This window comes from Nothobranchius furzeri, chromosome 5, assembly GCF_043380555.1.
Source record: "Nothobranchius furzeri strain GRZ-AD chromosome 5, NfurGRZ-RIMD1, whole genome shotgun sequence".
NCBI classification, from domain to species: domain Eukaryota; kingdom Metazoa; phylum Chordata; class Actinopteri; order Cyprinodontiformes; family Nothobranchiidae; genus Nothobranchius; species Nothobranchius furzeri.
In genome coordinates this window covers 58,354,403-58,426,491 of record NC_091745.1, presented here as the reverse complement: position 1 = coordinate 58,426,491, position 72,089 = coordinate 58,354,403, and the positions used below count along the sequence as shown (strand labels likewise).

Sequence of the window (72,089 nt, the reverse complement as noted above, 5' to 3'; positions counted from 1 at the left end):
CTCACCTTCGCCATTCCTCACGCGGTCCCGCCCCAAAAACACCTTTTCCCGCCGGCGCCTCAACAGCTCAGTTGAACCGGCACAATGAAAGTAACACTCAGGATACGTCATTAAACCTCTTGCACAGCCTATACACATATCTTTCATAGGCATGGCTCACCAGGGCAGCTGTGGCTACAGTGAAGGTCATGCCAACCATTGTGTGACTGTGTGTGTGAATGGTGACAGACTGATTGTGTTGTAAAGTGCCTTGGAGGATTGTAGAACCCTACAAAAACACTATAGAAATACAGGTTATTTACCGTTAAACATTTCGATATTATTGACAATGTTTATTAAATTCATTAAAAATTTTTTTTTAAATAAATAAATTTCCAAAATATTCTTGGATCATCATGGGGTCTTGAGAAATCAGGTTTTGTCATTTTATTGTTTCTTAATTAAATGCTTTTTCAAAAAAAAAATATATTGAGATGTACAATTAAACTGATCAAAACAGAAACTTCATTATAAAATCCATATTTGATCTAAAGATTATCAAACAATAATCTATACATCAACAGAATATTACAAATAACATAAATACTTGATAATGTCCCTAGATTTAATAGATTTTCAACAAAAACTATGAGTTTCATTTTGTGACTTACTGATCAAATGTTTTTAAAAAATCCTGAAAAATACATAAATCATCATAAAATTACCAAAAATATTCTCACATGGCAATGTTAACATGCGGAATAATATGATGTTGTTTTTAAATCAGTAGACTCGAAGCTTTTTTGAAGAAAAATTGGTAAATACAACTATATGGGTCACAGCCAAAATTAAAATATTCATAAAAAAATAGTGCTACTTTCTAAAATTAGTAGAAAAATCTCAGATCACCATAGGTACATGTGGAATGTTATAAATGGTTTATATTTGCTGTATACCTTAAAAACATTCTAACAAAAATTATTTACTTTTCTGTCCAACTATACAGAAAAACTGCCAAAAAGTAAAAAATTCATAAAAACAATTATGCTTTTGTACAAAAATCTCAAAATATTCCCAGGTTACCTTTGTGATGTGAGACTTCCGCTTATAGTTTTATAAGGATCATAAATGTTAAACTTTTCTTAAAATAAAATAATATTTGCATTAGTCGTTGTCGGTAAAAATAAGTCCTAATAATAAACACAAGGGGGTGTTCAAATCAAGACGACATTTTATGTGTTTCATAAATCACCAAAGAGTGAACTTTGTGCCAAATTTCAGTAAGATTGTCATAACAGAATTTGCGCTACAACTGCTAGCCTAAATGTATTTTTGTAAATATAAAGTGCAAACCGCTTCATGGAGCTGCGATTTTCGTGACATAAACTCAAGGCTACCCAGTTAACACATCCTAAAAAATTTTGCCTCTTACATGCAAATTATGATTTTTAGGAAATTTTTCAAATTTGAAATTTGAAATTATTATAAACCACGCCCACTTTGATCGATCATTACGACAACCGCTAAGTTTCGCACAGACCCATTTAGCCGGTTCAACAGTATAATTTCTTCCTATTTATAGCGCCCCTATTGTTGAATCAAGCTGAAAATCAAGATATGCACTTGAATTGACCTTAGGTATGATGGTTATGAACAGCTTTGAAAAATGTCAAAATCTTTTAAAGTTATGTTAAAAAAACTTTTTCATTAAAAAAAAATTTTTTTTTAAAGTCATATTTCAAAAAGTAAGCGAATTATCCAAAATCCGTTCACATCATTTGGTCATCCGCTCCTCTCTTGTCAGGCAAAGTGTTGATTTGATTGTGTTTGACAGCTGGGAGGATTTAACGAAAGTACGTTTTACTAACTATGCAAATTTCTGCTAATTTGCATAAGTTTAAAATATTTTTTAAAATACTCATCTAAATTTGACTGACTGTATGAACATACTAGATGAGATCTTTTTTTTTTTTTTTTTTTACTAAAGAAATGGGGAGAAACATGCCAAAAAACATTTTTTGGGTACAACAGCGCCACCTATTGGAAAAAAATTCTATGTTTTCTGTGATTGTAGATGTCACTGTGACTGATATGAATTGTAACTTTCTGTGTAGAATATTCATTTTTCATGAGTTAAAGGGCAAAAATGTTTAAAGCCTATAAGCCACACCCACTTTTTAATCATTTTCGAAATATGTGGAAATCCATCAAGCCGTTTCGCTGAAACAAACTGTTTGACTCTTTAGCGCCCCCTATTGGTGAATCCAAATAAAATTTGATAGATGGGGCTTACCTCTCATACTTTGTAAGGGTCTAGAGTCTCATCATTTTATCTTGAAAAGTGGTGGAGATATCATCAATTAGGACATGTGCTAGCTAGCTTGCTGAATTTGACATGGTGTCATTAGCGCAGTTTTCAATAATTCTGCATTTTTCTTCATCACAACGACTTAGCTTAGTCTATAGATCTTATGTACAAAGTTTGAAGTTGATTTGACGAAAAATGATGAATAGGTGATTAAAACTAAGTTATGCGTTTTTTGCGAGCTAGCAAAAAATCTAGTTGGGGGAAATGGGCGTGGCCAATACAAAAGACATGCAGAATCATCCAAGGATCATGTTCATATAAAGTTTTTGACTGTAGGGCCTACGGTTTGGGAGCTAGTAGCTGAAACGCATTTACCTCCGCAATAGCGCCACCTAGGTGACTCCAGGTCCAAAATTTCGAATCTGAGTAGCAGTCAGGATTTTCTATCACACTGCCATGTCAGATTTTTACTGGCATTTACAGGCTCCTCTGCCCATATAGTAGGGTTCCACCTGCTAAACAAACCCTAAATAAGCTCCTCCTCTATCCGCTCCACGCTCACAGCTGCTGGTGAGCTTTCAACTAAAGTAGGTGCTGCTTGATGACATCATCAACATGCTTAATTGCAGTAGAATGATGTAGTCAAAATCTTTAACGCTGGCTAAATTTCTGTCATTTCCACCAAATACCATCACATCATCGGCCATTTCTGAAGTGTGTGTGTGTGTGTGTGTGTGTGTGTGTGTGTGTGTGTGTGTGTGTGTGTGTGTGTGTGTGTGTGTGTGTGTGTGTGTGTGTGTGTGTGTGTGTGTGTGTGTGTGTGTGTGTGTGTGTGTGTGTGTGTTCAGGTCGATCAGGAGCAGTTCAACAAAATTCTGGGCTACATCAGCGTTGGTAAGAGAGAAGGTGCCAAGCTGATGTGTGGAGGAGGAGTAGCAGCAGACAGAGGATACTTCATCCAGCCCACGGTGTTTGGAGATGTCCAAGACAACATGACCATTGCCAGGGAAGAGGTAAGGACAGGTACACGTGTAAATGAATCAATAAATCAGTTAATCCAATCACTAATTACAATTTGCTCCATGAATGTTTGTTACTGACATTAGCTACATTTAAGTATTTTTCTGTTTTCCTTTTGACTGAATCGTTGCTGTAGCATGTTGGCGTAGATTCTCAGTCATGATCGATGTGAGAGTTAATCAGTTGTCGTTATCTCCTGTTTATGGCACAAAACACACACAAAACTTGGCCTGACCTCAAAGATTGTCGCAGGAGGGGTGAAAATCTGCTCAAAATGGGCCAAGAATTGCACCGTGTATGCCGAGCTTTAGCGCTGCTAGCTGGATGCTTTAAAATGTCTTCTTCTCCAACTCTGCAGAACTCTTCCTTCTTCATAGAATTTCAGGTCTTTCTAGGTGGATCTTAGTCCTGCTTAGCTCCAACCGTTGTTAACGAGCATAAAGTTGTGTTCTGTTTTAATTGTACTTTTGAATTACCTTCCAAAATTTGCATACTTTACCTGTAACACTCTTCATGTAAGGCTGATTTCTACTTCTCCGTCAGCTCAAGTATAGTGGGCGCATACGCACTCACAGAGACATTTTCCCTTTGGACTTCTCTGTGAGCTGGGGAGTGTTGCAAAGCAATCCCATGCCTGGACAGCAGAGGGCGTAGCGTTATTTTTGGGGTATCCTGCCACCATTATTCACATATTCTGTCCATTATAGTGTATTTGCTATTGTGTTTATGTAGTGCTTGTCTTTCAGAGAGGTTTTAACATGGACAAAATTGACCCTCATTGTCCTTCACCTCTTCATGCAGCTGACACCTCTAAACCAACATTTCCATCCACAAATAAACACTTACTGCGTTACGTGTGAATAAATGTTTACATTTTCTGACTTTTTGCACGAGGCATTCTTTAATCTGTTCTGTCTACCGCTAAATACATATTTTTTTTGTTGAGAGGCAACGGTAGTGCTGCTGACGAATTAAAAGGTATTGGCGTCCTGACCAATCACAAGCTTTCGGTGTCTGTCACTTTCGACTGATCGTTAAAAATTTGGGTAAGTCTCCGAGTTTGATGCGCTCTGAAAGTGTGCCACATCAAAAGTGGAATCCTGTGTTTAGCGGCTCTGTGACGCACCTTTAAATGTTCCGCGGCAGGTCCTGGTGGGAATCGAACCCTAGAGTATAACCCCAATTCCATTTTTGGTTCTTTTTCAAACCTTTGTTTTTAAAAGAACCAAAAATGGAATTAGAAACTAAACACAGTAAGAACACACCAAAGACGTCTAGAGTATAACCACTTCTATCTGCTGTAACGAGCCAGAAACACACCTGGTGTAAATTTGGGGTTAGCTGTGATGTTTTGTTTTTCAGATCTTTGGTCCAGTGATGCAGATCCTGAAGTTTAAAACACTGGAGGAAGTAATAACAAGAGCTAATGACACAAAATACGGTTTGGCAGCGGCTGTTTTTACCAAGGACATCGACAAAGCCAACTATTTGTCCAATGGGCTCCGTGCAGGAACAGTCTGGTGAGTCTTTTCTGTGCACATCTCCATTTTCTCCAGATCTTTAGTGGTGTATGATTGAGAAAAGCCCTCCATAGGCTGGTCCAGTCTACTGATGTGTGGTGTTGTCTTTGTGTGATGAATTAAAGTAGGAAACGTGATCAGAGACTGGTCCCAGTCTCCAACCAATCAAATGGTGAATCCCTACATATTATACATTTATGACGGCGGTGCTGTCCATTTTCTGAGCAGTATTTTAACCTGGTAACAGATGTGGCCACTGTTCCAGTGTGTGATTGGCCTGACTATAACAGCAGCTCCATTTACTTTTACTGGCAATACATTTTATATTTTTGTCAAACTGTAAAAAAAACTAGAGATCTTAAAAGTGTGCATCTGTTCTCCATCCGTCTCTCTGTCTGCAGGATAAACTGCTATGATGTGTTTGGGGCTCAGGCTCCTTTTGGGGGCTACAAGGCTTCAGGTAACGGCAGAGAACTGGGAGAGTACGGCCTGGAAAGCTACACTGAAGTTAAAACGGTAACTACGCCACATGGACCATCTGAGTGTGAAATCTGAACTAAGTTGATGAGGTGGTGTTGAAAGTAGATCTGGAGTATTTAGAACAGGTTTTATTTTAGTTTTGTAAAAACTCAGATTGGTGGATGACACATTGTGATATGGACATTTGTCCTGGAGGCTCAGAGAGAACAGGGTTACTAGGACTTGAAATGCCCTCAGCCACCTCAGATTCATGGAGGCATTTCAATATTTGAAAAACTGTCAGACTCACTTGTTTGGTTTTCAGGTGACCATCAAGGTGCCACAGAAGAACTCGTAGACGTGATCGGAGCTGTGATCAACTCTGAATCATCATGCTGCTTCCTGATGAGTGAAAATCCGCCCACATACTTAAGCATTAGAGTCCTTGACGACTACAGGATGTGGGAATTGCCTTTATTATCAAAAACATGCCAGACAAATACTGCAGCTTAAACCTAAAATGTGTATCTGCAGCCTGTGGGCTTTTTCTGTTCTGAAATGTTTTATAATAAATGCATTGAGGCTCTGTTCTGATCTTTGACTTCACCTCAGTCTGGCTTTGAAAACCCAGTTCCTCCATGAACATGGACGGTCAGAGACAAGTGCTCTGTTACAAGAAGCAGCAGCTTGAGCTTGATTCATGTTGTGCACGTGTCAGACACAAGATCTGGCCTGCGGAGCATTTTTATGTGGCCCGCGAGATAAATATCAAATATATAAAACTGACCCGCTGGCAGGTTTTTCTGCAAAGACTACAATTCCCATGATGCTTTGCGGCGTTAGCCGATGTGCCCCCTCCTTTGTGTTTTTTTTCCAGGGTCTGCTGCCGGTGTCTGCAGCTCCGCGTCTCCTGAGAAAAGATTTAACCTACAGTAAGGGGAACTGGAAAGGCTGCAGATGGATGAACAGAATAGAAAATCCCTTTATTGTTCCTAAGTGGGGAAAGCTAGATGTCACAGCAGCGATGACACTTATTAAAGGGGAAAAAAAGGAGAATAAAAAATAAGAAAAATGAATAAACAAGAAAACACAAATCCTGAATACATTTTAAAACTGCTGAATGTACCACAAGTAATGAATACCACTGATGTGTTTTATTTAAAATTGACTTGCTCGTGTGTAATTTGGTTATTCCACATTGTGCTAATGCAAAAATAAGTTTGTTTCCTAATTAAAAGGTTAAAAATTGCATATATGTTGATAAAGAAAATGTGCAAATTTGCCATCACTTTTTCAAAAAATATTAAGTGTGGCCCACGACTTCGTCCCAGATTTTCATTTCGGCCCAGTGTGAATTAGTTTGACACCCCTGATGTAGTGTCACGCTGTATAGCGTAACGACTGCTAATTAATTATGACCAATAAGATGTGATGATTCCATTTAAATATGAAATATCAATCTGATTGATCTTTGAATGTTTAATCAGAAGAGTTTAGGATTCTTTGCTTGTTCAGGGACCATAAACACACTTCGTTTTAATTCAGGCGGTCAAGTATATAGTTTGTTAGATATTTTAACCAAAAGGAACCACACCAGAGAAGATTGGTAAATTTGATACGCTGCAGCCGAAAATAAGAGTCTGATCGGAACCTCGCCTCCCTTACTGACTTTCTTCCCCCACTGCAGCAGTTTTATTTAGAGAGAGGAAAAAATGAACAAAGAGCTATTCATCATAGCCTACGCTAGCCAATAACAGCGTTGCTTCTAGGCTAAGGGGGGACATTCCAAAAACAACGTCTCCTTTTATGGAGTTGGCTGCTAGCAGCCAAAAACTGCTAAATCACTCAGCCTGCTAGCAGCCAAGAACTGCTGAGTCATAGCCTAGTGAACTAGACCAGATTCTTGCTTTGCAAAGTTTGGTCTAGGCACGCTCCATTGGAACCTCCGCAGCTCCTACCAGGACTCTGGCTAGCCAATCACAACCCTCTAGAGGGGTTTCAAACACATAAAGAGCTGTGATTGGTCCATAATGGTGGGCCAATCATAGTGCTCTATCTGCTTAGTGAACAAATCACAGAGCTTTATCCGCTTTGTGGGCCAATCAGGGCACTCTATATGCCTGGTGGGTGGGATGATGCAACAGAGTGAAACAAGAGTATGTCACATTCATTGTCCAGTAGTATGCAGAGATCATTTGAAAGACAACGGTAGAACCCGCCCCACAACCGAGAGCCGTCAATGGAGCGTTGCCAGACTAAATAATACATTTATTTAGTCTGGCTTGCCAGGCTAGCTGAGTCACTCAGGAACTAGGTCTGTTCCTGTTGCTGGGCAGATCAACATCCCCACAGAGACGCAGCATATCACAGCGGAACAGAACACTTAGACTTACATTTAGGGCATAAACACTTAGAACATTTAAGAAAAGTGAAATATAAAAACCCAACATAGTTTAAAAACAAAATTATTTATAATACATGACAAGCTATGAATATCGATATGTGATGATGTATATGCAGTGATGTAATGTGAGTTGTAGGTGGTGTGGTGTGAAGTAGATGTGTATCAGAACCTTTGTATCTGAAAGAAATTGTGAATTCTGGGTGTAAAAGAATTTTGTTGTCTGCTATACACTAGAGAGTCGATTATTAATAAAACATCAGACGCAATCTGTTGTGTCTACAAATCCTGGCGGAGACCTCCGTCAGATCCGGAATGTCAGGAAGTTGGGAGACCTCAAGGCACCGAAGTTTGTAGAATAACCGCAGCGCAACCAGTTCCAGTCTTGGGTTGTCTCCTTGGTCACAACAGGCATGAAGGTTTGTTGCGTCTAAGACGGGTGTCTGAGCATTGCAGTAGCTCTGAAAAGAGCTGTTGTGGCTGTAATCACTTGCAGCGTGGTGGCAAGGTTTTGACTTAAGGTCAAAGGAGGTTGTTTCAAAAAAGCCTCTTTCCCAATTTGGCCGAATCGGGGTGTCAGCTGGAAATTGAATTAATCGGAAAGTAAATCCTGTTTTATTAATCCCCATGTTATGATTTCTGGTGAATCCGAATTTGATATGTTTGTAGCTTTACCAAACATTCCTCAGAAAACCACACCATACAGATACAAGATGTTCTAATTCTGTGGATAAAGAATCTTTAACTTTATGTGAGATGACCTTAATTTGCATCTAATGAACATTGTGTATGAGTGTAGATAATGATTAACTTGTTAAATCAAACATTACTGATCAAAAGATGTAAATGGATCATTGTCAGAACAATATTCATTTCAACTTCATTGATTTAGGCACAGATTATTCAAACATTTCATTTAACATCTAGTTCATTCAACCATATGATTATTTAAACATATGAGCTGTAAATGTTCACTTTTTATTCAGAGGGAGGAGTCCTGCAGTTGCGATAAGAGGAAAGGCTCAAAGACCTTGGGAGAGAGAATGTTTGTTGACTATCTTGTTATCTTGTCTAAAAAGCAATGCAGAATCTTCTGGGCTTTAGAAGATGGAATAGAAAATCCACCTAGATAGTAGACTTGTTCTTGTAGATGATGTAGGTCAATATAGGTGAAAATTGACCCTTTATGGACGTTACATTCATACGAAATGTACTGCTAAATAAACCACAATCAACAAGTAATTTCACGAGCCACGTTTCATAAGACAGTTTTCACATGGCCCACCTCCCGGGACGCCTTTCTGTCATTTTTCTCTGCACCCAGAGCCTTTCAGCTTCGATATCAGTTTCTGGACTGGACCATCGTGGGAGGAGAAGAAGTTCTACGCAGCGATCCGAGAGGCCAGCTTAGGGACGGTGGAGCAGGTTCAACTCTGACACGTTCTCACATCCTGACCTGAGCCAGACCAGTTACTGTTACAGACTCACCTACCACTCACACACACACACACACTGTCACACACACAAGCTCTGACGTTCCACAAACACCTGGAGCTTCTATACCATCAGGTAGCACGTTGCAGAACGTCCTCGTCCTCGGAATGTTTGTGGCTGAAACGAATCATGATCAGAATGAAACTAATCAAATATTTGATTATCAAATATCAAGTAGTTGAAATTATCTGTGAAACATCAATAATCCTGTATGTGTCTGAGTTTAATCTTATAAACTTATTAACAATTAATCTTTTGTTAATAGACCATAACATAAAAGTCACACTCAGTAGTTTAAAAACATACTGACACAGGTGAGTATTTTATAATAAACACCTGTTTTAAAGCTGACGGTCCTGGTATTAAAGAGCTGTTTAGCAGCAGAGCTGCATTACTGCCATCTTCTGGAGTTTTGACCGCATCCAGTCCAATAACTTTAAAAATAACCTCTGAAATTCAGAAATAAAACTCTAAACAAAATGCACAAAAATAAGCATTAACAAATAGAAATACTTTTGTATACATGTTTCTGTCTAAATTTATTTTTAATTGATTTATTTGTAATCAGCATTTGATTGAAGGGATTTATACGTAATTTTTCAGATCAACTGGGTAGAAACCATATGTCGATGGTCAGGGGGGTTGCCAGAGATTTTGGGCCCCATGAAAAAATATCAAGTTGGGCCCCCTGGGGGCTTGTCCATAGCTGGAGTTGGGGTTCCACCCTCCCAGATTCGAAGGGAGAAAAATATATAATATATATACTTTATATTAGTGTTTCAGTTTAGCTTAATTATGTAGGTCTACATGCATTCTTACTTATTTACATATCATTTTCACCAACTGTCTCTCATTAAACAGTGATTTTCATCAACAGAATTAGCAATATCACTGCTGGAAAAAGAAGGAAATGCACATGCTGAAAGGTGTTAATCTCCTTTTCCTTATTACTCCCTTAAAATGTGTTTATTTATTCTAAAATTTTATTTGATTATAAAATTCAAATTTGGATATCTTATTAAATTTCCATGTTGTGTCAAAGCTTTACATAACTACATTTTCAGCTGTTTTTCCTCTTGAAATCAAGTATTTCTGTATGACTGACAAAAATTAAGGATTCACTGCTCATAAGGGGACTTCTTTATTAAGTCTCCATGGCTTCATCATAGACACAAAATGAATAAGCACACAGTTCAAACCGGAGTCAGTTAGGGTTACATCAAACTTTAAAGTTGGACAACTTTGCATGAATACGTATATAAGTCTCTAGAAACCCAGTTTTCTCAACAACAAAAAAACAGCTAAAAATATATTCAGCCTTGATTGTACACAGTGTAGCGAACCCAGCCAGACAATGGTGAAGCGTACTGATGCTTCTCAAGGTAATTTTATTCATTTTCAGCTGGCATCCTTATTTTGAACATAAATCCACCTTTTCTTTCTTGAAACACCGTAAGAGCTCAATAAAACAGATAAATGAAATTATAATGAGCTCTTACAAAGATGATCATTGATGCCATATAACCATTCACAATATTATTGAATCTACATTAATAGTAGGTTGAGTGAGATCACAAATGTGCACAAACATGGTAAAAGCTAAAACCAATATTAAAACTAAGTCCAAGCATGTGAACCACACAAAGGCTAATATTAGCATGGGTGTTCACCTGGCTCTATGGTTGAGATGGCTGTTACCATTGTTCTGCATTTAACCACTTTAAACACAACAACATACATAGAAAATCACATCAATCCACATAAAACACATGCATCAAACAATACCTTGTTCCCAATTCCAGCTAGGCGCTTAATTGTCAAAAGGAAGGGTATGTGGGGACCCCTTTGGAGGGTCACGAGCCCTAGATTGGGAACCACTGATCTAGATAACGGAAAATATTTTCTGTGAAAACTTTTATACCAACTGCATAACTACTAAAACTCAATCATTTAAAAAGTCTTGGAGAAAGTTTTTCTCCACTGCTTTTGTAGTCCTAATAAGAATTAATGAATCGCTCTTAGTCTGGCCCCTGACCCAGAGCCCCGTTGCCATGGCAGAACCTAACAGGGATAAACAGTCCCAGGCAACATACCTTCTGGGGTCATCAGGGCACGCAAACCCCTACACCGCGATAAGGTGGCGATTAATAGTAGAGGATAATTTTTTTTTTGTTTTTGTTTATGTTTTAGTTTTTTTGTTTACTTTATTACTAACCCAACCAACCCCAACCCTGTCATGGCCTAACCCAGTTTTAGAACGCTAAAACTAAACGCTAAACACTAAAACTAAACGCTAACAATAAACAATAACAATAAACGCTAAACACTAAAACTAAACGCTAACAATAAACACTAACACTAAATGCTAAACACTAAAACTAAACGCTAACAATAAACACTAACACTAAATGCTAAACACTATCAAATCAATCAATCAATCAATCAATCAAAGCTTTATTTATAAAGCGCCTTCCGCAACCCTGTCAGGAAGCCCAAAGCGCTGAACATGGTACAGTTGTAAGTAATTATACTGAATAAATCAACAATAAAAGAAATTCAAATTACAAAATACAAATTACAAAATACAAAATGGAAATAACAAAATAGATGAAACATTCCGGTAAAATACAAATGTGTGAAACACAATTGGATTGAGTGGATGGATTGAGTGTACCAATGAAAACTGTGGAATGGATTCAAAATAATAGAGGGCCATAATCAAACATGTTCTGGAAACGCCAAGTGGACGAGGTGTGTTTTTAGGTGATTCTTAAAGACTGGCAGAGAAGGGGACAGCCTGACTGAGGGTGGCAACTGGTTCCAGAGTAACGGTGCTAGGACTGAGAAAGCCCGGTCCCCACGGGTACGACACCTAGACCGAGGGACAGCGAGCAGGCCTTGGTCAGAGGAGCGCAGAGCGCGTGATGGGGAATGTCTGTTCAGGAGTGTGGCCAGATAGGGGGGAGCACCACCCTGGAAGAAATGATAAACAAAGACGAGTATTTTGAATTGTGAGCGATAGGAAATCGGAAGCCAGTGCAGGGAGGCCAGAACTGGACTGATGTGGTCCCGTTTCCTGGTCCCAGTCAGGAACCTGGCAGCGCTGTTCTGCACAACCTGTAGGCGACGCAGTGTTGACTGACACAACCCTGCATAGAGAGAGTTGCAGTAGTCAAGCCGAGAAATTACAAAGGCACTAAAACTAAATGCTAACAATAAACACTAACACTAAATGCTAAACACTAAAACTAAACGCTAACAATAAACACTAACACTAAACGCTAAACACTAAAACTAAATGCTAACAATAAACACTAACACTAAACGCTAAACACTAAAACTAAACGCTAACAATAAACACTAACACTAAATGCTAAACACTAAAACTAAACGCTAACAATAAACACTAACACTAAACGCTAAACACTGAAACTAAACGCTAACAATAAACAATAACACTAAACGCTAAACACTAAAACTAAACGCTAACAATAAACACTAACACTAAATGCTAAACACTAAAACTAAACGCTAACAATAAACACTAACACTAAATGCTAAACACTAAAACTAAATGCTAACAATAAACACTAACACTAAACGCTAAACACTAAAACTAAACGCTAACAATAAACACTAACACTAAACGCTAAAACGTTGAATGCTAAGTTTGAAGTTTCCTCCTGAGAATCTTCCTCTGTATCCACAGTAGTGTAACTAATTTTGCATTCTTCAATTTTGATCTGAGTATAATGGACGCTTTTTGCCTTTTTTAATGAAAAAGAATGAAGGAATGTGCAATGGAACACCACAGGTTGAACTCTACTAGAGCTAACACATGGACTAATCTGGTGTGCAAATCCCAAATTTTTTTCTAGGCCTATCCAGCCACTCCTATTATATTCACAGTGATCGATTAACTTAATCAGGCTCTTCTGGTCAGCTTGGAGCTCCCTGAGATGTTTTCATATAGTAGCTTCTCTGGTAGCTGCTCCCGTGTTGTCTTTGTGGATACATCTGAGAGCCACGACTTCATCTGCCCCCTGTTTTAAACCCTTGACCACTTGTCTAAATAAACTTATCTAAGAAAATATTGACTAAAATAAACTCTTGGATCTCCAGGGATTGTCTGATCTTTGTATAATTCAAATGACATTTCATCTAGGCTGTCTCTTCATCTGGCTTCCAGTTCTGAATCGTACTGCTTAAAGTTTGATAAATCAGCTTTCTGAAACTCATCAACATCCAATTCTGACGTCTTCACTGGCTCATCAGTGAGTCAGACAGACCATAGTCAGATGGATTGAAATCAAAGAGATCTGATTTTCTGTCAGCAGTCTGTCTTACATTGAAATCAGGTGATATGCTCAGTTCTTCCTTATCCATTATATAAACTTTCATTTTTTCATAGGACGTTATCACATATGAGTTATTGCTGGTAGGAGGAAGGTGGCTCATTGTTATAAATCTGTGATTTAGAGCTTCTTCTGGAGTGATCCGCTCTGAGGGGTTCACTGTAAACATCTTTTTCAGGAGGTCTATGAATGACTGCAGATCTTCTAACTCAAAGGGGTCTTGTATTTCTGGATGAATCGTTAAAAAGTCATCGATAGAGTCTAACGCAATATCACGGTAGTCGCTATCGATTATTATCGTCTCCGTATACTCCTGTGGTGTTTTAAACCTCCAAGTTTGGTTTGACTGGTCAAAAATGAAAAAGCGGTTCACTTTCGTTCCCTTGCCAAGTAAATCCTGGTCAGGCAGACCGTGGAGCTTAAAGATCTGCCTCATATTGTTAAACTCACAAATAGGATTGTAAATATAATCTCCAAGAAAGATGAAGGCCAGTGTACAGGCAACAGCCCACATGTCAACGGCTTCAGTCAGAGGGAGACCTAAGTTCACCTCTGGTGCTCTGAAACCACACACCTGTATGACGTCATCGTTCCGTAGATCGTGTGTTTCCATAGCAAGCCCAAAATCTATCAGCTTGACTCTGAAAGGCTGCGACTGATGATTAACCAGCATAATATTGTCCGGTTTTATATCTGTGTGAGTCACTCCAGCATTCTTCAGTGCGTTCAGAGCCACCAGCAGGTCGTGGGCGACCACCCGAACTTCACTGACATCTAGTGGTTTATCATGTCTCATTTCCAATAAGTCAAATAAGTCCATGTCCAGCATCTCAAACACAAAACAGAAGCTGTCATTATATTCAAAGTGATCGATTAACTTAATCAGGTTCTTCTGGTCAGCTTGGAGCTCCCTGAGATGTTTCAATATAGTGGCTTCTCCGGTAGCTGATTCACTGTCATCTTTGTGGATAAATTTGAGAGCCACGACTTCATCTGTCCCCTGTTTTAAACCCTTGACCACTTGTCCAAAAGCACCACGACCCAGAAATTTTTGAACAATATAAACTCCTGATTCCCCAGTGATTGTTTGATCTTTGTATAATTCAAACGATGTTTCATCTAGTCTGTCTCTTCTGCTGCCTTCCAGTTCTGAATCGTGCAGCTTCATATCTGATAAATTAGCTTCCTGAATCTTAAGGAGTTGAAAATCTGATGTGTTCGCTGGCTCATTACATTGTTCATCTGTATCTAAGTCAGACAGACAGGAGTCAAACAGATCAGAGTCAGAATCTTCTAATTCAGAGAGATCTGAGTCCGACAGATCAGAATCTGATAAATCAAAGTCAGACAGACAGGAGTCAAACAGATCAGAGTCAGAAACTTCTAATTCAGAGAGATCTGAGTCCGACAGATCAGAATCTGATAAATCAAAGTCAGACAGACAGGAGTCAAACAGATCAGAGTCAGAATCTTCTAATTCAGAGCGATCTGAGTCCGACCGATCAGAATCAGATGGATTGAAATCAAAGAGATCTGATTTTCTGTCAGCAGTCTGTCTTACATTGAAATCAGGGGATATGCTCGGTTCTTCTTTCTCCATTCGATACACTTTCATTTTTTCATATGCCGATATCACATATGAGTTATTGCTGGTAGGAGGAAGGTGGCTCATTGTTATAAATCTGTGATTTAGAGCTTCTTCTGGAGTGATCCGCTCTGAGGGGTTCACTGTAAACATCTTTTTCAGGAGGTCTATGAATGACTGCAGATCTTCTAACTCAAAGGGGTCTTGTATTTCTGGATGAATCGTTAAAAAGTCATCGATAGAGTCTAACGCAATATCACGGTAGTCGCTATCGATTATTATCGTCTCCGTATACTCCTGTGGTGTTTTAAACCTCCAAGTTTGGTTTGACTGGTCAAAAATGAAAAAGCGGTTCACTTTCGTTCCCTTGCCAAGTAAATCCTGGTCAGGCAGACCGTGGAGCTTAAAGATCTGCCTCATATTGTTAAACTCACAAATAGGATTGTAAATATAATCTCCAAGAAAGATGAAGGCCAGTGTACAGGCAACAGCCCACATGTCAACGGCTTCAGTCAGAGGGAGACCTAAGTTCACCTCTGGTGCTCTGAAACCACACACCTGTATGACATCATCGTTCCGTAGATCGTGTGTTTCCATAGCAAGCCCAAAATCTATCAGCTTGACTCTGAAAGGCTGCGACTGATGATTAACCAGCATAATATTGTCCGGTTTTATATCTGCGTGAGTCACTCCAGCATTCTTCAGTGCGTTCAGAGCCACCAGCAGGTCGTGGGCGACCACCCGAACTTCACTGACATCTAGTGGTTTATCATGTCTCATTTCCAATAAGTCATATAAGTCCATGTCCAGCATCTCAAACACTAAACAGAAGCTGTCATTATATTTAAAGTGATCGATTAACTTAATCAGGTTCTTCTGGTCAGCTTGGAGCTCCCTGAGATGTTTCAATATAGTGGCTTCTCCGGTAGCTGATTCACTGTCGTCTTTGTGGATAAATTTGAGAGCCACGACTTCATCTGTCCCCTGTTTTAAACCCTTGACCACTTGTCCAAAAGCACCACGACCCAGAAATTTTTGAACAATATAAACTCCTGATTCCCCAGTGATTGTTTGATCTTTGTATAATTCAAACGATGTTTCATCTAGTCTGTCTCTTCTGCTGCCGTCCAGTTCTGAATCGTGCAGCTTCATATCTGATAAATTAGCTTCCTGAATCTTAAGGAGTTGAAAATCTGATGTGTTCGCTGGCTCATTACATTGTTCATCTGTATCTAAGTCAGAAAGATCAGAATCTGATAAATCAAAGTCAGACAGACCAGAGTCAAACAGATCAGAGTCAGGATCTTCTAATTCAGAGAGATCTGAGTCCGACAGATCATAATCAGATGGATTGAAATCAAAGAGATCTGATTTTCTTTCAGCAGTCTGTCTTACATTGAAATCAGGGGATATGCTCGGTTCTTCTTTCTCCATTATATAAACTTTCATTTTTTCATATGCCGATATCACATATGAGTTATTGCTGGTAGGAGGAAGGTGGCTCATTGTTATAAATCTGTGATTTAGAGCTTCTTCTGGAGTGATCCGCTCTGAGGGGTTCACTGTAAACATCTTTTTCAGGAGGTCTATGAATGACTGCAGATCTTCTAACTCAAAGGGGTCTTGTATTTCTGGATGAATCGTTAAAAAGTCATCCATAGAGTCTAACGCAATATCACGGTAGTCGCTATCGATCATTATCTTCTCCGTATACTCCTGTGGTGTTTTAAACCTCCAAGTTTGGTTTGACTGGTCAAAAATGAAAAAGCGGTTCACTTTCGTTCCCTTGCCAAGTAAATCCTGGTCAGGCAGACCGTGGAGCTTAAAGATCTGCCTCATATTGTTAAACTCACAAATAGGATTGTAAATATAATCTCCAAGAAAGATGAAGGCCAGTGTACAGGCAACAGCCCACATGTCAACGGCTTCAGTCAGAGGGAGACCTAAGTTCACCTCTGGTGCTCTGAAACCACACACCTGTATGACGTCATCGTTCCGTAGATCGTGTGTTTCCATAGCAAGCCCAAAATCTATCAGCTTGACTCTGAAAGGCTGCGACTGATGATTAACCAGCATAATATTGTCCGGTTTTATATCTGCGTGAGTCACTCCAGCATTCTTCAGTGCGTTCAGAGCCACAAGAAGGTCACGGGCAACCACCCGAACTTCACTGACATCTAGTGGTTTATCATGTCTCATTTCCAATAAGTCAAATAAGTCCTTGTCTAGCATCTCAAACACTAAACAGAAGCAATCATTGTGAACAAAGTGATCGATGAACTTAATCAGATTATTCTGGTGGGCCTGGAGTTCTCTGAGATGTGCCAATATAATGACTTCTTTGAAAGCTAAGTCACTGTGATCCATGGTGATAAACTTCAAAGCCACTGCTTCATCTGTTCCCTGTTTTAAACCCTTGTAAACCTCACCAAAAGCACCGTTTCCCAGAAATTTCTGACGAATATAAACTCCAGATTGCCCGGTAAGGATCTCGTTGTTGTAAAAGATAAGAGCCATTTTAGCTTCTGAATCCTGCAGCTTAAAGACTGGTGACTGATAACTGAATCTTATCAAGTTCAAAATATGGATTGTCTCTTAAAACTGATTTGATTTCATCTTTTGACTGTGATATGCTACTCACAAAGTTCCTGTCAGTAAAAGAATGAGTCCTTCTAAATACTATCAGAAGGGAAGTTTAAGCAACGCAACCGCTCTGGACCTGTGATCTGTTCACACTGATATTTGGAGGAATCTGATCTAACCTTTATAGTCGCATAGTAGTGACGTCATCAAAGCACGCCGTGGTCACGTGACGTCATCAAAGCACCCAGTGGTCACGTGATTTACGTTGCCCTTAGTTGCTAACGCTAATGCTAACAGCTCAGCGCTGCTAGTCAACATGAGCGGTTCTGGCCAGACTCGACGCTAAAACGACCCTTTTCACATTTCTACAGATATTTTTGACCAATAATGTATGCTTATTATTACACAAATTATGTATTTTATCAAAGCATTTATTTTCTTGGAGCGCCACAAACATTTATCAGCTTTATATTTTTAAAAGGTGTATTGCAAACAAAACGTAGAAAACACGTGGGTTACAGATCGTATTTAGCTAAAACAGGTATAACTATAAAAATAAGTGTTTATAGAATACACCTATCAATGAAAGAATGTGGTTTATAATTTGAGAGCTTCTGTTCTCTGCATGCTAGCATAGATGCTCTTTTTGTCTTAATATAAACTTTAATGTCAGTAGTTCCTTCAGATCTACCAAGCAGGCGAGATAACTGTTTCCAGGATTTAATCTTCAGTCTGTCTGTTCTCTCTGCCTGCTGTCAGATGGAACATGAGATGATCTAAACTCATTTAAAACACGTTTTTAATGGCTTGGGGGAAAACATGTGGTTGTAAATGCATCTATAACCCTGCTGATTGTGCTTCCAGCCTAACAACTAGTGTAAAATAGTAACTAATTTATTAAAATGTTAATTTAAATGAAGCTATTTGTGGTTAAAACCTTATTAGAAAACAACATGTGAGTAAAAAAAACATTTTTTTAATTTAATTCTTTATTAAAAGCCAGAGATCATAATAACAGAAAAATGTGTGATAAGTTCAACCTGCACTAACATTTTCAGTCAGGCATTGACATGTTTTAGTCTCACGAGACCCCACAAAAGAACTTCTGCTTCAGTGAGCTCAGCAAGCTCCAGACTTCTTCAGGACTAGAGGATCCCTCTCTCTGACACCAGATCCTGGATGAAAAGAGACAAAAACAAAGAAACACATCATCTAGCACCACAACAAGCAAACCCCCACCAACGCTCCAGCACCAGTACAGATGGGTGGTGTTTTTGGAGGGATTTTAGCTCCCTTACCATTCCTTTTAATACCAGTGATCCTGTAAAAGGCCCCATCACCCAGCCAGCTGCACCACTCCACTTACCAGCATTTACTCCATCACTGACCAGACCAGCTGCTTCCACCTACCTGATTGTTGCTCATCACCACTCAGGATCATGTGAATACATGAAGATGAACATGCATGCAAAGGCAGCAGCTTGACCTGAAACTTTTTAATTAATGATCTAGTTATTTATTTATGCTGATATTTCATTGTTAATAATTCTTGTTCTGTCTTCAAGTAAAGACTCTAATCCCAACCTGACCGTAAGTGGTAAATTATTTAACAGATGCAAGGAACAGTCCTGCAGTAAGTACCAACGTTGTGAAGGTTCTGTTGTTCAGACGTCCTGATTCAGCTCTGGTTATTCTGGAAGACACGTCGTGTTACCATGGTTATCCTGAGTGTGCAGCATGCTTCAGCAGGTCACGGAAGTCAGCATCATGTGGTTTAACTGAAAAAATGAAATAATTACTCATGTTCATGATCACATTTTACTTTACTGATGATATGCCAAATGCTGCTGCTGTCTGTCAAATGATCTACATCTCTAACTAAACTCACCATGGCTGTCTCAGAATAAAAACAGCTTCCTCTAGTTGGGATGGATTAGTAACTGGAGTTGGAGCGAGTAAAGAGCTGCATGGACAAATGAAGTTAAAAATGTTTCTCATGAAGATTCGCTTGTCCTCTACCACTCTGATGTTCACAGACGGACATTATTGTAATAGAATTCCTTCAAATATTTAAAACTGCACTGAAAGTTAAAAAGCTGAATCAGACACTATTTTAAACTCACTAAGAATGTATTCTGTATCTTTACATGAAGGGAAAGGTAGAAATTTATTAGACAGAAATAAAAGTTATTAAAACTTAAACTGTATCCTAATTATGTCTTATTACTCTTTCCCCTTGACAGATGGTGACATCCTCAAACTAAAGGGAGTTCTTTTGAATGCTTTCATTCTTTGAAGTTTCCTCATCAGAATCAACTTCTGTATCCAAAGTCTGTGTAACAATGAAATCAGGTGTATTTTGATTCGTCTTCTTCCCTTTTTTGAGTTCACTCAGATCCACCAGCAGGTCGTGGGCAAACCACCTGGACTTGACTGACATCTAGTGGTTCCCCCTCTCTCATTTGAAATAAACCAAATCTATTCATGTAATATGTTTCAAACACTAAACAGAAGCTGTCATTATATTCAAAGTGATCGATTAACTTAATCCATGGTGATAAACTTCAGAGCCACTGCTTCAGCTGTTCCCGGTTCCCTTGTAAACCTCACCAAAAGCAGTTTCCCAGAAATTTCTGAAGAATAGAAACTCCTGATTGCCCGGTAAGGCTGCATGGTGGCACAGTGGTTAGCACTGTTGCCTCGCAGCACAAAGGTTGCAGGTTCGAAACTCGGCTGCGGCCTTTCTGCGTGGAGTTGCGTGTTCTCCCCATGCATGCGTGGGTTTCCTCCGGGTACTCCGGTTTCCCCCACGGATCACAACATGCCCTATAGGTTATAAATTGTAAGTCGCTTTGGATAAAAGCGTCTGCTAAATAAATAAACATAATCAGGTTGTTCTGTTCAGCTCCCTGAGATGTTTTAATAAATTGGCTTCTCTGGTATCTGATCCCTTGTCATCCTTTTGGATACATCTGAGAGCCACGACTTCATCTGTCCCCTGTTTTAATCCCTTGACAACTTGTCCAAAAGAAACACATCTATGAAATTCTTGAATGATAATATTAACACAATTTATTTGGAGCACCTTTCAAAAAACTCAAGGTCACTGTACAATCAGGTTAAAAATAAACTAATTAAAACATTCAGTGACTAGAAATTTTAAAACCCAAATAAAACATCAGATGAAACACTAATAACAGTTACAGTGAATAAGCTATTTTGAACAGATACGTTTTGAGATAGCCTGAAATTGGTGAAAGGGTAGTCGTGTTCCTAAGATGAGCAGGTAATAAGTTCCTTAGGGAGGGTGCCCATCTGCTAAATGCTCGGTATCCCTTTGTGACAAGACGTGCTGGTGGATTATTTAAGTTGATGGAAGAAGACGATCTGAGCATGCAAGAAGGTTTAGTGACTTGTAGGAGCTGTGAGAGATAAGAGGGGGCAAGATTATTAATGGCCTTATATGTAAGGACTAAAATGTTGTAGTGGACCCTGAACTTTATTGGCAGCCAATGGAGCTGCTGAATAACGAGGGTGATGTGATCCGAATAGGGTGTTCTGGTGATTATATGAGCAGCCTACTTTTGAACCAGTTGATGTTTATGTATTAATTTTTGGGGCAGACCAAAGAGAAGTGAGTTGCAATAGTCCAGGCGGGAGGTGACCAAACTGTTGACTAAAGTAAATCACTTTTTCAGATGTCCGATTAAAATGCTATTAGCTCTGGTTGTTACTTGTTGCTATAGAGTTCTATTTGCTGGAGACTAAACTAAACCTTCCAGAGTTCAGTTGACAAAATGGAGAAAAATGTTGTTGAAGCTGATTGGAGTGCAGCGCACAGGTGAGAGACAATTGGGCCTGGCTCAGGTGAATGAGGAGAGAAATATGTGAAAACAAAAAATAATGCAAACATGGCTGGAAAATACATGAATCCTTAAGCTGGGCGTACACTGTGCGACTTTTTCACTCGTAGCACTCAGCTTCAGCTCAAACTGTACGACTTCCTCGCAGGGCAGATCTCACGAGTCATGCGCTCACACTGTACGACCCAGTTCTCGCATGCGACCTGACTGCTCACACTGTACGTCTGGTAGCAACACGTCGGCCCTAAAAATATGCTAAAAATAGCAGTTTTTACTCAACACATCAGACTTTTTTGTCTTGTTTTGCCTGTTGTCCTTCGGGAGTACTGCAGGAGGACACACAGGGATTTATGGGGGTTGGATGAGTAAAACGAAATAAAGAAAGTAAATCCTGTTTTATTAATCCCCATGTTATGATTTCTGGTGAATCAGAATTTGATATGTTTGTAGCTTTACCAAACATCCCTCAGAAAACCACACCATACAGATACAAGATGTTCTAATTCTGTGGATAAAGAATCTTTAACTTTATGTGAGATGACCTTAATTTGCATCTAATGAACATTGTGTATGAGTGTAGATAATGATTAACTTGTTAAATCAAACATTACTGATCAAAAGATGTAAATGGATCATTGTCAGAACAATATTCATTTCAACTTCATTGATTTAGGCACAGATTATTCAAACATTTCATTTAACATCTAGTTCATTCAACCATATGATTATTTAAACATATGAGCTGTAAATGTTCACTTTTTATTCAGAGGGAGGAGTCCTGCAGTTGCGATAAGAGGAAAGGCTCAAAGACCTTGGGAGAGAGAATGTTTGTTGACTATCTTGTTATCTTGTCTAAAAAGCAATGCAGAATCTTCTGGGCTTTAGAAGATGGAATAGAAAATCCACCTAGATAGTAGACTTGTTCTTGTAGATGATGTAGGTCAATATAGGTGAAAATTGACCCTTTATGGACGTTACATTCATACGAAATGTACTGCTAAATAAACCACAATCAACAAGTAATTTCACGAGCCACGTTTCATAAGACAGTTTTCACATGGCCCACCTCCCGGGACGCCTTTCTGTCCTTTTTCTCTGCACCCAGAGCCTTTCAGCTTCGATATCAGTTCTGGACTGGACCATCGTGGGAGGAGAAGAAGTTCTACGCAGCGATCCGAGAGGCCAGCTTAGGGACGGTGGAGCAGGTTCAACTCTGACACGTTCTCACATCCTGACCTGAGCCAGACCAGTTACTGTTACAGACTCACCTACCACTCACACACACACACACACTGTCACACACACAAGCTCTGACGTTCCACAAACACCTGGAGCTTCTATACCATCAGGTAGCACGTTGCAGAACGTCCTCGTCCTCGGAATGTTTGTGGCTGAAACGAATCATGATCAGAATGAAACTAATCAAATATTTGATTATCAAATATCAAGTAGTTGAAATTATCTGTGAAACATCAATAATCCTGTATGTGTCTGAGTTTAATCTTATAAACTTATTAACAATTAATCTTTTGTTAATAGACCATAACATAAAAGTCACACTCAGTAGTTTAAAAACATACTGACACAGGTGAGTATTTTATAATAAACACCTGTTTTAAAGCTGACGGTCCTGGTATTAAAGAGCTGTTTAGCAGCAGAGCTGCATTACTGCCATCTTCTGGAGTTTTGACCGCATCCAGTCTACTTACTGGTCCTTGTTTCATCAATAACTTTAAAAATAACCTCTGAAATTCAGAAATAAAACTCTAAACAAAATGCACAAAAATAAGCATTAACAAATAGAAATACTTTTGTATACATGTTTCTGTCTAAATTGATTTTTAATTGGTTTATTTGTAATCAGCATTTGATTGAAGGGATTTATACGTAATTTTTCAGATCAACTGGGTAGAAACCATATGTCGATGGTCAGGGGGGTTGCCAGACATTTTGGGCCCCATGAAAAAATATCAAGTTGGGCCCCCTGGGGGCTTGTCCATAGCTGGAGTTGGGGTTCCACCCTCCCAGATTCGAAGGGAGAAAAATATATAATATATATACTTTATATTAGTGTTTCAGTTTAGCTTAATTGTGTAGGTCTACATGCATTCTTACTTATTTACATATCATTTTCACCAACTGTCTCTCATTAAACAGTGATTTTCATTCAACAGAATTAGCAATATCACTGCTGGAAGAAGAAGGAAATGCACATGCTGAAAGGTGTTAATCTCCTTTTCCTTATTACTCCCTTAAAATGTGTTTATTTATTCTAAAATTTTATTTGATTATAAAATTCAAATTTGGATATCTTATTAAATTTCCATGTTGTGTCAAAGCTTTACTTAACTACATTTTCAGCTGTTTTTCCTCTTGAAATCAAGTATTTCTGTATGACTGACAAAAATTAAGGATTCACTGCTCATAAGGGGACTTCTTTATTAAGTCTCCATGGCTTCATCATAGACACAAAATGAATAAGCACACAGTTCAAACCGGAGTCAGTTAGGGTTACATCAAACTTTAAAGTTGGACAACTTTGCATGAATACGTATATAAGTCTCTAGAAACCCAGTTTTCTCAACAACAAAAAAACAGCTAAAAATATATTCAGCCTTGATTGTACACAGTGTAGCGAACCCAGCCAGACAATGGTGAAGCGTACTGATGCTTCTCAAGGTATTTTTATTCATGTTCAGCTGGCATCCTTATTTTGAACATAAATCCACCTTTTCTTTCTTGAAACACCGTAAGAGCTCAATAAAACAGATAAATGAAATTATAATGAGCTCTTACAAAGATGATCATTGATGCCATATAACCATTCACAATATTATTGAATCTACATTAATAGTAGGTTGAGTGAGATCACAAATGTGCACAAACATGGTAAAAGCTAAAACCAATATTAAAACTAAGTCCAAGCATGTGAACCACACAAAGGCTAATATTAGCATGGGTGTTCACCTGGCTCTATGGCTGAGATGGCTGTTACCATTGTTCTGCATTTAACCACTTTAAACACAACAACATACATAGAAAATCACATCAATCCACATAAAACACATGCATCAAACAATACCTTGTTCCCAATTCCAGCTAGGCGCTTAATTGTCAAAAGGAAGGGTATGTGGGGACCCCTTTGGAGGGTCACGAGCCCTAGATTGGGAACCACTGATCTAGATAACGGAAAATATTTTCTGTGAAAACTTTTATACCAACTACATAACTACTAAAACTCAATCATTTAAAAAGTCTTGGAGAAAGTTTTTCTCCACTGCTTTTGTAGTCCTAATAAGAATTAATGAATCGCTCTTAGTCTGGCCCCTGACCCAGAGCCCAGTTGCCATGGCAGAACCTAACAGGGATAAACAGTCCCAGGCAACATACCTTCTGGGGTCATCAGGGCACGCAAACCCCTACACCGCGATAAGGTGGCGATTAATAGTAGAGGATAATTTTTTTTTTGTTTTTGTTTATGTTTTAGTTTTTTTGTTTACTTTATTACTAACCCAACCAACCCCAACCCTGTCATGGCCTAACCCAGTTTTAGAACGCTAAAACTAAACGCTAAACACTAAAACTAAACGCTAACAATAAACACTAACACTAAACGCTAAACACTAAAACTAAACGCTAACAATAAACACTAACACTAAATGCTAAACACTAAAACTAAACGCTAACAATAAACACTAACACTAAACGCTAAACACTAAAACTAAACGCTAACAATAAACACTAAAACTAAACGCTAAAACGTTGAATGCTAAGTTTGAAGTTTCCTCCTGAGAATCTTCCTCTGTATCCACAGTAGTGTAACTAATTTTGCATTCTTCAATTTTGATCTGAGTATAATGGACGCTTTTTGCCTTTTTTAATGAAAAAGAATGAAGGAATGTGCAATGGAACACCACAGGTTGAACTCTACTAGAGCTAACACACGGACTAATCTGGTGTGCAAACCCCAAATTTTTTTCTAGGCCTATCCAGCCACTCCTATTATATTCACAGTGATCGATTAACTTAATCAGGCTCTTCTGGTCAGCTTGGAGCTCCCTGAGATGTTTTCATATAGTGGCTTCTCTGGTAGCTGCTCCCGTGTTGTCTTTGTGGATACATCTGAGAGCCACGACTTCATCTGCCCCCTGTTATAAACCCTTGACCACTTGTCTAAATAAACTTATCTAAGAAAATATTGACTAAAATAAACTCTTGGATCTCCAGGGATTGTCTGATCTTTGTATAATTCAAATGACATTTCATCTAGGCTGTCTCTTCATCTGGCTTCCAGTTCTGAATCGTACTGCTTAAAGTTTGATAAATCAGCTTTCTGAAACCATCAACATCCAATTCTGACGTCTTCACTGGCTCATCAGTGAGTCAGACAGACCATAGTCAGATGGATTGAAATCAAAGAGATCTGATTTTCTGTCAGCAGTCTGTCTTACATTGAAATCAGGGGATATGCTCAGTTCTTCCTTATCCATTATATAAACTTTCATTTTTTCATAGGACGTTATCACATATGAGTTATTGCTGGTAGGAGGAAGGTGGCTCATTGTTATAAATCTGTGATTTAGAGCTTCTTCTGGAGTGATCCGCTCTGAGGGGTTCACTGTAAACATCTTTTTCAGGAGGTCTATGAATGACTGCAGATCTTCTAACTCAAAGGGGTCTTGTATTTCTGGATGAATCGTTAAAAAGTCATCGATAGAGTCTAACGCAATATCACGGTAGTCGCTATTGATCATTATCGTCTCCGTATACTCCTGTGGTGTTTTAAACCTCCAAGTTTGGTTTGACTGGTCAAAAATGAAAAAGCGGTTCACTTTCTTTCCCTTGCCAAGTAAATCCTGGTCAGGCAGACCGTGGAGCTTAAAGATCTGCCTCATATTGTTAAATTCACAAATAGGATTGTAAATATAATCTCCAAGAAAGATGAAGGCCAGTGTACAGGCAACAGCCCACATGTCAACGGCTTCAGTCAGAGGGAGACCTAAGTTCACCTCTGGTGCTCTGAAACCACACACCTGTATGACGTCATCGTTCCGTAGATCGTGTGTTTCCATAGCAAGCCCAAAATCTATCAGCTTGACTCTGAAAGGCTGCGACTGATGATTAACCAGCATAATATTGTCCGGTTTTATATCTGTGTGAGTCACTCCAGCATTCTTCAGTGCGTTCAGAGCCACCAGCAGGTCACGGGCGACCACCCGAACTTCACTGACATCTAGTGGTTTATCATGTCTCATTTCCAATAAGTCATATAAGTCCATGTCCAGCATCTCAAACACAAAACAGAAGCTGTCATTATATTCAAAGTGATCGATTAACTTAATCAGGTTCTTCTGGTCAGCTTGGAGCTCCCTGAGATGTTTCAATATAGTGGCTTCTCCGGTAGCTGATTCACTGTCATCTTTGTGGATAAATTTGAGAGCCACGACTTCATCTGTCCCCTGTTTTAAACCCTTGACCACTTGTCCAAAAGCACCACGACCCAGAAATTTTTGAACAATATAAACTCCTGATTCCCCAGTGATTGTTTGATCTTTGTATAATTCAAACGATGTTTCATCTAGTCTGTCTCTTCTGCTGCCTTCCAGTTCTGAATCGTGCAGCTTCATATCTGATAAATTAGCTTCCTGAATCTTAAGGAGTTGAAAATCTGATGTGTTCGCTGGCTCATTACATTGTTCATCTGTATCTAAGTCAGACAGACAGGAGTCAAACAGATCAGAGTCAGAATCTTCTAATTCAGAGAGATCTGAGTCCGACAGATCAGAATCTGATAAATCAAAGTCAGACAGACAGGAGTCAAACAGATCAGAGTCAGAATCTTCTAATTCAGAGCGATCTGAGTCCGACCGATCAGAATCAGATGGATTGAAATCAAAGAGATCTGATTTTCTGTCAGCAGTCTGTCTTACATTGAAATCAGGGGATATGCTCGGTTCTTCTTTCTCCATTCGATACACTTTCATTTTTTCATATGCCGATATCACATATGAGTTATTGCTGGTAGGAGGAAGGTGGCTCATTGTTATAAATCTGTGATTTAGAGCTTCTTCTGGAGTGATCCGCTCTGAGGGGTTCACTGTAAACATCTTTTTCAGGAGGTCTATGAATGACTGCAGATCTTCTAACTCAAAGGGGTCTTGTATTTCTGGATGAATCGTTAAAAAGTCATCGATAGAGTCTAACGCAATATCACGGTAGTCGCTATCGATTATTATCGTCTCCGTATACTCCTGTGGTGTTTTAAACCTCCAAGTTTGGTTTGACTGGTCAAAAATGAAAAAGCGGTTCACTTTCGTTCCCTTGCCAAGTAAATCCTGGTCAGGCAGACCGTGGAGCTTAAAGATCTGCCTCATATTGTTAAATTCACAAATAGGATTGTAAATATAATCTCCAAGAAAGATGAAGGCCAGTGTACAGGCAACAGCCCACATGTCAACGGCTTCAGTCAGAGGGAGACCTAAGTTCACCTCTGGTGCTCTGAAACCACACACCTGTATGACGTCATCGTTCCTTAGATCGTGTGTTTCCATAGCAAGCCCAAAATCTATCAGCTTGACTCTGAAAGGCTGCGACTGATGATTAACCAGCATAATATTGTCCGGTTTTATATCTGCGTGAGTCACTCCAGCCTTCTTCAGTGCGTTCAGAGCCACCAGCAGGTCGTGGGCGACCACCCGAACTTCACTGACATCTAGTGGTTTATCATGTCTCATTTCCAATAAGTCATATAAGTCCATGTCCAGCATCTCAAACACTAAACAGAAGCTGTCATTATATTTAAAGTGATCGATTAACTTAATCAGGTTCTTCTGGTCAGCTTGGAGCTCCCTGAGATGTTTCAATATAGTGGCTTCTCCGGTAGCTGATTCACTGTCGTCTTTGTGGATAAATTTGAGAGCCACGACTTCATCTGTCCCCTGTTTTAAACCCTTGACCACTTGTCCAAAAGCACCACGACCCAGAAATTTTTGAACAATATAAACTCCTGATTCCCCAGTGATTGTTTGATCTTTGTATAATTCAAACGATGTTTCATCTAGTCTGTCTCTTCTGCTGCCGTCCAGTTCTGAATCGTGCAGCTTCATATCTGATAAATTAGCTTCCTGAATCTTAAGGAGTTGAAAATCTGATGTGTTCGCTGGCTCATTACATTGTTCATCTGTATCTAAGTCAGAAAGATCAGAATCTGATAAATCAAAGTCAGACAGACCAGAGTCAAACAGATCAGAGTCAGGATCTTCTAATTCAGAGAGATCTGAGTCCGACAGATCATAATCAGATGGATTGAAATCAAAGAGATCTGATTTTCTTTCAGCAGTCTGTCTTACATTGAAATCAGGGGATATGCTCGGTTCTTCTTTCTCCATTATATAAACTTTCATTTTTTCATATGCCGATATCACATATGAGTTATTGCTGGTAGGAGGAAGGTGGCTCATTGTTATAAATCTGTGATTTAGAGCTTCTTCTGGAGTGATCCGCTCTGAGGGGTTCACTGTAAACATCTTTTTCAGGAGGTCTATGAATGACTGCAGATCTTCTAACTCAAAGGGGTCTTGTATTTCTGGATGAATCGTTAAAAAGTCATCCATAGAGTCTAACGCAATATCACGGTAGTCGCTATCGATCATTATCTTCTCCGTATACTCCTGTGGTGTTTTAAACCTCCAAGTTTGGTTTGACTGGTCAAAAATGAAAAAGCGGTTCACTTTCTTTCCCTTGCCAAGTAAATCCTGGTCAGGCAGACCGTGGAGCTTAAAGATCTGCCTCATATTGTTAAACTCACAAATAGGATTGTAAATATAATCTCCAAGAAAGATGAAGGCCAGTGTACAGGCAACAGCCCACATGTCAACGGCTTCAGTCAGAGGGAGACCTAAGTTCACCTCTGGTGCTCTGAAACCACACACCTGTATGACGTCATCGTTCCGTAGATCGTGTGTTTCCATAGCAAGCCCAAAATCTATCAGCTTGACTCTGAAAGGCTGCGACTGATGATTAACCAGCATAATATTGTCCGGTTTTATATCTGAGTGAGTCACTCCAGCATTCTTCAGTGCGTTCAGAGCCACAAGCAGGTCACGGGCAACCACCCGAACTTCACTGACATCTAGTGGTTTATCATGTCTCATTTCCAATAAGTCAAATAAGTCCTTGTCTAGCATCTCAAACACTAAACAGAAGCAATCATTGTGAACAAAGTGATCGATGAACTTAATCAGATTATTCTGGTGGGCCTGGAGTTCTCTGAGATGTGCCAATATAATGACTTCTTTGAAAGCTAAGTCACTGTGATCCATGGTGATAAACTTCAAAGCCACTGCTTCATCTGTTCCCTGTTTTAAACCCTTGTAAACCTCACCAAAAGCACCGTTTCCCAGAAATTTCTGACGAATATAAACTCCAGATTGCCCGGTAAGGATCTCGTTGTTGTAAAAGATAAGAGCCATTTTAGCTTCTGAATCCTGCAGCTTAAAGACTGGTGACTGATAACTGAATCTTATCAAGTTCAAAATATGGATTGTCTCTTAAAACTGATTTGATTTCATCTTTTGACTGTGATATGCTACTCACAAAGTTCCTGTCAGTAAAAGAATGAGTCCTTCTAAATACTATCAGAAGGGAAGTTTAAGCAACGCAACCGCTCTGGACCTGTGATCTGTTCACACTGATATTTGGAGGAATCTGATCTAACCTTTATAGTCGCATAGTAGTGACGTCATCAAAGCACGCCGTGGTCACGTGACGTCATCAAAGCACCCAGTGGTCACGTGATTTACGTTGCCCTTAGTTGCTAACGCTAATGCTAACAGCTCAGCGCTGCTAGTCAACATGAGCGGTTCTGGCCAGACTCGACGCTAAAACGACCCTTTTCACATTTCTACAGATATTTTTGACCAATAATGTATGCTTATTATTACACAAATTATGTATTTTATCAAAGCATTTATTTTCTTGGAGCGCCACAAACATTTATCAGCTTTATATTTTTAAAAGGTGTATTGCAAACAAAACGTAGAAAACACGTGGGTTACAGATCGTATTTAGCTAAAACAGGTATAACTATAAAAATAAGTGTTTATAGAATACACCTATCAATGAAAGAATGTGGTTTATAATTTGAGAGCTTCTGTTCTCTGCATGCTAGCATAGATGCTCTTTTTGTCTTAATATAAACTTTAATGTCAGTAGTTCCTTCAGATCTACCAAGCAGGCGAGATAACTGTTTCCAGGATTTAATCTTCAGTCTGTCTGTTCTCTCTGCCTGCTGTCAGATGGAACATGAGATGATCTAAACTCATTTAAAACACGTTTTTAATGGCTTGGGGGAAAACATGTGGTTGTAAATGCATCTATAACCCTGCTGATTGTGCTTCCAGCCTAACAACTAGTGTAAAATAGTAACTAATTTATTAAAATGTTAATTTAAATGAAGCTATTTGTGGTTAAAACCTTATTAGAAAACAACATGTGAGTAAAAAAAACATTTTTTTAATTTAATTCTTTATTAAAAGCCAGAGATCATAATAACAGAAAAATGTGTGATAAGTTCAACCTGCACTAACATTTTCAGTCAGGCATTGACATGTTTTAGTCTCACGAGACCCCACAAAAGAACTTCTGCTTCAGTGAGCTCAGCAAGCTCCAGACTTCTTCAGGACTAGAGGATCCCTCTCTCTGACACCAGATCCTGGATGAAAAGAGACAAAAACAAAGAAACACATCATCTAGCACCACAACAAGCAAACCCCCACCAACGCTCCAGCACCAGTACAGATGGGTGGTGTTTTTGGAGGGATTTTAGCTCCCTTACCATTCCTTTTAATACCAGTGATCCTGTAAAAGGCCCCATCACCCAGCCAGCTGCACCACTCCACTTACCAGCATTTACTCCATCACTGACCAGACCAGCTGCTTCCACCTACCTGATTGTTGCTCATCACCACTCAGGATCATGTGAATACATGAAGATGAACATGCATGCAAAGGCAGCAGCTTGACCTGAAACTTTTTAATTAATGATCTAGTTATTTATTTATGCTGATATTTCATTGTTAATAATTCTTGTTCTGTCTTCAAGTAAAGACTCTAATCCCAACCTGACCGTAAGTGGTAAATTATTTAACAGATGCAAGGAACAGTCCTGCAGTAAGTACCAACGTTGTGAAGGTTCTGTTGTTCAGACGTCCTGATTCAGCTCTGGTTATTCTGGAAGACACGTCGTGTTACCATGGTTATCCTGAGTGCGCAGCATGCTTCAGCAGGTCACGGAAGTCAGCATCATGTGGTTTAACTGAAAAAATGAAATAATTACTCATGTTCATGATCACATTTTACTTTACTGATGATATGCCAAATGCTGCTGCTGTCTGTCAAATGATCTACATCTCTAACTAAACTCACCATGGCTGTCTCAGAATAAAAACAGCTTCCTCTAGTTGGGATGGATTAGTAACTGGAGTTGGAGCGAGTAAAGAGCTGCATGGACAAATGAAGTTAAAAATGTTTCTCATGAAGATTCGCTTGTCCTCTACCACTCTGATGTTCACAGACGGACATTATTGTAATAGAATTCCTTCAAATATTTAAAACTGCACTGAAAGTTAAAAAGCTGAATCAGACACTATTTTAAACTCACTAAGAATGTATTCTGTATCTTTACATGAAGGGAAAGGTAGAAATTTATTAGACAGAAATAAAAGTTATTAAAACTTAAACTGTATCCTAATTATGTCTTATTACTCTTTCCCCTTGACAGATGGTGACATCCTCAAACTAAAGGGAGTTCTTTTGAATGCTTTCATTCTTTGAAGTTTCCTCATCAGAATCAACTTCTGTATCCAAAGTCTGTGTAACAATGAAATCAGGTGTATTTTGATTCGTCTTCTTCCCTTTTTTGAGTTCACTCAGATCCACCAGCAGGTCGTGGGCAAACCACCTGGACTTGACTGACATCTAGTGGTTCCCCCTCTCTCATTTGAAATAAACCAAATCTATTCATGTAATATGTTTCAAACACTAAACAGAAGCTGTCATTATATTCAAAGTGATCGATTAACTTAATCCATGGTGATAAACTTCAGAGCCACTGCTTCAGCTGTTCCCGGTTCCCTTGTAAACCTCACCAAAAGCAGTTTCCCAGAAATTTCTGAAGAATAGAAACTCCTGATTGCCCGGTAAGGCTGCATGGTGGCACAGTGGTTAGCACTGTTGCCTCGCAGCACAAAGGTTGCAGGTTCGAAACTCGGCTGCGGCCTTTCTGCGTGGAGTTGCGTGTTCTCCCCATGCATGCGTGGGTTTCCTCCGGGTACTCCGGTTTCCCCCACGGATCACAACATGCCCTATAGGTTATAAATTGTAAGTCGCTTTGGATAAAAGCGTCTGCTAAATAAATAAACATAATCAGGTTGTTCTGTTCAGCTCCCTGAGATGTTTTAATAAATTGGCTTCTCTGGTATCTGATCCCTTGTCATCCTTTTGGATACATCTGAGAGCCACGACTTCATCTGTCCCCTGTTTTAATCCCTTGACAACTTGTCCAAAAGAAACACATCTATGAAATTCTTGAATGATAATATTAACACAATTTATTTGGAGCACCTTTCAAAAAACTCAAGGTCACTGTACAATCAGGTTAAAAATAAACAAATTAAAACATTCAGTGACTAGAAATTTTAAAACCCAAATAAAACATCAGATGAAACACTAATAACAGTTACAGTGAATAAGCTATTTTGAACAGATACGTTTTGAGATAGCCTGAAATTGGTGAAAGGGTAGTCGTGTTCCTAAGATGAGCAGGTAATAAGTTCCTTAGGGAGGGTGCCCATCTGCTAAATGCTCGGTATCCCTTTGTGACAAGACGTGCTGGTGGATTATTTAAGTTGATGGAAGAAGACGATCTGAGCATGCAAGAAGGTTTAGTGACTTGTAGGAGCTGTGAGAGATAAGAGGGGGCAAGATTATTAATGGCCTTATATGTAAGGACTAAAATGTTGTAGTGGACCCTGAACTTTATTGGCAGCCAATGGAGCTGCTGAATAACGAGGGTGATGTGATCCGAATAGGGTGTTCTGGTGATTATATGAGCAGCCTACTTTTGAACCAGTTGATGTTTATGTATTAATTTTTGGGGCAGACCAAAGAGAAGTGAGTTGCAATAGTCCAGGCGGGAGGTGACCAAACTGTTGACTAAAGTAAATCACTTTTTCAGATGTCCCATTAAAATGCTATTAGCTCTGGTTGTTACTTGTTGCTATAGAGTTCTATTTGCTGGAGACTAAACTAAACCTTCCAGAGTTCAATTGACAAAATGGAGAAAAATGTTGTTGAAGCTGATTGGAGTGCAGAGCACAGGTGAGAGACAATTGGGCCTGGCTCAGGTGAATGAGGAGAGAAATATGTGAAAACAAAAAATAATGCAAACATGGCTGGAAAATACATGAATCCTTAAGCTGGGCGTACACTGTGCGACTTTTTCACTCGTAGCACTCAGCTTCAGCTCAAACTGTACGACTTCCTCGCAGGGCAGATCTCACGAGTCATGCGCTCACACTGTACGACCCAGTTCTCGCATGCGACCTGACTGCTCACACTGTACGTCTGGTAGCAACACGTCGGCCCTAAAAATATGCTAAAAATAGCAGTTTTTACTCAACACATCAGACTTTTTTGTCTTGTTTTGCCTGTTGTCCTTCGGGAGTACTGCAGGAGGACACACAGGGATTTATGGGGGTTGGATGAGTAAAACGAAATAAAGAAAGTAAATCCTGTTTTATTAATCCCCATGTTATGATTTCTGGTGAATCAGAATTTGATATGTTTGTAGCTTTACCAAACATCCCTCAGAAAACCACACCATACAGATACAAGATGTTCTAATTCTGTGGATAAAGAATCTTTAACTTTATGTGAGATGACCTTAATTTGCATCTAATGAACATTGTGTATGAGTGTAGATAATGATTAACTTGTTAAATCAAACATTACTGATCAAAAGATGTAAATGGATCATTGTCAGAACAATATTCATTTCAACTTCATTGATTTAGGCACAGATTATTCAAACATTTCATTTAACATCTAGTTCATTCAACCATATGATTATTTAAACATATGAGCTGTAAATGTTCACTTTTTATTCAGAGGGAGGAGTCCTGCAGTTGCGATAAGAGGAAAGGCTCAAAGACCTTGGGAGAGAGAATGTTTGTTGACTATCTTGTTATCTTGTCTAAAAAGCAATGCAGAATCTTCTGGGCTTTAGAAGATGGAATAGAAAATCCACCTAGATAGTAGACTTGTTCTTGTAGATGATGTAGGTCAATATAGGTGAAAATTGACCCTTTATGGACGTTACATTCATACGAAATGTACTGCTAAATAAACCACAATCAACAAGTAATTTCACGAGCCACGTTTCATAAGACAGTTTTCACATGGCCCACCTCCCGGGACGCCTTTCTGTCCTTTTTCTCTGCACCCAGAGCCTTTCAGCTTCGATATCAGTTTCTGGACTGGACCATCGTGGGAGGAGAAGAAGTTCTACGCAGCGATCCGAGAGGCCAGCTTAGGGACGGTGGAGCAGGTTCAACTCTGACACGTTCTCACATCCTGACCTGAGCCAGACCAGTTACTGTTACAGACTCACCTACCACTCACACACACACACACACTGTCACACACACAAGCTCTGACGTTCCACAAACACCTGGAGCTTCTATACCATCAGGTAGCACGTTGCAGAACGTCCTCGTCCTCGGAATGTTTGTGGCTGAAACGAATCATGATCAGAATGAAACTAATCAAATATTTGATTATCAAATATCAAGTAGTTGAAATTATCTGTGAAACATCAATAATCCTGTATGTGTCTGAGTTTAATCTTATAAACTTATTAACAAGTAATCTTTTGTTAATAGACCATAACATAAAAGTCACACTCAGTAGTTTAAAAACATACTGACACAGGTGAGTATTTTATAATAAACACCTGTTTTAAAGCTGACGGTCCTGGTATTAAAGAGCTGTTTAGCAGCAGAGCTGCATTACTGCCATCTTCTGGAGTTTTGACCGCATCCAGTCTACTTACTGGTCCTTGTTTCATCAATAACTTTAAAAATAACCTCTGAAATTCAGAAATAAAACTCTAAACAAAATGCACAAAAATAAGCATTAACAAATAGAAATACTTTTGTATACATGTTTCTGTCTAAATTGATTTTTAATTGGTTTATTTGTAATCAGCATTTGATTGAAGGGATTTATACGTAATTTTTCAGATCAACTGGGTAGAAACCATATGTCGATGGTCAGGGGGGTTGCCAGACATTTTGGGCCCCATGAAAAAATATCAAGTTGGGCCCCCTGGGGGCTTGTCCATAGCTGGAGTTGGGGTTCCACCCTCCCAGATTCGAAGGGAGAAAAATATATAATATATATACTTTATATTAGTGTTTCAGTTTAGCTTAATTATGTAGGTCTACATGCATTCTTACTTATTTACATATCATTTTCACCAACTGTCTCTCATTAAACAGTGATTTTCATTCAACAGAATTAGCAATATCACTGCTGGAAGAAGAAGGAAATGCACATGCTGAAAGGTGTTAATCTCCTTTTCCTTATTACTCCCTTAAAATGTGTTTATTTATTCTAAAATTTTATTTGATTATAAAATTCAAATTTGGATATCTTATTAAATTTCCATGTTGTGACAAAGCTTTACTTAACTACATTTTCAGCTGTTTTTCCTCTTGAAATCAAGTATTTCTGTATGACTGACAAAAATTAAGGATTCACTGCTCATAAGGGGACTTCTTTATTAAGTCTCCATGGCTTCATCATAGACACAAAATGAATAAGCACACAGTTCAAACCGGAGTCAGTTAGGGTTACATCAAACTTTAAAGTTGGACAACTTTGCATGAATACGTATATAAGTCTCTAGAAACCCAGTTTTCTCAACAACAAAAAAACAGCTAAAAATATATTCAGCCTTGATTGTACACAGTGTAGCGAACCCAGCCAGACAATGGTGAAGCGTACTGATGCTTCTCAAGGTATTTTTATTCATGTTCAGCTGGCATCCTTATTTTGAACATAAATCCACCTTTTCTTTCTTGAAACACCGTAAGAGCTCAATAAAACAGATAAATGAAATTATAATGAGCTCTTACAAAGATGACCATTGATGCCATATAACCATTCACAATATTATTGAATCTACATTAATAGTAGGTTGAGTGAGATCACAAATGTGCACAAACATGGTAAAAGCTATAACCAATATTAAAACTAAGTCCAAGCATGTGAACCACACAAAGGCTAATATTAGCATGGGTGTTCACCTGGCTCTATGGTTGAGATGGCTGTTACCATTGTTCTGCATTTAACCACTTTAAACACAACAACATACATAGAAAATCACATCAATCCACATAAAACACATGCATCAAACAATACCTTGTTCCCAATTCCAGCTAGGCGCTTAATTGTCAAAAGGAAGGGTATGTGGGGACCCCTTTGGAGGGTCACGAGCCCTAGATTGGGAACCACTGATTCTAGATAACGGAAAATATTTTCTGTGAAAACTTTTATACCAACTACATAACTACTAAAACTCAATCATTTAAAAAGTCTTGGAGAAAGTTTTTCTCCACTGCTTTTGTAGTCCTAATAAGAATTAATGAATCGCTCTTAGTCTGGCCCCTGACCCAGAGCCCAGTTGCCATGGCAGAACCTAACAGGGATAAACAGTCCCAGGCAACATACCTTCTGGGGTCATCAGGGCACGCAAACCCCTACACCGCGATAAGGTGGCGATTAATAGTAGAGGATAATTTTTTTTTTGTTTTTGTTTATGTTTTAGTTTTTTTGTTTACTTTATTACTAACCCAACCAACCCCAACCCTGTCATGGCCTAACCCAGTTTTAGAACGCTAAAACTAAACGCTAAACACTAAAACTAAACGCTAACAATAAACACTAACACTAAACGCTAAACACTAAAACTAAACGCTAACAATAAACACTAACACTAAACGCTAAACACTAAAACTAAACGCTAACAATAAACACTAACACTAAATGCTAAACACTAAAACTAAACGCTAACAATAAACACTAACACTAAATGCTAAACACTGAAACTAAATGCTAACAATAAACACTAACACTAAACGCTATACACTAAAACTAAACGCTAACAATAAACACTAACACTAAACTCTAAACACTAAAACTAAACGCTAACAATAAACACTAACACTAAACGCTAAACACTAAAACTAAATGCTAACAATAAACACTAACACTAAACGCTAAACACTAAAACTAAACGCTAACAATAAACACTAACACTAAATGCTAAACACTAAAACTAAATGCTAACAATAAACACCAACACTAAACGCTATACACTAAAACTAAACGCTAACAATAAACACTAACACTAAACCCTAAACACTAAAACTAAACGCTAACAATAAACACTAACAATAAATGCTAAACACTAAAACTAAATGCTAACAATAAACACTAACACTAAACGCTAAACACTAAAACTAAACGCTAACAATAAACACTAACACTAAACGCTAAAACGTTGAATGCTAAGTTTGAAGTTTCCTCCTGAGAATCTTCCTCTGTATCCACAGTAGTGTAACTAATTTTGCATTCTTCAATTTTGATCTGAGTATAATGGACGCTTTTTGCCTTTTTTAATGAAAAAGAATGAAGGAATGTGCAATGGAACACCACAGGTTGAACTCTACTAGAGCTAACACATGGACTAATCTGGTGTGCAAATCCCAAATTTTTTTCTAGGCCTATCCAGCCACTCCTATTATATTCACAGTGATCGATTAACTTAATCAGGCTCTTCTGGTCAGCTTGGAGCTCCCTGAGATGTTTTCATATAGTAGCTTCTCTGGTAGCTGCTCCCGTGTTGTCTTTGTGGATACATCTGAGAGCCACGACTTCATCTGCCCCCTGTTTTAAACCCTTGACCACTTGTCTAAATAAACTTATCTAAGAAAATATTGACTAAAATAAACTCTTGGATCTCCAGGGATTGTCTGATCTTTGTATAATTCAAATGACATTTCATCTAGGCTGTCTCTTCATCTGGCTTCCAGTTCTGAATCGTACTGCTTAAAGTTTGATAAATCAGCTTTCTGAAACTCATCAACATCCAATTCTGACGTCTTCACTGGCTCATCAGTGAGTCAGACAGACCATAGTCAGATGGATTGAAATCAAAGAGATCTGATTTTCTGTCAGCAGTCTGTCTTACATTGAAATCAGGGGATATGCTCAGTTCTTCCTTATCCATTATATAAACTTTCATTTTTTCATAGGACGTTATCACATATGAGTTATTGCTGGTAGGAGGAAGGTGGCTCATTGTTATAAATCTGTGATTTAGAGCTTCTTCTGGAGTGATCCGCTCTGAGGGGTTCACTGTAAACATCTTTTTCAGGAGGTCTATGAATGACTGCAGATCTTCTAACTCAAAGGGGTCTTGTATTTCTGGATGAATCGTTAAAAAGTCATCGATAGAGTCTAACGCAATATCACGGTAGTCGCTATCGATTATTATCGTCTCCGTATACTCCTGTGGTGTTTTAAACCTCCAAGTTTGGTTTGACTGGTCAAAAATGAAAAAGCGGTTCACTTTCGTTCCCTTGCCAAGTAAATCCTGGTCAGGCAGACCGTGGAGCTTAAAGATCTGCCTCATATTGTTAAACTCACAAATAGGATTGTAAATATAATCTCCAAGAAAGATGAAGGCCAGTGTACAGGCAACAGCCCACATGTCAACGGCTTCAGTCAGAGGGAGACCTAAGTTCACCTCTGGTGCTCTGAAACCACACACCTGTATGACGTCATCGTTCCGTAGATCGTGTGTTTCCATAGCAAGCCCAAAATCTATCAGCTTGACTCTGAAAGGCTGCGACTGATGATTAACCAGCATAATATTGTCCGGTTTTATATCTGTGTGAGTCACTCCAGCATTCTTCAGTGCGTTCAGAGCCACCAGCAGGTCGTGGGCGACCACCCGAACTTCACTGACATCTAGTGGTTTATCATGTCTCATTTCCAATAAGTCAAATAAGTCCATGTCCAGCATCTCAAACACAAAACAGAAGCTGTCATTATATTCAAAGTGATCGATTAACTTAATCAGGTTCTTCTGGTCAGCTTGGAGCTCCCTGAGATGTTTCAATATAGTGGCTTCTCCGGTAGCTGATTCACTGTCATCTTTGTGGATAAATTTGAGAGCCACGACTTCATCTGTCCCCTGTTTTAAACCCTTGACCACTTGTCCAAAAGCACCACGACCCAGAAATTTTTGAACAATATAAACTCCTGATTCCCCAGTGATTGTTTGATCTTTGTATAATTCAAACGATGTTTCATCTAGTCTCTCTCTTCTGCTGCCTTCCAGTTCTGAATCGAGCAGCTTCATATCTGATAAATTAGCTTCCTGAATCTTAAGGAGTTGAAAATCTGATGTGTTCGCTGGCTCATTACATTGTTCATCTGTATCTAAGTCAGACAGACAGGAGTCAAACAGATCAGAGTCAGAATCTTCTAATTCAGAGAGATCTGAGTCCGACAGATCAGAATCTGATAAATCAAAGTCAGACAGACAGGAGTCAAACAGATCAGAGTCAGAATCTTCTAATTCAGAGAGATCTGAGTCCGACAGATCAGAATCTGATAAATCAAAGTCAGACAGACAGGAGTCAAACAGATCAGAGTCAGAATCTTCTAATTCAGAGCGAACTGAGTCCGACCGATCAGAATCAGATGGATTGAAATCAAAGAGATCTGATTTTCTGTCAGCAGTCTGTCTTACATTGAAATCAGGGGATATGCTCGGTTCTTCTTTCTCCATTCGATACACTTTCATTTTTTCATATGCCGATATCACATATGAGTTATTGCTGGTAGGAGGAAGGTGGCTCATTGTTATAAATCTGTGATTTAGAGCTTCTTCTGGAGTGATCCGCTCTGAGGGGTTCACTGTAAACATCTTTTTCAGGAGGTCTATGAATGACTGCAGATCTTCTAACTCAAAGGGGTCTTGTATTTCAAGATGAATCGTTAAAAAGTCATCGATAGAGTCTAATGCAATATCACGGTAGTCGCTATCGATTATTATCGTCTCCGTATACTCCTGTGGTGTTTTAAACCTCCAAGTTTGGTTTGACTGGTCAAAAATGAAAAAGCGGTTCACTTTCTTTCCCTTGCCAAGTAAATCCTGGTCAGGCAGACCGTGGAGCTTAAAGATCTGCCTCATATTGTTAAACTCACAAATAGGATTGTAAATATAATCTCCAAGAAAGATGAAGGCCAGTGTACAGGCAACAGCCCACATGTCAACGGCTTCAGTCAGAGGGAGACCTAAGTTCACCTCTGGTGCTCTGAAACCACACACCTGTATGACGTCATCGTTCCGTAGATCGTGTGTTTCCATAGCAAGCCCAAAATCTATCAGCTTGACTCTGAAAGGCTGCGACTGATGATTAACCAGCATAATATTGTCCGGTTTTATATCTGCGTGAGTCACTCCAGCCTTCTTCAGTGCGTTCAGAGCCACCAGCAGGTCGTGGGCGACCACCCGAACTTCACTGACATCTAGTGGTTTATCATGTCTCATTTCCAATAAGTCATATAAGTCCATGTCCAGCATCTCAAACACTAAACAGAAGCTGTCATTATATTTAAAGTGATCGATTAACTTAATCAGGTTCTTCTGGTCAGCTTGGAGCTCCCTGAGATGTTTCAATATAGTGGCTTCTCCGGTGGCTGATTCACTGTCGTCTTTGTGGATAAATTTGAGAGCCACGACTTCATCTGTCCCCTGTTTTAAACCCTTGACCACTTGTCCAAAAGCACCACGACCCAGAAATTTTTGAACAATATAAACTCCTGATTCCCCAGTGATTGTTTGATCTTTGTATAATTCAAACGATGTTTCATCTAGTCTGTCTCTTCTGCTGCCGTCCAGTTCTGAATCGTGCAGCTTCATATCTGATAAATTAGCTTCCTGAATCTTAAGGAGTTGAAAATCTGATGTGTTCGCTGGCTCATTACATTGTTCATCTGTATCTAAGTCAGAAAGATCAGAATCTGATAAATCAAAGTCAGACAGACCAGAGTCAAACAGATCAGAGTCAGGATCTTCTAATTCAGAGAGATCTGAGTCCGACAGATCATAATCAGATGGATTGAAATCAAAGAGATCTGATTTTCTGTCAGCAGTCTGTCTTACATTGAAATCAGGGGATATGCTCGGTTCTTCTTTCTCCATTCGATACACTTTCATTTTTTCATATGCCGATATCACATATGAGTTATTGCTGGTAGGAGGAAGGTGGCTCATTGTTATAAATCTGTGATTTAGAGCTTCTTCTGGAGTGATCCGCTCTGAGGGGTTCACTGTAAACATCTTTTTCAGGAGGTCTATGAATGACTGCAGATCTTCTAACTCAAAGGGGTCTTGTATTTCTGGATGAATCGTTAAAAAGTCATCCATAGAGTCTAACGCAATATCACGGTAGTCGCTATCGATCATTATCTTCTCCGTATACTCCTGTGGTGTTTTAAACCTCCAAGTTTGGTTTGACTGGTCAAAAATGAAAAAGCGGTTCACTTTCGTTCCCTTGCCAAGTAAATCCTGGTCAGGCAGACCGTGGAGCTTAAAGATCTGCCTCATATTGTTAAACTCACAAATAGGATTGTAAATATAATCTCCAAGAAAGATGAAGGCCAGTGTACAGGCAACAGCCCACATGTCAACGGCTTCAGTCAGAAGGAGACCTAAGTTCACCTCTGGTGCTCTGAAACCACACACCTGTATGACGTCATCGTTCCGTAGATCGTGTGTTTCCATAGCAAGCCCAAAATCTATCAGCTTGACTCTGAAAGGCTGCGACTGATGATTAACCAGCATAATATTGTCCGGTTTTATATCTGCGTGAGTCACTCCAGCATTCTTCAGTGCGTTCAGAGCCACAAGCAGGTCACGGGCAACCACCCGAACTTCACTGACATCTAGTGGTTTATCATGTCTCATTTCCAATAAGTCAAATAAGTCCTTGTCTAGCATCTCAAACACTAAACAGAAGCAATCATTGTGAACAAAGTGATCGATGAACTTAATCAGATTATTCTGGTGGGCCTGGAGTTCTCTGAGATGTGCCAATATAATGACTTCTTTGAAAGCTAAGTCACTGTGATCCATGGTGATAAACTTCAAAGCCACTGCTTCATCTGTTCCCTGTTTTAAACCCTTGTAAACCTCACCAAAAGCACCGTTTCCCAGAAATTTCTGACGAATATAGACTCCAGATTGCCCGGTAAGGATCTCGTTGTTGTAAAAGTTAAGAGCCATTTTAGCTTCTGAATCCTGCAGCTTAAAGACTGGTGACTGATAACTGAATCTTATCAAGTTCAAAATATGGATTGTCTCTTAAAACTGATTTGATTTCATCTTTTGACTGTGATATGCTACTCACAAAGTTCCTGTCAGTAAAAGAATGAGTCCTTCTAAATACTATCAGAAGGGAAGTTTAAGCAACGCAACCGCTCTGGACCTGTGATCTGTTCACACTGATATTTAATCTGATCTAACCTTTATAGTCGCATAGTAGTGACGTCATCAAAGCACGCCGTGGTCACGTGACGTCATCAAAGCACCCAGTGGTCACGTGATTTACGTTGCCCTTAGTTGCTAACGCTAATGCTAACAGCTCAGCGCTGCTAGTCAACATGAGCGGTTCTGGCCAGACTCGACGCTAAAACGACCCTTTTCACATTTCTACAGATATTTTTGACCAATAATGTATGCTTATTATTACACAAATTATGTATTTTATCAAAGCATTTATTTTCTTGGAGCGCCACAAACATTTATCAGCTTTATATTTTTAAAAGGTGTATTGCAAACAAAACGTAGAAAACACGTGGGTTACAGATCGTATTTAGCTAAAACAGGTATAACTATAAAAATAAGTGTTTATAGAATACACCTATCAATGAAAGAATGTGGTTTATAATTTGAGAGCTTCTGTTCTCTGCATGCTAGCATAGATGCTCTTTTTGTCTTAATATAAACTTTAATGTCAGTAGTTCCTTCAGATCTACCAAGCAGGCGAGATAACTGTTTCCAGGATTTAATCTTCAGTCTGTCTGTTCTCTCTGCCTGCTGTCAGATGGAACATGAGATGATCTAAACTCATTTAAAACACGTTTTTAATGGCTTGGGGGAAAACATGTGGTTGTAAATGCATCTATAACCCTGCTGATTGTGCTTCCAGCCTAACAACTAGTGTAAAATAGTAACTAATTTATTAAAATGTTAATTTAAATGAAGCTATTTGTGGTTAAAACCTTATTAGAAAACAACATGTGAGTAAAAAAAACATTTTTTTAATTTATTTCTTTATTAAAAGCCAGAGATCATAATAACAGAAAAATGTGTGATAAGTTCAACCTGCACTAACATTTTCAGTCAGGCATTGACATGTTTTAGTCTCACGAGACCCCACAAAAGAACTTCTGCTTCAGTGAGCTCAGCAAGCTCCAGACTTCTTCAGGACTAGAGGATCCCTCTCTCTGACACCAGATCCTGGATGAAAAGAGACAAAAACAAAGAAACACATCATCTAGCACCACAACAAGCAAACCCCCACCAACGCTCCAGCACCAGTACAGATGGGTGGTGTTTTTGGAGGGATTTTAGCTCCCTTACCATTCCTTTTAATACCAGTGATCCTGTAAAAGGCCCCATCACCCAGCCAGCTGCACCACTCCACTTACCAGCATTTACTCCATCACTGACCAGACCAGCTGCTTCCACCTACCTGATTGTTGCTCATCACCACTCAGGATCATGTGAATACATGAAGATGAACATGCATGCAAAGGCAGCAGCTTGACCTGAAACTTTTTAATTAATGATCTAGTTATTTATTTATGCTGATATTTCATTGTTAATAATTCTTGTTCTGTCTTCAAGTAAAGACTCTAATCCCAACCTGACCGTAAGTGGTAAATTATTTAACAGATGCAAGGAACAGTCCTGCAGTAAGTACCAACGTTGTGAAGGTTCTGTTGTTCAGACGTCCTGATTCAGCTCTGGTTATTCTGGAAGACACGTCGTGTTACCATGGTTATCCTGAGTGTGCAGCATGCTTCAGCAGGTCACGGAAGTCAGCATCATGTGGTTTAACTGAAAAAATGAAATAATTACTCATGTTCATGATCACATTTTACTTTACTGATGATATGCCAAATGCTGCTGCTGTCTGTCAAATGATCTACATCTCTAACTAAACTCACCATGGCTGTCTCAGAATAAAAACAGCTTCCTCTAGTTGGGATGGATTAGTAACTGGAGTTGGAGCGAGTAAAGAGCTGCATGGACAAATGAAGTTAAAAATGTTTCTCATGAAGATTCGCTTGTCCTCTACCACTCTGATGTTCACAGACGGACATTATTGTAATAGAATTCCTTCAAATATTTAAAACTGCACTGAAAGTTAAAAAGCTGAATCAGACACTAGTTTAAACTCACTAAGAATGTATTCTGTATCTTTACATGAAGGGAAAGGTAGAAATTTATTAGACAGAAATAAAAGTTATTAAAACTTAAACTGTATCCTAATTATGTCTTATTACTCTTTCCCCTTGACAGATGGTGACATCCTCAAACTAAAGGGAGTTCTATTTCGTCTAGTCTTAGCCCTTAAGCGAGCTGCTATTGGAAGGATGATCTCCGCATCAGCCAATCATGAAGAGCTTAAATGTACGCCCACCAATAGTGGGCCCCCTCGTGGTATATAACCGCAGTGACCCCACTGCTCGCCTCCTTTTTCTCTTCATGCCAAGCTGAGAGCTTCTTAAAGAGCAAATTTATCCAGAAAGAGCAAGATTATCCGAGAAGACTTACCAGCCATGTCCAGCGACGCCAGACCCTGCCCGACCTGCCAGTCGGGCTCCATTTCCAGCGGAGACCTGCACGCTAAGTGTGAGGTCTGTCTCGGGGCTCACCACGCTGGCCTGGCCTTGACCCCGCAGGCCTCGTGCCCGTTCTGTGCCGCTCTGCCCGTGGCAGAGAAGATTCGCCGGGTCGAGTACTTCACTCCCGCCGCCGACGAAGAATTTCCGGTGGCTGACTCGTACCCGCTGGACAAGGCGTTGGATTTCTTCGACGCCGGTCAGGAGCCGGCTGGCTTCAACCGGCTGGATGACGTCACCGACAGCGAGAACTACGACGAGGCGGCATCCCTCCTAGACATAACGGAGGTCGATGAGCTCCGCCCAGCGGGTCCTTCTGCCCCAGTGGCTTCTCGCTCCTCCCTGCCAGCAGTAAGAGCACTGCTCCAGGAGCTGCCCGCCATCATTTCTGCGGCAGCAGCCCACAAGGGGCTAGCTGTGCCAGAACCAGCCCCGCCTGAAGCGGATGATTTGGCGGGAATCTTCGGGGCAACTCAGACACGCTGTCTAGACCCTATTTGGCCGCGCTTCCCTGCTGCTATGAGCTGCTGGTCTGCCGCCTTCTCCGAGCCTGCCAAGCTCAAGGCACCAGTCTCCACCTTTGCGCCCATCACCAAGGTCGAGGTGTTTTCCGACCAAGGCTGGCCGTCCGTTCCTCCGCTAGAGCCGGACTTGGCCTCGCTGTTTGGCGCCAAGAACCACCTCGCTGGCCCGCGAGCTGTTCCCGCTTCAAAACATGACCAGCTGCTGACGCGGCTCACCGACCGCGCACATTAGTGTGCCTTTCAGACCGGCGCTGCAGGGAATAACATCGCCCTCCTTGCCTTCGGCGTCTCGAGGATGATGGAGGAGCTGGAAGCCCCCGAGGAGTCGAAGGCCGTCATTACTAAGACTGCTGATGCTATCCTCAATTTGTGTGCTGCTGTGCTCACCGGTTCTGCTCGCATCGCTGCCTGGCAGACCCTCATCCAGCGAGCGATCTGGCTCAAGGCCCTGCCCTCCATTCCGGAGCATCTGCAAAGGGAGATGCTGGACGGCCCCATCACCACCGATGTTCTGTTTGGTCCCCATCTTAGGGGCGTCATTGAGAGGGCTCAGAAGACGGCCGAACTATCGGCTACGGTACGAGACCTGGTTCACCCTCGGTCAGCCTCGCACTCCGGCCGTTCTGCCAGAGGATGGGACGAACGGCGCGGAAGCTTCAAACTTCCAGCTGCACCGTCCGCTCCACGGAGCCGGCCTCCCGCTTCGGCTCCACATCAGCGGGACCAGCGAGATGGCGGGCAACGGTTCCGGCGGGGCCAGCAGACGCCGTCTTGGCAGTCCCAGGTGCACGAGCCTCGCCGAAAGCAGCCATGGAAGTGACTCTTTGGGGGGAATGTGTGTGTACATGATTGTAATGTTGATGTTGGTATTGAAATAAAACCCAAAACATGTCACTCAAAGAGCACAATCCTACAGTCCTCCGCAGAATCTCCTGCCGAGTTCTCACACATGTTCCCCACACCAAGCACTGCTGCACGCACACATGTTCCTGCAGGCAGTCATAATATACGGCCAACCGTAAGGGTGCGCTCCATTGGCGCTCTGGCCCCAGCATCCGGCCGGGCCCAACTCTCACCACATCGTCGGGTGGGGCGAGATGTCAGGTCGCTGTCTCGACCACGCGCGGCGGCACAGTGCGCGGCTTCGTCCGCTGGCACTTTGTCGCCCCCGTGCACAGGCTCGGCTCCCACTCGTCCTTCACTTTCGGACTCCACGCTCCGCGGTGCGGACCAGCCTGTTCCAGCTGTTTCGCACCCGCCCTTTCGAGCGCAGCCCTCCATGGGTCGCCCCCAGTTCTCTGGTATGGGCGACGGCGGTAAGGGCGCATGCACAACCCTCAGTCGTTGCTCACGTGACCGCGCACACGCGTCCTCTGTCGGAACGCGCGCACGAGTGGCGCCGCCTTTGTATCATGAGCAAATGGATTTCGGACACCATTCATTGCGGTCACACACTTCATTTTCAGGTCACTCCACCTCCCTTCAATGGGATCGTGGAGAAGACGTTCACATCGCAAGTACAGTCTCAGGCTCTAGAGCTGGAGTTGCGGGAACTTCTGTCCAAGGACGCTATTTCACGAGTCCCTCGCGGACAAGAGCTCTCGGGCTTCTACTCCCGCTACTTCATAGTACCGAAGAAGTCGGGAGGAATGAGACCGATTCTCGACCTGTCCCTGTTCAACTGCTCCATAGCAGTAATGCATTTCCGCATGTTAACGATGAGACAAGTCCTGGAATATGTGCGCCCCGGGGATTGGTTCACGTCAATCGACCTGAAAGACGCATACTTCCACATACCAGTAATTCCGAATCACCGGAAGTTTCTGCGTTTTTCGTTCAAGGGAGTTCAATATCAGTTCAATCGCCTCCCTTTCGGCTACTCGCTAGCCCCGCGCACCTTCTCCAAATGTCTGGAGACCGCGCTGCAGCCACTGCGCACGGAGGGAATGAGGGTTTTATTTTACTTGGACGATCTTCTCCTGTGCGCTCGGTCCAAGGATGAGGCGTCACAGCAAACCAGGAGGTTGACAGAGCATCTGTCAACCCTGGGGTTTTCTATAAACTGGGAAAAGAGCTCCGTTCTTCCATCCCAGTCGATTGTGTATCTCGGGGTGGAGTTGGACGCCTCCCTGATGAGAGCACGTTTGTCGCCTGCAAGAGCGGCAGATCTCTCCACGGTGATCTCCCGTGTACAACCCCGCAAGATCGTGAGAGCCCTGTTAGTCATGAAACTCCTGGGCATGATGTCCGGGGCCCACGCTGTGGTACCGCTAGGCTTGCTGCACACGAGGCGCTTGCAACGTTGGTTCACCCGCCTCCGGGTGCACCCGATACGTCAGAAGAGACGTATGTTGAGGATTCCCCCTTCAGTGGGCGGGGACCTCGCTCACTGGGGGAACCCCTGCATCCTCTCACGCGGGGTTCCCATCGGACGTCCTGCGTCACACGTATCTGTGTTTACGGATGCGTCACTGTCGGGGTGGGGGGGCACGTGCTTGTCCCATACGGTGGCGGATCGTTGGCCCTCCCACACGCACGAGCACATAAATGTGTTGGAGCTTATGACAGTGAGGAATGTGATCAGACACTTTGCTGCCCTTCTCGAGGGCCGTCATGTCGAAGTTCACACAGACAACCAGGTGGCGGCAGCCTACATAAATCGCCAAGGGGGAGTTCGATCCCTCCCTCTGTTGCGTGTCGCCACAGATTTACTGTGTTGGACACATGTCCACCTGCTGTCCATCAGGGCCATCTACATTCCGGGGGTCCTGAATGTAGCGGCAGACATCCTGTCGAGAGGGGGACCCCGCGACTCCGACTGGCGTCTGCATCCCGCACTGATATCACAGATCTGGATCAGGTTCGGGGAACCGTCTGTGGATCTGTTTGCGGCTCGCGAAAACGCTCAGTGTCGCCTGTGGTTTTCCCTGAGTCCCCGGGACGGACCTCCGCTCGGGGCGGACGCCTTCTCACACCAGCCCTGGCCTCGAGCGCTCCTTTATGCGTTTCCACCAGTCCCTCTGATTCCCCGTCTCTTGGACCGAATTCGGTCGGAACGGCTCTCGGTGATTCTGGTGGCTCCCAGGCGCTTGTCCGCGTCATGGTTTCCGGACCTGCAAGCGCTAGTGTCCGGCTCCCCGTGGAGGGCGGACGCCCTTCTCCAGGCGGATGGGATAATCAAACATCCTCCGGAAATAGGCCAACGGCTGTGGGTCTGGCCGCTGAGCGGTCACGCTTAGAGGCTTCTGGGCTGCCGCATGATGTGGTCGCCACGATTTAGAGTGCGCGGGCGCCCTCTACCATTGCGTCTTACGCTGCTAAATGGGCAGCTTTCCAGAAATGGTGCACAGAGCGGAATGTTCAAGCGCTCTCCTGCCAGCTGGCGGATGTCCTGTCGTTTCTGCAGATACTGATGGACAGGGGCCTCGCCTTCAGCACTATTAAAACATATGCTGCAGCCATCTCATCCTGTCATTGAGGGTTTGGAGATAGATCTGTTTTCAATCATCCCCTCACAAAACGTTTTCTAAAAGGTGTCAGGAGGAACAGACCTGTGTCCCGCCCGCTTTTTCCCCAGTGGGATCTAACGGTGGTTCTGCACGGCTTATCCAAAGCCCCATTTGAACCCTTGGACCAGGTCTCACTCAAGTTCCTGTCACTTAAAACTGCATTGCTGCTAGCGCTAGCATCAGTTAAGAGAGTGAGTGACCTGACCGCCCTTTCAGTGGCTCCCGCATGCCTCAGGATCCGGGAAGATGGCGGGTCTGCTGTTTTATGCCCCAATCCAGCCTTTGTGCCCAAAAGCATTAATGCTTCCTTCAAGTCCAGGTCAATTTCATTGGCTGGACTTTTTCCTCCTCTCCATAATTCTGAGGAGGAGGCGGCTTCTCACCTTCTCTGCCCGGTGCGCGCGCTTGTACGGTATGTGTCACGCACTTCAGGGATTCGTCGTTCACAAAACCTGTTTGTGCACTACAGGGAGTCTTCCCTTGGTCAGGCGCTGACGGCCCAGCGTCTTTCACACTGGCTGTGTGACGCCATTTCCCTCGCTTACACGTCATCGGGGCAGGTTTCCCCTGAGGCACTCAGGGCTCACTCAGCCAGGGGGATTTCCTCTTCGATGGCGCTCCACAGTGGTGTGTCGATGGAAGACATTTGTCAGGCTGCTTCATGGGCTTCACCCTGTTCCTTTACTCGTTATTATTTACGGGATGTGTCTTCAGGTTCCATCACTCGTTCAGTGCTTGGACCCCAGCAGGCTGAATGAATGCTTATGACGCCTCATTGGCCTTGCTGAGATGGATTTCATCCTCTCGTGGATGATGTTTTTTTAGTGGGGGCCCTTCTTTTATCGTGGCTGCCTCAGTCTTTAAGCCTGGTCTGAGGCTGAACCTCCCTCACTAAAGGAGATTGATTGGGTGTGTCCATTGGTTGTGTTAACCAGTGTGGCGTAAACCCATCCAGCTGCGCTTTATTCCAATAGCAGCTCGCTTAAGGGCTAAGACTAGACGAAATAGAACGTTGGTTACGTATTGTAACCCCAGATTCTATGAGTCTAGTCGCAGCCCTTAAGCCACTTGGCCCCACTGGTTATGATGGAATAAGAGCCATTGGAGGCGAGCAGTGGGGTCACTGCGGTTATATACCACGAGGGGGCCCACTATTGGTGGGCGTACATTTAAGCTCTTCATGATTGGCTGATGCGGAGATCATCCTTCCAATAGCAGCTCGCTTAAGGGCTGCGACTAGACTCATAGAATCTGGGGTTACAATACGTAACCAACGTTCTTTTGAATGCTTTCATTCTTTGAAGTTTCCTCATCAGAATCAACCTCTGTATCCAAAGTCTGTGTAACAATGAAATCAGGTGTATTTTGATTCGTCTTCTTCCCTTTTTTGAGTTCACTCAGATCCACCAGCAGGTCGTGGGCAAACCACCTGGACTTGACTGACATCTAGTGGTTCCCCCTCTCTCATTTGAAATAAACCAAATCTATTCATGTAATATGTTTCAAACACTAAACAGAAGCTGTCATTATATTCAAAGTGATCGATTAACTTAATCCATGGTGATAAACTTCAGAGCCACTGCTTCAGCTGTTCCCGGTTCCCTTGTAAACCTCACCAAAAGCAGTTTCCCAGAAATTTCTGAAGAATAGAAACTCCTGACTGCCCGGTAAGGCTGCATGGTGGCACAGTGGTTAGCACTGTTGCCTCGCAGCACAAAGGTTGCAGGTTCGAAACTCGGCTGCGGCCTTTCTGCGTGGAGTTGCGTGTTCTCCCCATGCATGCGTGGGTTTCCTCCGGGTACTCCGGTTTCCCCCACGGATCACAACATGCCCTATAGGTTATAAATTGTAAGTCGCTTTGGATAAAAGCGTCTGCTAACTAAATAAACATAATCAGGTTGTTCTGTTCAGCTCCCTGAGATGTTTTAATAAATTGGCTTCTCTGGTATCTGATCCCTTGTCATCCTTTTGGATACATCTGAGAGCCACGACTTCATCTGTCCCCTGTTTTAATCCCTTGACAACTTGTCCAAAAGAAACACATCTATGAAATTCTTGAATGATAATATTAACACAATTTATTTGGAGCGCCTTTCAAAAAACTCAAGGTCACTGTACAATCAGGTTAAAAATAAACAAATTAAAACATTCAGTGACTAGAAATTTTAAAACCCAAATAAAACATCAGATGAAACACTAATAACAGTTACAGTGAATAAGCTATTTTGAACAGATACGTTTTGAGATAGCCTGAAATTGGTGAAAGGGTAGTCGTGTTCCTAAGATGAGCAGGTAATAAGTTCCTTAGGGAGGGTGCCCATCTGCTAAATGCTCGGTATCCCTTTGTGACAAGACGTGCTGGTGGATTATTTAAGTTGATGGAAGAAGACGATCTGAGCATGCGAGAAGGTTTAGTGACTTGTAGGAGCTGTGAGAGATAAGAGGGGGCAAGATTATTAATGGCCTTATATGTAAGGACTAAAATGTTGTAGTGGACCCTGAACTTTATTGGCAGCCAATGGAGCTGCTGAATAACGAGGGTGATGTGATCTGAATAGGGTGTTCTGGTGATTATATGAGCAGCCTACTTTTGAACCAGTTGATGTTTATGTATTAATTTTTGGGGCAGACCAAAGAGAAGTGAGTTGCAATAGTCCAGGCGGGAGGTGACCAAACTGTTGACTAAAGTAAATCACTTTTTCAGATGTCCCATTAAAATGCTATTAGCTCTGGTTGTTACTTGTTGCTATAGAGTTCTATTTGCTGGAGACTAAACTAAACCTTCCAGAGTTCAATTGACAAAATGGAGAAAAATGTTGATGAAGCTGATTGGAGTGCAGAGCACAGGTGAGAGACAATTGGGCCTGGCTCAGGTGAATGAGGAGAGAAATGTGTGAAAACAAAAAGTAATGCAAACATGGCTGGAAAATACACGAATCCTTACAGAGGGCCTTACTATCTTTACCCCTTTAAGGGGTCCCTGGCCTCCAAATGTTTAAGAGCTCTGCATTATAATGCATTTGGGTATAATGCTTCAACTCTAAACACTGTTGGGAGAGAAAGCAGGAATGTGACTGCAATTCCCCATTTTTACTGTGATAAACATCCAGCCAATCAGGAGAAAGTTGGGTGTGGCCAGCAACCACTCCCCCCCCCCCCCCCCCCAAAAAAAAACCGGCTCATTCTGAAAAGTACTGAAAATGTCAAGAATAAAGCTGCAGAGATGGCTTGAGTTCTTTTAAACATAAAAAATATGAACATGTAAAGACCTCACCACAGAACTATTCCTACATTAAAATCTCATTTAAAATAGAAACCAGTCACTTCTTTGCAGCAAATGTCAGACATCAGCAGCCTCACCCTGCTTACAATATGAATAGATAAATAGCTTATGTTGTTGACTCAAACAGTTGCACTTATATTAAAAACATGATAAGGGCACCAATTATAAAGGAAACAATTTATTAAATCAAAACACTCAAACCAAAGTGAAAACAGAAACTTTTCAGGGATGTAGTTGAGGTTTATTAAACAGTCCAACACAGTTTGTATGATTCACGTGTCGCTCCAAGTCTAAAAACATTTAGGTTTTCACTTTTAACACCAGCTTGGTGACCTCTACATTTCTGACAGATAGTTAATAGTGAGGGAATTTGTTAAGTTAGAATTAAAGACTGGGTAAGTTTGATGTCGATCAAGAAAAGAAAACAGATTTCTCTCTGATCTCCAGATCAAAGCTTCCATATCCAGACAATAAAACCAGTGTTAACCCTGAAACACCTCAGAGATGAAGAACACATTCAATCTTCAAGAAGCAGCTTCAGCTGGCTTCTTGACCAAAAAAGCCAGATCCTCCAGAACCCACTCTGGTACCAGTTCTGCCCATTGACTGGCTGTTAGAGGGTCAGGGACATGAAGAGAAGTGGTGACTGTAGCAGAGTGACTGGAGTTGGCTCCTTGCACTGGTTCCGATTCAAATGAAAGAGAACCAGCTGTATGCAGTCTTGAAGCGGTGGCAGATAGTTCCACTTCTCCATTAAGCAAGCTTTGATGAAGAACTTCCCCTATAGCTCCAGAATCAAAATCTGACTCACTAACATCTTTACAGATCTTGTCTCTGAACCCAGATTCCAACCCTCTGATCCGTAGGTCCTCACCTTCAGCCGCTTGCTCACACACGATCCGTTTTGGGCTTGGGCTCGCCTCCACCTCAGGCTGTCCATTTTCTGACACAGGGTGAAGGAACACAGAAGAGTCAGAACTACTAATATTATAGGTGCTGAAGTGCTCTGCACCAGTAGAACCATAGCTGGTACCAGGTCCATTAGAGGCAGTGCTACCCGCTCTACAGCTGAGTCCACCTGGACAAACTGGAGTGTCATCTATGGAAACATCACCCTGGGTCATTACAGTACTGTTGGTTCTGCCATCATCGTTAGATAAGACATGAATACGTTTATCCCTAAAATCTGGTCCCATATCCCTGAACCGGCTCATTTCATTGCCATGTGACCCGCTTTCATCGGACATGACGTTGAACGTTTCCTTCTTCATGACTACCACCTCTGTCTCACCTCCCTCTGGTTCTTTTCCAGTCGTCTCCTGATGACGGACTGTTGTAGACCTCAATTCTCCTTTACGTTCCTTATAGCCATTTCTGGTCTCCTCGGTAAAAGTCTGGACACCTTCATGAGTGACATTCACGTCATCCTTCCAACTCTCGTCTTGACCCAGTGGTTCTTCACCCTCTTTTGCTTGGAAAAATCTTGGTCGCATCTCAGGTGTTTTCTTGCCCTCTTTTGGATCAACAAACCAGCCAGAACTTCTGACTCTGTTCTGGAAAGCTGAAAAGAAACCACAGCTGAAACAAAAATCTCAGTGTGCCAATTAATTAAAATACTCCTATGTTACAGAACTGGTTTATTGAAAGCTTTCGACACAGTTGATCAGAATATTTAGGTAAACAGATAACTTGTTCTATGCAAATGAGAGCTGGTTTTAAACTTCATATCTGGAACAGTGTCCACTAAGTTTGGCCTTTTCCTGTTCTATCCCTATTATGAAAGGGGTTCCTCAGGGCTCCATATTAGGACCACTGCTTCGTTTTCTTTTTAAATCTTTTCCTTAAGGGACCACCCCTCCCAAAATGAACCACAAAATCTTGAGCAATGGACATCATATCTAAACCATACCACATGGTGGGTCCCACCACTGTCCTGTAAACCTTTCCCTTCTTTCTTCCTGAAACCTTTTTACTTGCCAAATGTGACTGAACACAATGACACATTCCTGTGACTCCATTGATCGGGAATGCCTTTTTTCATTCTTTTTTTTTAGTGTATTTGTGATAATTCTTATAAATGTGGCACACACTACATCCATGCTGTTTATTTACATATGTTAATAAATTATAATTATTCCACACTTGAAGTCCTTTTGGGAGGTCCCACAATATGGTACATGTTTGTTATCAGAGGTGTTGCACGCTGATATAGAGTGCAGGCAGTTGCCACGTTTGATCATCCAGAAGCCTCTTCTTTTAAAAAAATATAAACACAGAGTTGAGGGGTGTGTTTTGCCCAGTCTGTAGTAGTAGGGATGATTAAACTGGTTACACATGTAACTAGAGTCCTATGCAAGTAACTCGGATTTGTAACTTGTGTTTACCTTTTTGTGTTTAACTTCAGCTTGTACACATACAAAGACATGGGACAATCTACATTTACAGAGATCAGGTCTCAAATACACAAACTGTTTTGAGCCTCTGCACACCCAACTGATTTCTACATGCATGGTGTGTTTAAATACTGGGTGAATGCTGGGAAATCTGAGATTTCTTTTGAGTACCTCTAAACTTATTTCTTGTGCCAACAGGGGCAAAGATGTTTTTAAATGGAAAACAAGCACATCTCAGCAGCCCTTATAACAAACCTTTACTCACTTAATATTTTTAAATATTCTAATTTATTTAGACATACCAAACAAAGTAGCATGTAATTGTGGACTCAGCCCTTGATATGCCTGAATAACAAACACCCAATTAAAAAGTGTGCATTCACACATATCTGCTCTTTCTTCTTAATCTCCAGTGAGTCATGGTGGATGGCTGCTTATACAGTGCCAGGATCCTCTGGAGGTTTGTTCCTGTTCAAAGGAAGTTTTCCTCTCCACTGTCGCTACATGCTTGCTTAGAATGAGGATTGCTGTAAAGTCTCTGACACAACAAGTCGGTGACTGGATGCAGTCTGCTAGGTTCCTTATATAGGGAACTTAACAAATTGGCATAATGAACTGAACTCAACTGGAACGTGCCTTGAGACAACTCGTGATTTGGCGATTATATAATAAAAGTAAATTGTAATGAATTTAATCTGAGAGCTTTGTCGTTTTTCTCTTCTTCATTTTTCTGCCAGCTTTCATCATTAGCTGCCTCTGTTATTTTCTTCGTCAGCTTGGTACCACCACGTCACGCCCATCTACTTCTGGAAAACAGGTCCTCAACTGACAGATAAAAATGAATGGGAGTCTAAGAGAGGATAAGTTCTTTTCTAAACTTGTTTGAAGTGCCATGGATTTTACAAAAGACGGATTTTGATGCTTGTGAATACAACTTTGCGGCTTCAATTGCAATAAAAAACAAAAAGTTATGTTCAAGATAAACTAAAGTCCACGGCAGTACAGAGACCACCCGTACCGCCTTTATAATGCCGTTGCTTTTGTAAAAAGTACATGATTGCGCCACATTACGTCCACAGTCTGACCACTTATCAACGACCCAAGACTCCCTGATGCCGCCAGGGTGTGTTGAATGCATATTATTATGATTTTATTTTATTTTTAAATGAAAATGCATTTATTGCATCACTACAGATTAAAGTTTACCTGAGTTACCATGAGGATCAATTTGGTGTGCCACCCCAAAATTTTCTCTGGGCCTATTGCCAAGCAAGGATAGCAGAAGTTATCGAGCTTCGCTGATCCACCGCAGTCAAAGATCTGCGAGGTCGACAGCTCCAGCCAGGAGCGCTGACAGAGATTTCACGGATCTTTAGTGGTGCCTTCACTTTGGACTCGCTCAATGTTCCCGAAAAACTATGTTGGCTTTGGGTTAGCATGAAGCTAATGTCCCGCTGATCTCCAACCATTGCAGAGCATAAGCCGACTTAACCGGCCAGCAGTGATGGGAATGACATGGTTTAAAGTAATGGCGTTACTAAAAAAAAAAAAAAAAAAAAAAAAAAAAACTTTTTCAGTAATGAGTAATCTAATTAATAATTACGGTCTTCTTTTATCATAACACAGTTTCCGTTACTTGTAAGAAAATGCGTGCATTACTAATTCAGCAGCACAGTGTGTTGAAGCTGTCAGCCGAATGGGAGCTAAAGAGGCAGATGTTTTAATTCAAGCGCATCACGGCCCATGAAGAACGAGGAAGAAGTGATGAATAGTCTACAGCAGGGCTATTCAAGCTCGGGTCTCAAGGGCCAGTATCCAGTATGTTTTAGTGGTTTCTCTGCTCCAACACACTAGATTGAGTAGTTCAGTCACCTGTGCAGCAGCAGCTCCTCAGGTTCTGCAGAAGCCTGTTAATCACCTGCTGATTGAAATCAGGTGTGTTCAAGCAGGGTTAAAACCAAACAATGCGAGATACCGGCCCTCGAAGCCCAGAATTGAATAGCCCTGGTCTACAGCGTGAATCTGCAGCCGTGCCCTTCTTGGCGTGACAGCGGGATGTCCCGAAGGTCCGCTCACCTGTTCACCACTTAGACGTCACGTTCTTCTACCTTCCTAGATCATCCAGCTGTAACCTGTTTCTGATCATCTCTTTAGTCCCGCTGTAACATTGATGCATCAGTCTCAGATGTTATGGGCGCTCAGGTATTATTAGAACTACCTGTGTGTCTTTACCACCCGGCTTCAGCTCTTCTGTGTTTGGGTCTGTCCCAAGTTAGTAAATTTACGTCCTCCATCAGATTTATGCCTCTTCTAGTGTATTTTTAAATGATTTTTATTTATTTATTTATTTAACCATTACTAGATTAGCAGCAACAGAAATGGTACTAAAAACACAATTATGTGAAGCTGGAAAAATTAGAAAACTGTGCAAAATTACAAGTGTATTTGTGATTTCTTTAGTCTGATCATATTCCAGGAACTTACAGGTCTCCTCGCCAGCACACACAGAACCACAGCAGGAACACACAGATGATGATGATATCAGCTCTTCCCACCTTCACAACACCACAACAAAAATGTGTTAATGACTTTCTTCTTCAGTTGGTGTACTTTTCCAGTTAGATTTCAGCAAAGTGTTTGATCCACAAAACTCCAGAGGTTTGAATGTTATAGTGGGATTTAGGGAACAGCACTAAACTGATTTAAAGCTGTTATCTGGAGTTTGACCTCTTTCAGGAGTTATGTACGATTTTTCAGACATCCATGAAAGGGATTATCATATGAATGTGATATATTGTAGAAAATACATCTTTTTTTTTAACTAAGTCCACCCCCTGTCCCATTGAGCTCAATGCATTTGAACTAAGCGCTGGTCAGCACTAACCAATAGCGTTGGACTTCCGCTTACGTACAGAGGTCAATCACAGAGCATGCTCTAGCGTTTAAGGAAGTACCTTGGTTCATGCAGAGATGGTGACCTCTCTCATGGACAAGTAAGTCTTTAAAAATAAATCTATGTAAACACAACATAACATGAGCATAATAACTGTAAAACAATGTGTTGTAGCTCTGTTTTGTTAGCTCATTCATGAATGAGAGACATTGCTTTCAGCCTAAATACAGAAATGAAAACTAGGTCATGGTGTGATACTCTTGTCAGCCACTAGATGGTGCCATTAGATAAAAGAAAGAAATTCTGAATTGCTACCTTAAGTCTTTCATTCAATTCAATTTCAAAAATACTTTATTAATCCCAGAGGGAAATTAGAGTAGATTCCAGTTTGTTCGTATTCATAATGAATCTTCCTCCTGTACCAGAGTTAGTCATGGAGTTCCTCAGGGTTCTGTGTTTGGTTCAATACTCTATTTGCTTTCACTGGTTCAATGTATAAGACATAGAGGGAAAGCAAATTTTGTTATGCTAATGATCTTCATTTATATATTTTCCATGAAACCTGATAAATCAGATCAGTTAATCAGACAAGAAGCATATCTCAAAGACCTGAATGACTCCTAATCTTTTGCTTATGTTTTTTTTTTTTTTATGTAACCTGGACTAAGTGTAGTCATGCCCTTCCTTTGTGTGACATTATTTCCAGTACTAAGGAATGCTCTTCTGGATGGGGATCTGTCCTTTAACCGTGAATTAAAACATGTTATAGGTCTGCCTTCTTGTGTAATTTTGCTATCAACATCCTGACCCGAATTTATGTAGTGAAAAGTCTGAATTTATAACTTACTGGCTGTTTCATTGTAATTCTCTACAATCAGGATGTTCTCTTACAGGCCTTTTCCAATGGCCAATGGCACTACTCAGCACTCTGATTGGTGCGATTTAGTCTGGCCACCTTTTCCAACAGCACAGATCAGCATTGTCCCATACTTTTCCTCTACTTTCCTGCTTTGTTGTTGTTCTTAGTGTGCTGATCTGGACTGGCGTCGTGACTGGCTAGGAACTCGAGTCACTGGTTGCTTCAAAGCATTCTGGCTGCTGCCTGCAGCCCTTTCCTGATTCAGGACAAAATGTCTAAAAAAAGCCATAAAACTGAGTAGAATGTTCATCACAGATTTTTTTGCCGAGTGGTGTTTCTGTGTAACATACAGATAATCTCACATTGGTTGCAGATCACTTTGTGCTATTTTTGTCAAGAGTAAAAAAAAAAAAAAAAAAACTCCCACAAGTGCACATGAACTTAATGGGCAAACGCCTTCAACATTCTAAATCAAACCTCTGCCGAGGATGGGTTTGAAGATCATTTTGACAGGTTCTTCCTCCAGATGTTCCCAGCAGACCCTCACTGTGTGTTTGGACCTACCAGGTCTGTGAGGCATCTTCCCCCACCCTCTTATCCAAATCATGACCAGGTGGTAACCAGTTCACCCAAGTTTCGAAAACCTACGGCTACATGCCAGATGACAACTACAATGTCAAACATCAACCTGTGGCCTAGGCAGCTCTACACTATGGTATAATGCACAGAAGTCTTATACAGAACATCACATGGGGTTCAGACTGGATGTGCCATTCCTCCCAATCATCCCCCTTTAGGTCACAGTCTCACTGCCCACACGAGTCCCCCAGCAGGACAATGGAATGCCTCGTGGGACTACCATCTAGCAGCTATGTGATGCGTAAATGAATGTACTACAAACAGTGCTGAAGCTGCAGGGAAGCTACTCCTTCGTCCCTGGGCATAAACCCCAAACGTACCGGTAGATAGGCTGAGCGCTAAGAAGCCCACCCCTTCACTTCTCAACCAGAGCTACTCTAGCAAAGCAGGTAGTCTAAACAAGTAGTTCCCAACCTGGTGTGTCTGACCACCAAAGGGGTTCCCGCAAGATTGCAGGAAGTCCCAATAATTTTTTTCAGTGCTGAGGTTACAAAGATTATATTTGTAAAAATTACATTTATAAAAACCAGATAATATACCCAATAGTACAATGAAAACTCTGTAAGAGGCATTTCTCCTTATGTCTGTATAAAGTTTGTAATTAGTCATTTTTAATTGTGTGAATGCAGGTAGGAGTTTGGGTTGGGGGGCCCTGGCTTGTCTTGCACACAGAAAATGGGATCCTGGTGAAAAAAGGTTGGGAACCACTGGTTTAAACCCTTTCATGGACTTTAGTTCCAGAGCCAACTCTGTTTTGGTGAACCTGACATCTACCTGGTACCACTAAACTTGGTATGTACACTCCAGCCCCTTTTCCAGTAGTTCCTGTATGTTGTTATTAAGGTCAGGAGGGTTTAAAAGCTGCAGTGATGAATCAGTAGGCTAAAAAACATCTGACTGCCAAAGTCTTTGTGGGTGAAGCTTCATACTACTGAGGTAAAAGGGGCCAAAGCTCATTTTAAAGTTTGTGTCCATCTCAAGTATGGTGGAATTTACTCAAGAGGGTCTTACAATGTACTCACTAAATAACCCACCCAATCAGCACACACACATACACACACAAACACCAACCTGCCAGCAGTCTTGTTGTAGCTGCAGGATTTACTGATGGAAGAGGAGCCGAGACCCACTGATAGGGAACAATGAAGATACTGCACCTACAGAGACAAAGCAGTTGATAGGAAAAACTTTAGTTAGTAGTACAGTACTTATCCACTTATAGAGTGATCATTCAATGTGGACAGCTTTATTTGTCAATGAACCAGTGTGCCGGTACAATGAAATGTATTTCAGTACAACCATTCCAAGATCAGAGATAGAACACATGAAATATATAGACTGGAAAACAATTTACTGTGGGCATGCAACCATTATGGCACTCCCAATATGCAGAGAAATGACAATGGGGAACAAAGATGGCTTGCAGAAAAAAAAACACCCCAGACATAACAGTCACAACATAATCAAACACGAGAAGGGTCGAAACCCCCATCTACACATCAGAGTGGCTTTCAACCTTCCGCTGCCCAGGAATTGGGAGGAGAGTCTCAGAGTAGTGCGAGTACGTTGAAAACCTGGGAGTGTAGGCCTGTCTTTCATGTGCATGTGTGCATGCTTGTGTGCATCAGTGTATGTGAGTCCATGAACTTTCTCTCAGTTCAGCTGCTATGTCCATCATTCAGATGCAAAAACACGACCTTCCACAAGCTGATCCAAGTAGTCCCAAGGTCCCATGTGAGGAAACAGGGAGGGAGAGGTGGAGCATCTGTCTACATAAAGATCAACGAGGTTTTGGATGAACAGCTTTCAAAGGCCGACATGTGGGGCACAATTTCAGATCATTTTTTTGGTTTGGGTTTGGTTGTAATGCACCAGAAAGCTGCCCTGTCCAAACAGCAGAATCCTGGTCATCATGAATCCAATCATTTACCTTCTACATCCTCAAATGAATAGCTGCAACAAACACATAATTTTCCACTCCAGGGCCCTCATTTATCAACCATTCTTACGCACAGATCTGTGCGTGCTTCAAGCGAAGGGATTCATTTACACATTGTGTGGTAATCACTATTTTGTACTTGTGTGTGGAAATGTACCTAAATATAACAAAACCTCAGACCATGCGTACGAAACAGCATCCAGTAGAATGGGTGAACCACAATACTGAAGATCTCAGTTGTCCACACATGTTCCTAATCCACAAGTCAGTTATTTTACCCATAAATTATAATTTAGGTGGAAAACAGCTTTATCACATAACTGGTGTTAGAACCTATAACGACACCTAAGACCGACGAGAATCTTGTGTTATTAGAGGATTTGGCAGAGCGTGTACTCTGGAGTCAGCACATCCTCCGTGAGCGAAATGATCTCCCTGAAGGAGATCCTTCTGGAGCTATGCTGTGATTTGGAACTCTTTGTGGAGTGACAGATAAACCGCATGAATTGGATTCCAGTTTATGTTCCATCCTCTGCTCCCCGACTATATGAGCATTGTCAAGGTAACCAGACTGAATGACAGCTTAGAGGCAGAACTCTCAGAAAACAAAGATTTCCAATCAAGAACAAAACTAACTCCAAACAGAACATGCATACAACTCCTTAGATGTAAACTGTAAATGACAACGGAATGGAACATCCAGGCCGTTTTCTTTTTTAAATTCTGTTTCATGTCGAATCAGTCCTCTCCTCTGTCCTGACCGTGTTAACCTCTCCAACTTGTTAGTTTCTCTTCTACTTTAACAACCAATGCCTTGAACTCGCTATGAATGAAGTTTTCTTTGTTTCCCCGTGAAGAACGCAGGCAATGGGGGACAGGCGTTCAGGGAATGGATGGTTGGGATGACCTAATTTACTGTTCTCACCTCAACCAGCAACCCACAAAGAAAAAAGTGTGAAGTCACAGCAGTTTTCTAGCAAAGCAGGAAAATGTCAGTCATCTTCAGAAAGAAATCCTTTATAAAGGAAGAGTTTTTCACATCTTAACCCCATCTGTTCTTATGCCCTTAAGAAAACAGACATAATTGTGTGTAATGTTTTCCATCCTTACTTGTGAAACTTCCCTGAACAAGAAGGTATCCACAGAAAACTTTACCACACTGCTCTTTCCTGACAAGAAGCGAGAGCTGCTGCCTTCCCTCCAGCTGTCCGTCATGCAGCTACAATCAGAACATTCAAACCAATCAGACACGTAAAAAGCACACAGAAACAAACCGATCTGTTCACACTTACCCATAGTTGCTGATAATATCAACTTTGGGTAAGCTGCCTGGATCCTCTGAGCTTGTTGCATAGCATGAGTCCACATACAGCCTCTCCCCAGCCATCAGGGTTCTCACCTGAGCCACGAAATACAACGGTTCTCCCAAAAGGAACGTATGGCCTGAGGGGATGGGCCTCCAGTCCGCTAGTGAACACATGCAACCATGTTAATATATTAAATACTTCTATAATGTCATCTACATTATACAAGAAGAGCTTAATGTCAATATCTAAATTATATAGTCATTAAAAACACATTTTTATAAGAATCATTATGGAAACACTTCTGTTGTAGCCTTTGGTGAAAAGCCTGTTAGAATATCTCAAGTAATGGTTAAACCAATAAACAATCACATATTAAAACTTAAAACTAACTCGGCACGTACCATTACAGATGGAGAGGCTGAAAGTTAGTTTACTCTTGATACCCTTCAGAAATGTTTTATGTTGAACTTGTGGTCTGAAGCCAATCTTATAAGAGTAATGAAACCTGGAACAGAAACAAGTTCTTGCATTCGTTCATAAATAAAACATTAATAGAAAATGCCACCTAGTGAGTTTATATGCACATCTAAGTCGATCTAAAGTAATATACTGTAATATCTGTTTGAAAACCAAACTCAAGTGAAGTTCGTTCCACTCTGGTACAGTAGGTGGCGAAATTTGCTCGTGTTGACATTCTTCCAATTAGCTAATAGCAACACAAATAATAAACAAACGCCAGAAGACCGCTTCCACGGTCTCGTCACGTCTGGAAGTTACCTGTATTAACTCAACTAAGCATTTTACATGCAGATGCAGTCAGTTTCCTACCACATTATCTGGGTGCTTCAGCACAATTAGAACCAGTTCACCTTCAGCAAGATTAATGTGTTAATAAGAATTAAAAAATGTCAGTCTGTTTAGGGCAATAGTTCAGTTTTCTGATGTGCATGTAAACGCACTTAGAGCTTTTCATTCAGAATCATTGATAGAAACATGAAAGAATAAAACTACTCAAGGTACAGACTTAATGAAACTGTAGTAAGCCAAGTGCTTAGGTCAGCTAAAGGGTCAACAGTGATGAGTCTCACAGCCTCAGAAAAGAAGTTGGGTGAATAATTCCTGGGCTAGATTGGCTGGGTCCTTGGTTCTAGTTCTGCTAGTGTAAATACCCTCTAAAATGAGGAAGCTGCTGATTGCCATTTTCTGAGCACATCTAAACATCCTTCTTAGACCAGCTCCTACCCAACTGACAATTTCAGGATTCTCTCCACCATACACCAGTGATTAGACATTGACTTGGCACTGAGAGCAGCATCTTTCAGTTTCTCTGCGAATCAAAGCCCAGTTGTGTTAGCAGTCCATGTTCGGTCAAAAACCAAGCACAATGACCCAGCCTAGCTACCATACCCAGGCTAAAATCCAAATCACTCCCATAAGCCCATCTACAATTTCCAGGCCAGGACCCAGCATCAGTGGTGGCTGGTGAATTTTTGTTATTGGTGGGGTGCAACCACATATCACCACTAGGGGATGCAAAATTACCATTCTTATGCATCAAACAACTTGAACCCTACAACTCTGAACCAGGTCCACGAGCATTTCCGGCAACAAAGTTGTTTCAAAAACATGCTTAATATTCACCAACATACAGGGTGGGCCATTTATATAGATACACTTTAATAAAGTGGGAATGGTTGGTGATATTAACATCCTGTTTGTGGCACATTAGTATATGTGAGGGGGCAAACTTTTCAAGATGAGTGGTGACCATGATGGCCATTTTGAAGTCGGCCATCTTCGATCCAACTTTTGTTTTTTCAATGGGGAGGGTCATGTGACACAAACTTATTGGGAAAAAAAATGGTGTGCCACAAACAGGATGTTAATATCAGCAACCAGTCCCATTTTATTAAGGTGTATCTATATAAATGGTCCACCCTGTACAGTGCTCAGCATAAATGAGTGCACCTCCTTCAAAAAGTACAAATTTAATCAGTAGTTCAATGAACAAAAGAACAATTTCCAGAATGTTCACAAGGCTGGGTTTTATTGAACACTTGTTTAACTCCATAACATGAAACTAAGGTTAATAATATAACTTAGATCATGAAATCTTCAGTTTTACTAAAACTGATTGAAGCAAAAATGAATACACCCAACAGCAAAAACAACTACATCTAGTGTTTTGTATGACCACCATGATTTTCAAAGACAGCACCAAGTCTTCTAGACACGGAGTGAACAAGTTGGCAACATTTTGCAACATCTGTCTTTTTCCATTCTTCAAGAAGAACGTCTTTTAGAGCCTGGATGCTGGATAGTGAGTGACGCTCAACTTGCTGCTTCAGAATTCCCACAGGTGTTGGATTGGGTTCAGATCAGGAGACATACTTCACCGTTCAATCACCTTCACCCTGTTCTTCAGAAATGCAACAGTAGCTTTAGATGTGTTTTGGATCATTGTTTTGTTGGAAAAGTGCACGTTGACCAAGTGCATGGAGTGATGGCAGCATCTTCTCCTTCAGTATAGAGCAGTACATTGTTGAGTTCATGATACCATCAATGAAACGCAACTCCCCAACACCAGCAGCACTCATGCAGCTCCACAAAAGAACACCGCCACCATCATGCTTCACTGTAGGCACCATGCATTTCACTTTGAAATCCTCACCTTCACGACGCCAAGCAGTTTTGAAATGATTAGTTCCAAAAACAGAAATCTTTGTTTCATCACTCCAGAGAATAGAGTCCCAGCAGTCTTCATATCTTTTAGCATGGGCCCTAGCAAATCCTAGGTGTGCTTTTTTGTGCATGGGCTTTAGGAAAGGGTTCCTTTGTGGACAATACCCATGCATGCCATTTCTCTGCAGTGTGTGCCGTATAGTGTCACGGGAAGTGGTCCCTCCAGTTTGGGTTTCTGCTGCTTTAGCTAACTGCAGTGAACCTGCATGGTGATGTCCTTCAACCCTTCTTATCACAAGACGCTCCTGTTGATGTTAACTTCCGTGGACGGCTTGGACGTTTCTGTAAGATGGTTGCACTTTTATCTTTTAGAAATTTTTGGATCACTTTTGCTACAGTATTGTGACTGATATGTAAAGCTTTGCTGATCTCGTAGACCTCACCTTTTTGTATAACGAAATTATTTCTTTTCTCAGATTTTGTAACACTTCTCTTCCATGTGAAGCCATTGCTGACAGCATGAAATGGAAAGGGCTTTTCTTTGTTAAGTAATGCCATTTTTTGTCACCTGTCTGCTGGACACCTCTTAATTTAATCATTAGACTCACCTGTGGTGTTGATTAGAATTTTGTAGTCTTAAGTGTGGCTTTTCTCCTAAGAATATAATTAGGGTGTACTCATTTTTGCAACATGGGCTTGAAAGGATTTTTTAGGAAAATCACTTTGGGGCAGCAGTAGCTCAACAGGTTGAGCGGGTTGTCCAGTAATAGGAAGGTTGCAGCTTCGATCCCAGCTCCGAACAGAGAATTCTGCTGTTGTGTCCTTGGGCAAGACACTTAACCCACGTTGCCTGCTGGTGGTGGTCAGAGGGACTTGTGGCGCCTGTGCTCAGCAGCCTTGCCTCTGTTAGTGCACCCCAGGGCAGCTGTGGCTACATCGTAGCTCATCACCATCAGTGTGTGAATGTGTGTGTGAATGGATGAATGATACACTGTAGTGTAAAGCGCTTTGGAGTCCTTACTCTGAGAGGTGCTATACAAGTGCGGGTCATTTATTTATCACTTTGAGTGCAAAGAAAGAAATCTTGTTTGCAATCAATGGTTCACATTTGTGAGAGTCTTGCGTAGTATGGTATCTCATAACAAATGCTGATTCTGAAAGGAAACTAAAGGTTTTCTGACAAATGTGGTGGGGTGTACTCATTTATGCTGAGCACTGTATGCAAACTGCACACATACTTAAGAGGCTCGTCCAAAGGACAGAATCAACATTTTCTACCCCAACAACACCCAATGCCAACAATAAGCTGCTAAATGAAAAGGCCATAAAAAGATGCTAAATACACAAGGAAAAACACAGTAGCAATGGTGTAATGCGATCCTATCCACATAAGCAGCTGCTTAAATTAAAACCCAGACTCTTCTTTGCAGCAATATAAGCACTATTACTCTACATGTAAAACTCACGGAGCAATGCAGCAGCAAAATGAAGCTCATTTCATGAAATCAAAAGCGTAAATTCTGTCATACCTTTGCTGGTTTATGGTCATAATAATCTATGTTATAGTACAAATATCCACTCGGTTTGTGTAACCCAATGTCCCAACGTCATACTGAGCTGATTCCTGACTGTCTTTTTTCACCTGCTACCACGTGTTTACAGATCTCCAACGCCACATTCCATCATTTTCCGGTTAACAGTGTTTTTCTTCCTGTGACTGATTCATACGAAAGGGCCGGACTTCTGTGCATGCTCTGATCTCAAACCTCTGCACCCAAAGGCTCTCCTATTCTTTGTACTGGAGGGGGATCTAGTGTGCATGCCTCAGTTATAGCGTAGGTTATGGTAATGATTGCTGCCCCGAAGAGGAACATGAAACATGTCACAAGATGATTCGATAGAGATAAAAGTGTGAAATAACATTTTTAAATTACATTTAAATGCAGATTATACACAGCACTTAGTCTGTATAATGTATAGATTGTTTAGTTAATTTAAATTATTTTGTGATTCCTATCTTCTTGTGAGATTGGTGGGGCGGCGCCCCAGCGCCCCCTGTGGACAAGCCACCACTGCCCAGTATAATGACCAGGCCAGGCTTCAGGAGCTACCACTAGGCCTTGGCCCATCTCCGACTGCCAGCAGGAAGGGCCACTAACCAGCATTTTTTGTCTTTTCACTGCTCCAACATGGCTGAGGGTTGTGACTGCTCATAAGAGAAACATGTGGCCATTCAATCAACACAAACTTTAAAATGCTAAATGAGTTTACTGATTATTTTAGTGCTGAACTTTGTAGCAGCATCATACAGCTGCAGAGAAACACATTCTGGTGCATCCTGTCAATGTTAGTTCTAACCTGGACAGTCATGGTTAAACTGCTGTTCACAAGTGGGTTTACTGATTCGTTCACATGTCAGTGGTAGAAATGATTACCTGTTATAACGGCAGTGGATAGGAAGTTTAACCGGGAAAACTCTGATAACATAACCTTGTGGGGGCGGAGTGTAGCTCAGTACATACGTATACACCAGCTCACCACCAACAACCTGAAAAACAAAATAATTCTATTTAAAGGTGCATAAAGTAACAATGAAATCCTGTGGTTACATTTGGCAACTGCCATCCATGTATCAAAAACAAACGAGTCAGCTCAGGGCAACTGTTGCCAGTTAAGGATCAGTACTAGATAAAGGGAACATGTTTAACTTTGACAGCCTTAAAATATTTTCTATATACCATATATTTCATTTAAATTCAACTTTCTCAAGTTCTCTGACAAACAAGCAGCAAAATGTTTTATGCCATCTCACAGTTCCTTTTTTCAGGGATCTGCAACGTGTGGCCCTGGAGCCACAAGTTGCTCTTTATTTATATATATTCTTTATATATATTATTATGTTTTAACAGCATTCTATTTTCCAGAATTTCATTTAAGTCTGGTATTTTTAGTAGTTTAAAGCCCCAGTGTGTGACTTTTTTTTACCAGTTTACTATCAAATCCTGTGTTTCCAGTTCACAAACTGGTCGATGCTCCATGGTCATCCACCATTTTAAAATACAGTAGCTGTTTAGGGACATACGAGCTCCACGTTACCCCTTTGGACTATGACTGTAACCTGAAAGACCCAGCAGAGGGCAGCAGTGTGCCCTGGATGCATGGAGTCTGCTAATTCAACGAAGTAATAGAAAAGAATAGCTACACCATTGCTGTACTTGTTAGTTTGAATAAAAAAAAACAATGAAATCAAAAGACACATAAAATGTGTCAGTTCGTCATCGTGTCCAACACAAGGAAGCTGCATATGTTCAGACCGCCGCCACTATTGTCTGGACACCAGCCTCCTATTAGTGTCTCTGACTCCCAAACTCACCTCAAGTTGTTCATCAGTCTTTTCCTAGTACCAGAACTCCCGACGCGGTCCCAACGTGTCCGTACCAGAACTCCCGACCCGGTCCCAATGTGTCTGTTCCAAAGTCCTTCTACTCAAGTCTCCTCTCTTCCCGCAGCCTGCCGTCTCTCCCAACACGCTCCACCGCTCGTCCACTAGCCTGTGGCTAAATCAGCGTTGCTTATCTCCACAACACTTTACTAACAGCGATGTAGTTCTCCACGTGTTACAGAGACGCTCTGACACAGAGGGCTTCTTCTCAAACATTACTTTTAGGTTTGAGTCTTCTTTTGCTGGTAATTCGTGGGAGTTTCCGCACAGCAGCGTGTCCCTCGGTTCTAGCCATGGCTAACTAGTAGCTCGTGAAACCCATCTCCACCAAGCCACCAGCTAATCGTGAGCCACGATTAGCTGGTGGCTAAGTTAATATTGTTTACTTGATGTCCACAACGTGCCCCCGGCTCACCAAGCCTCCTTCACCAACCGTGGCTAACGATCAGCCAGTGATCGCTCCATATCCATATAAGCTGGTATAGCAGCAGCCAGTTTGTTTACATCGAGGCACGTGATCCATGTGAAATGGGTGTTGTGGGAAATTATGTTACCCTGAAACATTCTGTTTTCCTTAGGCAGGCAAGAGCAAATATTTCCAAATTCACAGAACTTATTTTCCATTATGAGGACTAAACAACCTCAAATAAAAGATGGTTAAACTGAGTGAGATTACATCCTTTTACATAACTTTCAATAATTGTAAATAAGCTTGCTGCAAAAGTGAACAAGAATGTTTTTACTATATCTTTTTTGTTTTTAGGAGGAAATAGATAAAAAAAATTCACAAGCATAACATTATTAGGTTACATTACATCATTTTCCCATAAAAGTTGATCACAAATGTTGTGAAAATATCCAGAAGTGCGATCTCCCGACACGGGGGACAGAATATTTCAGGGGAACACAATTTCTCACAACACCTGAACTCCTGGCTGACGTCACCCCTCCTCCGTGTGTGAATCGTTACAGCTTCAAGATCTAACAGAACTAGCTTGCTTCCTTCAGAACTGGTAGGTTGATAAAACGGTCATAATTATAAATGCTTTTTTAAAGAGGTGGAGAAGCTAGTTTTAAGTTTTGTGTGGGTTAGGCTACACAGGTTGGAAATTGATTATACAGTCAAACTCATGAGTGAGCCATTGTAGCTGCAATACTTTCTCTGAACTGCACGGCCCTAAAGAGTCGCATTTTTTCATCATGATTTCAATGGATTTCACACGTGGGGCCTTTAAGAATTTCTGACATTCAGATAATGAGAAGACACCAAGTTCAACTAAATAAAAACTCAGCCAAACATTAAATTTTGTGCCATTTAATGTTGATGTAATTTAATTAATCTTTTTTATTTTTAAAGCTCGCTTATTTAATTGTTAACTGAAAATTAATTATACAATCTTAAGTTAACAAAAATGTTAAAATGCCGGAAACGGCATCAATACCCAAAGCCCCTCCATTGTGCCCCCTCACTTAACATGCGACTGACGCCCCTGTACTATACTGTCTTATGCTCTTTTGAGAGTGCCTCTGCACCAAGACCATCCCTGGCTGGCACTACTGCAGGAAACTGGACTAGCTGGACCTAAAGAGAGGTTACGGTTAGTATTTCTGACCTGAAGGGTTCCTCCACACTCCTTCAGCCCATAGTAGAAAAACAGGTACCGCGAGGAGACGGAGTTGGCTTCACATGAACCCAGTCTGAACCTGTCCGGAGCGGTCCAAGAACGAAGTAGAATCCGGTCCACGCGCACAGAAACAGTCTCCGTCCCGCACCAGGCTTCCACGGCGCGTGCGCCCCTGCCCGGGACGTTATGGTCTGGTCTCGTTGGCGGCACCAGGAGAGCGTTCAGACCTGCAGGAAGAGGCTCTTTAACAGGAGCGGGTCGGAACAGGTCCGGAGGTACCAGAGGTCGTGGTGCGTGCAGAAAGACCGGGAGGCGGTAAAAATCTGAGCCGGAAGCTCCGTCCTCTGTCGGCCTCACAGGCTCCACCGGGTCCCACCGGAGAACCGGACTTCCTCGTGTGCCATGGAATAAGATCCAGAGAAGACCGACAAAGGCTACCATGATCCCGCAGCAGGAGGAACAAAAGCAGAAAGAGCTGGAGCCCAGCAGCGACAAGAGTCTGGTGCGGGTAACTTCAGCTCATCATCACACCTGCTGATGCTGCAGCGCTGATTGGACCTTCTGGATATCAGGAGTTCCCCAGATGTTCCTGTCTTCATGGGGGATCAGGAACTTCAGAACTTTTCTAACAAAGGAAACTAAAATCATCTCAGTGAACTTTACGATTCGGTTAAAAAGGAGAGAGTAATTAGGACTAATTGCTTCAGTTCGTGATGCATGAACTGCGCATGCGCCAGCTGTGAAGTTCTGCCTGCCCTGAAGGTAGAGGGTTTGGTTCTACCCCTTTGAGGTACCCCCAGACGGCTGCAGTCAGAGACCTCTGACTTGCTGTGAAACTTCATTTGAACCAGGATAAAAACGAAATAAAGTTCTTAATAATTTAATTTCAATCACAACAAGCTGTGCTCATGAAAAACTTTGTTTTCCACATATTGGCTGGTTAATTGTAGAGCGTGGATGGAAATCTGTTAGACACTGGATATAAAACACTCCAAACAGAGCTGTTTCTAGAGGATGGGGGTTCTACTATCTGCAATTAGTTGGATCTCCCCATCTTGAATGTTTCCCCCAATTTTAATGCATATTAGCAGTTTTGGGCATCTTACTTTTTGAAAGTAATTAAGTCTTTCTCTTCCTGCAGGTCTGAATTAGTGATGTGACGTTCACGAACGAATCAAATCTTTTGGCCTGTATGGGTTGGGGCGCCAGTCTGCTGGGATGAGGGTTCCAGCCTTGGCAGACCCAAATGTTCTCCCTTTGGCTGGTGCTCTGATGCCCTCTGGCTGGCTCCCCTTCCTGGCTGGGCTCGGGTCTGTCCTCTTGGCTGCCCGATTGGTGTCCATCCTTTGGTGGCTGTTGGCTGCTGGGGTATGCTT

The 72,089-nt window shown here is 41.3% G+C and overlaps 3 protein-coding genes across 5 annotated transcripts in view; 1 reads left to right on the top strand and 2 right to left on the bottom strand.

Annotated features, from left to right (window-relative positions):
• LOC107378988 (aldehyde dehydrogenase 2 family member) overlaps positions 1–5,880 on the top strand; it is a 30,384-nt gene extending 24,504 nt beyond the window's left edge. The window contains exons 10-13 of the mRNA XM_015949519.3: positions 3,136–3,300; positions 4,670–4,827; positions 5,229–5,343; positions 5,612–5,880. Of these exons, the coding sequence (XP_015805005.1) occupies positions 3,136–3,300; positions 4,670–4,827; positions 5,229–5,343; positions 5,612–5,644 (471 nt within the window). The 3' untranslated portion in view covers positions 5,645–5,880. The remainder of the gene's footprint in view (positions 1–3,135; positions 3,301–4,669; positions 4,828–5,228; positions 5,344–5,611) is intronic.
• Positions 5,881–37,846: 31,966 nt separating this feature from the next.
• On the bottom strand, positions 37,847–45,106 carry LOC129163385 (uncharacterized). Of its 2 annotated transcripts, none has more exons than XM_054740669.2 (3): positions 44,941–45,106; positions 44,463–44,830; positions 37,847–44,227 (listed from the first exon to the last, which is right to left on the bottom strand). In XM_054740669.2, the coding sequence occupies exon 3, from the start codon at positions 42,989–42,991 to the stop codon at positions 38,795–38,797; it is 4,197 nt and encodes a 1,398-aa protein (XP_054596644.2). In that variant the 5' UTR covers positions 42,992–44,227; positions 44,463–44,830; positions 44,941–45,106; the 3' UTR covers positions 37,847–38,794. The 2 variants fall into 2 exon arrangements, with proteins under 2 accessions (XP_054596644.2, XP_054596643.2); XM_054740668.2 differs by having other exon boundaries at positions 37,847–44,544; positions 44,694–44,830.
• Positions 45,107–53,096: 7,990 nt separating this feature from the next.
• Positions 53,097–71,184, bottom strand: LOC107378987 (uncharacterized). 2 transcript variants are annotated; one of them, XM_015949518.3, is made up of 9 exons: positions 70,702–71,184; positions 68,082–68,194; positions 63,366–63,469; positions 62,950–63,124; positions 62,768–62,876; positions 60,790–60,875; positions 57,812–57,882; positions 54,226–54,495; positions 53,097–53,877 (listed from the first exon to the last, which is right to left on the bottom strand). In XM_015949518.3, the coding sequence occupies exons 1-9, from the start codon at positions 71,152–71,154 to the stop codon at positions 53,459–53,461; spliced, it is 1,800 nt and encodes a 599-aa protein (XP_015805004.3). In that variant the 5' UTR covers positions 71,155–71,184; the 3' UTR covers positions 53,097–53,458. The 2 variants fall into 2 exon arrangements, with proteins under 2 accessions (XP_015805004.3, XP_015805003.3); XM_015949517.3 differs by having other exon boundaries at positions 53,097–54,495.
• Positions 71,185–72,089: the final 905 nt, after the last annotated feature.

Excerpts from the sequence above, each read along its gene's own strand:
- LOC129163385 (XM_054740669.2), bottom strand. The coding sequence starts at position 42,991 with ATGGCTCTTAACTTTTACAACAACGAGATCCTTACCGGGCAATCTGGA.
- LOC107378987 (XM_015949517.3), bottom strand. The coding sequence starts at position 71,154 with ATGGTAGCCTTTGTCGGTCTTCTCTGGATCTTATTCCATGGCACACGA. Across the intron at positions 68,195-70,701 it reads AGTGTGGAGGAACCCTTCAG|GTTGTTGGTGGTGAGCTGGT; the intron begins GTCAGAAATACT and ends TTTGTTTTTCAG. Across the intron at positions 60,876-62,767 it reads TGTTCAGGGAAGTTTCACAA|GTGCAGTATCTTCATTGTTC; the intron begins GTAAGGATGGAA and ends TTGTCTCTGTAG.